Source organism: Triticum aestivum, chromosome 7B, assembly GCF_018294505.1.
Source record: "Triticum aestivum cultivar Chinese Spring chromosome 7B, IWGSC CS RefSeq v2.1, whole genome shotgun sequence".
NCBI classification, from domain to species: Eukaryota; Viridiplantae; Streptophyta; class Magnoliopsida; order Poales; family Poaceae; genus Triticum; species Triticum aestivum.
This window is the reverse complement of record NC_057813.1, coordinates 626,126,541-626,196,765: the sequence shown is the minus strand read 5'-3', so window position 1 is coordinate 626,196,765 and position 70,225 is coordinate 626,126,541. Positions and strand designations below refer to the sequence as shown.

At 43.9% G+C, this 70,225-nt stretch overlaps 6 protein-coding genes across 15 annotated transcripts; 2 read left to right on the top strand and 4 right to left on the bottom strand.

Annotated features, from left to right (window-relative positions):
• The first annotated feature begins 20,637 nt into the window (after positions 1-20,637).
• On the top strand, positions 20,638-22,474 carry LOC123156964 (BTB/POZ and MATH domain-containing protein 2). The gene is made up of 2 exons (XM_044575172.1): positions 20,638-20,785; positions 20,858-22,474. Exon 2 carries the CDS (start codon positions 20,865-20,867, stop codon positions 22,164-22,166), a length of 1,302 nt encoding a protein of 433 aa, XP_044431107.1. The 5' UTR covers positions 20,638-20,785; positions 20,858-20,864; the 3' UTR covers positions 22,167-22,474.
• Positions 22,475-23,352: 878 nt separating this feature from the next.
• Positions 23,353-32,010, bottom strand: LOC123156963 (mechanosensitive ion channel protein 2, chloroplastic). Of its 5 annotated transcripts, XM_044575171.1 has the most exons (15): positions 31,854-32,010; positions 30,649-30,820; positions 30,500-30,559; positions 29,093-29,250; positions 28,349-28,469; positions 28,167-28,261; positions 27,880-27,993; positions 27,705-27,765; positions 26,858-27,007; positions 26,664-26,774; positions 26,271-26,438; positions 26,055-26,168; positions 25,309-25,365; positions 23,900-24,336; positions 23,664-23,828 (listed from the first exon to the last, which is right to left on the bottom strand). In XM_044575171.1, the coding sequence occupies exons 2-15, from the start codon at positions 30,724-30,726 to the stop codon at positions 23,822-23,824; spliced, it is 1,731 nt and encodes a 576-aa protein (XP_044431106.1). In that variant the 5' UTR covers positions 30,727-30,820; positions 31,854-32,010; the 3' UTR covers positions 23,664-23,821. The 5 variants fall into 5 exon arrangements, with proteins under 5 accessions (XP_044431102.1, XP_044431103.1, XP_044431104.1 ...); XM_044575167.1 differs by having other exon boundaries at positions 23,353-24,336; XM_044575168.1 differs by lacking the exon at positions 30,500-30,559 and having other exon boundaries at positions 23,353-24,336.
• A 3,618-nt stretch (positions 32,011-35,628) lies between these two features.
• On the bottom strand, positions 35,629-39,567 carry LOC123162944 (exosome complex component RRP45A). Of its 4 annotated transcripts, none has more exons than XM_044580713.1 (9): positions 39,309-39,567; positions 38,974-39,183; positions 38,783-38,878; positions 38,574-38,688; positions 38,291-38,371; positions 38,013-38,201; positions 36,444-36,712; positions 36,296-36,351; positions 35,629-35,984 (listed from the first exon to the last, which is right to left on the bottom strand). In XM_044580713.1, the coding sequence occupies exons 1-9, from the start codon at positions 39,434-39,436 to the stop codon at positions 35,782-35,784; spliced, it is 1,347 nt and encodes a 448-aa protein (XP_044436648.1). In that variant the 5' UTR covers positions 39,437-39,567; the 3' UTR covers positions 35,629-35,781. The 4 variants fall into 4 exon arrangements, with proteins under 4 accessions (XP_044436648.1, XP_044436649.1, XP_044436651.1 ...); XM_044580716.1 differs by having other exon boundaries at positions 35,811-35,984; positions 36,547-36,712; XM_044580714.1 differs by lacking the exon at positions 36,296-36,351 and having other exon boundaries at positions 36,547-36,712.
• A 626-nt stretch (positions 39,568-40,193) lies between these two features.
• LOC123162948 (uncharacterized) lies at positions 40,194-42,035 on the bottom strand. The gene is made up of 2 exons (XM_044580718.1): positions 41,765-42,035; positions 40,194-40,719 (listed from the first exon to the last, which is right to left on the bottom strand). Exons 1-2 carry the CDS (start codon positions 41,815-41,817, stop codon positions 40,464-40,466), a joined length of 309 nt encoding a protein of 102 aa, XP_044436653.1. The 5' UTR covers positions 41,818-42,035; the 3' UTR covers positions 40,194-40,463.
• LOC123162943 (uncharacterized) lies at positions 41,916-45,747 on the top strand. 3 transcript variants are annotated; one of them, XR_006481590.1, is made up of 6 exons: positions 41,916-42,377; positions 43,021-43,131; positions 43,942-44,111; positions 44,211-44,288; positions 44,863-45,040; positions 45,140-45,188. XR_006481590.1 is itself a non-coding variant. In XM_044580711.1 (6 exons), the coding sequence occupies exons 1-6, from the start codon at positions 41,916-41,918 to the stop codon at positions 45,545-45,547; spliced, it is 1,374 nt and encodes a 457-aa protein (XP_044436646.1). In that variant the 3' UTR covers positions 45,548-45,747. The 3 variants fall into 3 exon arrangements, 2 of the variants coding, with proteins under 2 accessions (XP_044436646.1, XP_044436647.1); XM_044580711.1 differs by having other exon boundaries at positions 44,896-45,040; positions 45,140-45,747; XM_044580712.1 differs by having other exon boundaries at positions 42,075-42,377; positions 43,007-43,131; positions 44,896-45,040; positions 45,140-45,747.
• Positions 45,748-45,878: 131 nt separating this feature from the next.
• Positions 45,879-46,684, bottom strand: LOC123162947 (uncharacterized). Its single transcript, XM_044580717.1, has one exon. The coding sequence runs from the start codon at positions 46,579-46,581 to the stop codon at positions 46,192-46,194; it is 390 nt and encodes a 129-aa protein (XP_044436652.1). The 5' UTR covers positions 46,582-46,684; the 3' UTR covers positions 45,879-46,191.
• Between the last annotated feature and the right edge of the window lie 23,541 nt (positions 46,685-70,225).

Genomic DNA, 70,225 nt, shown 5'->3' with positions numbered 1-70,225 from the left:
ATAATATAATAGCATGAATGCTTCATAAATTATAGATACGTTGGAGACGTATCAGCATCCCCAAGCTTAATTCTTGCTCGTCCTCGAGTAGGTAAATGATAAAAGAAAGAATTTATGAAGTGTGAATGCTAGAGGTGCACAAGTTTGATCAATGATAATTTCAATCACCTTTACTAGCATCTTTATATGTCATAACAGTAGTTCATCTCATAGAAGTTTTCATGATCAAGTAACAAGCTATTCACATGTCAAAGCATAGACCATAAACTTTCTTGAAAACTAGCAAACTTCATTCTTAGCCATCAAACAATTGCAATTCATCTTATTTTCAGGAAGAGTCTGTGTCAGAGCTTTGATTTAGCAAACTTCACATACTCAACTATCATATAGTCTTCTACAATTGCTAACACTCACGGAATACTTGTGGTTATGAAGTTATAATTAGACACAGAGAAAGATAGGGGCTTATAATGTTGCCTCCAAACGTATTCACCTTTGGGTGATGTCAACAATAATAGTTCATGCTAACGTACATCCAATTGGATATATATATATCAAGATCACCCCAACACGAAGTGCTTGCGAAAGGATAAAATAAAAAAGGGAAAGGTGAAGATCACCTTGACTCTTGCATAAAGTAAAAGACATAAAGTAAAAGATAGGCCCTTCGCAGAGGGAAGCAGAGGTTGCCATGCGCTTTTAGGGTTGGATACACAAAATCTTAATGCGAAAGAACATAACTTTATATTGCCCCTTGTATATGGACCTTTATTATGCAGTTCGTCGCTTTTATTGCTTCCATAACAAGATCATACAAAGCTTATTTTCTCCGCACTAATAAGTCATGCATATTTAAGAGCAATTTTTATTGCTTGCATCGATGACAACTTACTTGAAGGATCCTACTCAATCCATAGGTAGATATGGTGGACTCTCATGGCAAAACTGGGTTTAAGGATATTTGGAAGCACAAGTAGTATCTCTACTTGGTGCAAGGAATTTGTCTAGCATGAGGGGGAAAGGCAAGATCAATGTGTTTGAATGATCCATGACAATATACTTTAACTGACATGTGAGAAAACATAACCCATTATGTTGTCTTCCTTGTCCAACATCAAATCTTTAGCATGTCATACTTAATGAGTGCTCACAATTATAAAAGATGTCCATGATAATATATTTATATGTGAAATCTCTCTTCCTTCAATATTCTTTCATGAATTGTTCAAATGACCAATACAACGCTTGCTAACCGTCAATAAATTTACAACCTCTACTTCTTAGATGTGAAGTCATCACTCCCCATGGGATAAGCAAATGAAACATATATAAATTCAGATTGATGACATTCAACTCATCCAACCATTTACTCATAGGATATAAGTGAAGCACACGAGTAAATGACAAACTACTCCAACAAGATATAAGTGAAGATCAATGAGTAGCTAAATAATTATGCAACTATATGAAGACTCTCTCTCATTTAAGAATTTAAGATCTTGGTAATGTATTCAAACAGCAAGCAAAACAAAACAAAATGGCATTGCAAGGATAGCACAACTCATGTGAAGAAGCAAAAACTTAGGTTCAACCGATACTAACCGATAGTTGTTGAAGAAGAAAGGTGGGATGCCTACCCCGGGGCATCCCCAAGCTTAGATGCTTGAGACTTCTTGAAATATTATCTTGGGGTGCCTTGGGCATCCCCAAGCTTGAGCTTTTGTGTGTCCTTAATTCCTCTCATATCATGGTTTCTCTTTTTATAAAAAGCTTCATCCACACCAAACTCAACAAGAACTCGTGAGATAGGTTAGTATAAACCAATGCAAAACCTTATCATTTTCTACTGTAACAAATTACTAATATTATTATTAAACATTGCATACTAAATGTCTCTGAATATTTAATACTCCTATCCTCAAATAGAATCATTAAACAAGCAAGCATAGGCAAACAATGCAAACATAACAGCAATCTGCCAAAACAGTATAGTCTGTAAAGAATGCAAGATTCATCATACTTACCTAACTCCAAAAATTGTAAGAAAAATACTACGCTTTAAAAGATTTATCAGAGCTCATTATTCAAAAAGATTCAACATTATATCACACTCTGACTTTTCTAGGTAATTTTTGCAACAGCGGTAAACTTTATGTTTTCAAACAGCAACATGTATACTAGCAAAATAAGCATGGTAAAAGCTATCCTTGACATTTTTATTGAAAATATAGATGCAAAACATTATTCTAAATAACAGAAAGCAAATACTAACAAAATAAAATGATGCTCCAAGCAAAACACATATCATGTGGCGAATAAAAATATAGCTCCAAGTAAAGTTACCGATGAAAGAAGACGAAAGAGGGGATGCCTTCCGGGGCATCCCCAAGCTTAGGCTCTTGGTTGTCCTTGAATATTACCTTGGGGTGCCTTGGGCATCCCCAAGATTAGGCTCTTGCCACTCCTTATTCCATAGTCCATCAAATCCTTACCCAAAACTTGAAAACTTCAACCACACAAAACTCAACACAAAACTCGTAAGCTCCGTTAGTACAAGAAAACAAACCACCACTTTAAGGTACTGTAATGAACTCATTCTTTATTCATATTGATGCAATATCTACTGGATTCTAACTTCTGTATGGTTCATACCCTTACATACTAGCCATAGATTCATCAAAATAAGCAAACAACACAATGAAAACAGAATCTGTCAAAAACAGAACAGTCTGTAGTGATCTGTATCAAACGTATACTTCTGAACCCCAAAAATTATGAAATAAATTGGTGGACCTGAGTAATTTGTATATTAAACATCTTCAAAAATAATCAACCTAAAAGCACTTTCCAGTAAAGAATGGCAGCTGATCTCGTGAGTGCTAAAGTTTCTGTTTTTTACAGCAAGATCATAAAGACGTCACCCAAGTCTTCCCAAAGGTTCTACTTGGCACAAACACTAATTAAAACATGAAACAACATCTAACCAGAGTCTAGATGAATTATTTATTATTAAACAGGAACAAAAAGTAAGAAACAAAAAAAAAGTTTGGTTGCCTCCCAACAAGCGCTATCATTTAACGCCTCTAGCTAGGCATGATGATTTCAATGATGCTCACATAAAAGATAAGAATTGAAACATGAAGGGAGTATCATGAAGAATATGACTAGCACATTTAAGCCTAACCCACTTACTATGCATAGGGATTTTGTGAGCAAGCAACTTATGAGAACAATAATCAACTAGCATAGGAAGGTAAAACAAGCACAACTTCAAAACTTTAAGCACATAGAGAGGAAACTTGATATTATTGCAATTCCTACAAGCATATGTTCCTCCCTCATAATAATTTTCAGTAGCATCATGAATGAATTAAACAATATAACCAGCACCTAAAGCATTCTTTTCATGATCTACAAGCATAGAAAATTTACTACTCTCCACATAAGCAAAGTTCTTCTCATCAATAATAGTGGGAGAAAACTCAACAAAATAACTATCATGTGAGGCATAATCCAATTGAAAACTAAAATCATGATGACAAGTTTCATGGTTATCATTATTCTTAATAGCATACAAGTCATCACAATAATCTTCATAGATAGCAACTTTGTTCTCATAATCAATTGGAACCTCTTCCGAAATAGTGGAATCATCACTAAATAAAGTTGACACTCTTCCAAATCCACTTTCATATTCATCACAATAAGATTCAATATCCTCTGAAATAGTGGGATCAATACTACCTAAAGTTGACACTCTTCCAAACCCACTTCCATCAATATAATCATCATAAATAGGAGGCATGCTTTCATCATAACAAATATTCTCATCAAAACTTGGGGGACAAAAAGTATCATATTCATCAAACATAGCATCCCCAAGCTTGTGGCTTTGCATATCATTAGCATCATGGGTATTCAAAGAATTCATACTAATAACATTGCAATGATGCTCATCATTCAAAGATTTAGTGACAAACATTTTATAGATTTCTTCTTCTAGCACTTGAGCACAATTTTCCTACCATCATTCTCACGAAAGATATTAGAAAGGTGAAGCGTATGAGACAAACTCAATTCCATTTTTTGTAGTTTTCTTTTATAAACTAAACTAGTGATAAACCAAGAAACAAAAAGATTCGATTGCAAGATCTAAAGATATACCTTCAAGCACTCACCTCCCCGGCAACGGCGCCAGAAAAGAGCTTAGTTGACGGGGTGTGAGTGCCGCTTACCTAGCCTCCCCGGCAACGGCGCCAGAAAAGAGCTTGATGTCTACTACACAACCTTCTTCTTGTAGACGTTGTTGGGCCTGCAAGTGCACAGGTTTGTAGGACAGTAGCAAATTTCCCTTAAGTGGATGACCTAAGGTTTATCAATCCGTGGGAGGCGTAGGATGAAGATGGTCTCTCTCAAACAACCCTGCAACCAAATAACAGAAAGTCTCTTGTGTCCCCAACACACCCAATACAATGGTAAATTGTATAGGTGCACTAGTTCGACGAAGAGATGGTGATACAAGTGCAATATGGATAGTAGATATAGGTATTTGTAATCTGAAATTATAAAAACAGCAAGGTAGCAAGCGATAAAAGTGAGCGTAAACGGTATTGCAATGATAGGAAACAAGGCCTAGGGTTCATACTTTCACTAGTGCAAGTTCTCTCAACGATAATAACATAGATAGATCATATAACAATCCCTCAACATGCAACGAAGAGTCACTCCAAAGCCACTAATAGCGGAGAACAAACGAAGATATTATGGTAGGGTACGAAACCACCTCAAAGTTATTCTTTTAGATCGATCTATTCAAGAGTTCGTAGTAAAATAACATGAAGCTATTCTTTCCGCTCAATCTATCATAGAGTTTATACTAGAATAACACCTTAAGACACAAATCAACCAAAACCCTAATGTCACCTAGATACTCCATTGTCACCTCAAGTATCCGTGGGCATGATTATACGATATGCATCACACAATCTCAGATTCATCTATTCAACCAACACAAAGTACTTCAAAGAGCGCCCCAAAGTTTCTACCGGAGAGTCAAGATGAAAACGTGTGCCAACCCCTATGCATAGGTTCATGGGCGGAACCCGCAAGTTGGTCACCAAAACATACATCAAGTGGCACATGATATCCCATTGTCACCACAGATAAGCACGGCAAGACATACATCAAGTGTTCTCAAATCCTTAAAGACTCAATCTGATAAGATAACTTCAAGAGGAAAAGTCAATTCATCACAAGAGAGTAGAGGGGGCGAAACATCATAAGATCCAACTATAATATCAAAGCTCGCGATACATCAAGATCGTGCCATAGAGGGAACACGAGAGAGAGAACACGAGAGAGAGAGAGAGATCAAACACATAGCTACTGGTACATACCCTCAGCCCCGAGGGTGAACTACCCCCTCCTCGTCATGGATAGCACCGGGATGATGAAGATGGCCACCGGTGATGGGTTCCCCCTCCGGCAGGGTGCCGGAACGGGCTCCCGAGAGGTTTTTGGTGGCTACAGAGACTTGCGGTGGCAGAACTCCCGATCTATCTTCTCCGTGGATGTTTTCAGGGTACGTGGGACTATATAGGCAAAAGAAGTCGGCCAGGAGGTGCTCGAGGGGCCCACGAGACAGGGGGCGGGCCTAGTAGGGGGGGGCACCCTCGTGGCCTCCTCGAGGATCTTCTGACGTGAACTCCAAGTCTCCAGGATCATATTCTTCCCCAAAATCACGCTGTCGCAGGTTTCATTCCGTTTGGACTCCGTTTGATATTCCTTTTCTTCGAAATACTGAAACAGGCAATAAAACAACAATATGGGCTAGGCCTCCGGTTAATAGTTTAGTCCCAAAAGTAATATAAAACTGTATAATGAAGCCCGTAATCATTCAAAACAGATAATAAAATAGCATGAATGCTTCATAAATTATAGATACGTTGGAGACGTATCACCGCGCGCCACTCCTGCCCCGCCGTCACTGCTAAATGTAACTTTTTAGTTATACATGCTATTTTTTACATGTTTTTAGATTTTCATATATGTATGTATGTATTTTTTAGATATATGTATTTTTTGGATGTATGTTCATATATGTATGTATGTATTTTTTACATGTTTTTTTATGTATGTATGTATTTTTTCAATTGTAATATGCATGATGTTTTAAAAATACATATATGCAAAAGTTAGATTTTTAGAAAAGTTTTATCTACATATGTTATCTGATTTAGTACATTTTAGGTTAGTTTCATTTTTAGAAAAGTTTTATATATTTAGGAAGAAGGAAGAGAAGGAAGAAGGAAGAAGAAGAAAAAGTTTTATATATGCAAAAGTTACATTTTTAGAAAAAAAATATATATCTAGCTAGGAAAGGAAGAAGAAGAAAAAGAATGAGAGGAAAAAGGAAAATAAGAAGAGGAAGAAAGGAGAAGAAGAGGAGAGGAAGAATAGGAGAAATAAATAAGAAGAGGAAAAAAGAAGAAAAAGAAGAGGAGAAGAAGAAAGGAATAGAGGAGAAGAAGAGAAAATAGAATATTTTCTATTTTTTTCTTCTTCTTCTCTATTCCTTTCTTCTTCTCCTCTTTTTTTCTTCTTTTTTTTCTTCGATGTTCTCTTCTATTCCTTTCCTCTTCTCCTCTTTTTATTTCTTCTTTTGTCTTCTTATTTTTTATCGGGTATGTCGTTGTCGATATACCCCCTCCCGATAACTTCAACATGAGGGGGGGTCGATATACCCCCTCCCCGATAACATTATTTTCCCATGTATGTATGTCGTCGTTGTCGATATAACCCCCTCCCGGATAACTTCGACATGAGGGGCGGTCGATATATATACCCCCTCTCGAGCGTGATAACTTATACCACGGGAGCACCCCCCCCCCCCGGCCCTCTCGCTCGACCAGAACTCTCGAGGACACCCAAACCCTAGAAAAAACGATGTTGGTCTCCTACCCCCTCCCGCTGCGCCCCTACCCGACAAACTCTCTCGAGGACACCCAAATTTACCAAGTTAAAAGAGCGTTGTCGTCGAGGCCACCCCAAACCCTTGAAGCGTCGTGTCGAGGCCACCCCAAACCCTTGAAGCATTGTCGAGGCCACCCCAAACCCTAGAGAAGCAGCATCGAGGCCACTAATATGATTCCTTATTGTGATTAGCTAGCTAGTTCTATGTTTGCCACTAATATATCCATCTGTCATGTTTGAATAATAATTGCCATGTTGTAAATATTTGCAGAAACTATGGAGCACCCTCGAGACGAAGCAACAGAAGCGATGTTGGGGGACATAATTGCAAAAGGAAGTGATGTCGTCTTGTTGTATCTCAACGACACCGATGGTCTGGAAGGACAGGGTGAAGAAGAAGACTATGATTATGATGGCTCCGATGACCCAATGACGGTACAAGAAGGAGATCGTGATGACAGCTCCGGTGACCGAACCGAGTCCGGCCAGGTATATATATTAGTTAAGCCTGTGCTGACTAACTAATTGATGCATTCATTGTTTTCATATGTACACATATTAATTAACTCTCGTCTTTCTTCTTTTTTCTAGCCCTCCGGATCGAGCACAACTTCGGTAAAGAGACGAGGCCCAAAGAAAAAGTTGCGTTCGGATGAAAGGTTTGAGATCATAGCAATCGCGCGCGATGGCAAGCCGATTGAACCCATCCGGACAAAGGATGCATTTCGTGCTCAGTGCGGGGTTCTTGTTAGGGACAAGATCCTGATCAGTATCCATCAATGGTTAAAGCCTAAGAATGAAGACCCTGAGGTGTCTTATGTCTCCGATATGCAGAAAGATGATCTTTGGACAACGCTTAAGGAAAATTTCACCCTATCGTTAGAGGAGGATCCGGAGAAGCGAGTTAAAGAGCAATTGATCAAGTCTCATGCTCTTAAGAAGATGGCAGAACTATTCAGGAGGTGGAAGAATGAGCTGAAAACAGAGTTCGTCGACAAAGAAAAGACACCAGAATTCACCGGAAAGTATGAGAAGATCAAAGATCACTTGCCCGCATTTGTGGCCCACAAGACATCGGAAAAGAGTAAGAAGATGTCAGCGACAAACAAGAAAAATGCTGCGAAGAAGAAGCATCAGCATCGCATGAGGTCAGGTGGCTACCTCAAAGCCTGACCTTTGTGGGACAAGGCTGAGAATGACCTGATTGATAAAGGGGTCGAACTAGAGACATTGAACTGGCCAGACCATTGCCAGACTTGGTTCTTCGGGGTTGGCGGAACCTTGGACCCTGTATCAGGGAAGTGCGTTTGGACGGAAGAGCAACTGCGAATACCCGTCATGAGGCTTCAAGAGTATATCGAGAAAGCGCGGCAAGGGACATTCGTTCCAGACAGAGAGAAGGACGAGCTCACAATGGCCCTCGGGAATCCTGAGCACCCTCGACGGACACGAGGCATGCCAGGCTCCGTTCCGTGGAGGGCTAGGTTTCCAGACACAGGGGGTTACAAATGCTAGGAGAGGAGGAAGAAAGTGGAGCATAGCCTGCGGGCGCTGCATGCAAGGGTACAAGGGCTAGAGGAATGAGAAGCAAATCGCAGCAAATGACCTGCCGAAGCTTCCCCTGAAGCTACCCCACCATCTCAGCGGAGAAGCAGTGTGGCTTCCACCGAGCAGACTCAGCTGGAGCCTGTCTTCACGGCTCCTGCTAGCTACCCCGTGGATGCTATCACGGAGTCTCAACATTGCCACCTTATGATGCAATGGATGAAATTGAAAGTCAAGGCGACTGTTGGCTCTGTTTTACCTACTGAACCTGGTGCAACCTACCACGGCCGGTCAATTCCAAAAGGATATGCTAGGGTGATGGTGGATGAAATAACGGACGGATTTGAGGACCTCGAGCTTGACCACCCTACGGGTGAAGGGAAGATCCGGCTGGGTTCTTCTCTAAAGACTCCATGCCTATGGCGGAAGGAGCTCATCAACCTTCCGAACTGGATGCTTCCGCCTCCTCCTCCTCCTCCGGCGAGTCAGGGCACTCTGCCTCCTCCTCCGCCTCCTCCTACGGCGAGTGATCAGGGCACTCAGCTTCCTTCTCCGACGCGCGGCGGCATTCCGCCTCCTTCTCCGCCTGCGCCGGCGCGCTCGAGCAGCCAGCCTCCTCCTTCTCCGCCTTGTCAACAAGGGCAGATCAAGAGACCCGCCGCTGCTCCGGCTGCTCCGGTGCGTCGTAGTCCTTCTCCTCCGCCTTGTAAGAAAGGAAAGACAACCGCAGTCGCTCCGTCTGCTCCAACGTCTAGCAGTACAGCCAGAGGCGGGAGGCAATACAGATTCGGTCCTTCTCTAAAGACTCCACAGAAGTTACCATACAAGAGGAGCCTGGAGGAAAACACGAAGATCGTGCAAGCCGAAGTGAAGAACTTCTTTGAAGGGGTGAAAGCAAAGAAACATCCACCTCCGGAGGAGAAGATAGATCTGGTAAAAGCGAAGCGTACTCTAGCTGCCCTAAAGAAACCACCAAAGTCTCCGGCGAAAGGCAACTATGAGCGCATTATTGAAAAGTCATTTATCAAAGCGGAGCGGTTGGGAAGTAATGTCAGTGATCAAAGGTTAGCAGAACGACGAGCTGGGAAAAAAATTGCCCAGCTCGGCGAACAAGCGAACCAATCGTTCCCCCTGCTCCAGGTGTCTAGCGATATCGTCGCTAATGATCCGGGCGGGATGGTGCCCGGTTATAACAATCTTGGAGATTACTTGCCCGACGATGTACATTATGATTTCTTGGAGGTGGACAAACACAAATACATGTACGAGAAGCCTCTCATCAAAGATGAAAGATCTCTAACAACGATGATGCAAAGATTCCATGATTGGTACATGAAAACCTGTAGAGAGTCTGAGGGGAGGAATATTTTGATGCTAAGAGTTAGAGAGGAGCATGACCTTGTTGGAATTGAACTGTTGAATGTTCCATTTGAGGAGTTCTTCGTGTTTTTCAATCAAAAGGCCCTCGATAAATTAATGATCACTTGCTACTGCCTGTAAGTAGTACTACTTCTATCATTAAGTCTCTATATATAGGTCAGCTCTTTCATTGCATGTATTTTTAATTACCCTCACTATATTATGCAGATTGAAGATCGCCAAATTGAAGAAAAAGACAAATCGGTGATATTGGGTTCATTAACACAAATCTCATAGATGCATATATGGTTGAATTTCAGGCCAGAGATACCGAGGCCAAGCTGCTACAATTGTTTGTATTAAATCAAAACAAAGCTATAATACTCTTCCCTTACGAATTCAAGTGAGTGTTACTGTCTTGTGCATATTCGGTTTCCCTTATTAGTCAAGGTTATAGTAATGTAATTGATGAGTTATGCATGTGTGCGCAGGTTCCACTATATTCTCCTAGAGATTAAGCTTGAGCAGGCACTAGTAACCGTCTTGGACTCGAGACAAAAAGATCCCAAGGAGTATGCAGACATGACTGAAATTCTAGAGAAGTAAGTTAAATCGATCATTATTGCACCATATTGGCAACTTTGTTCATTTCCTGATATCAAGTAATTGTTTTCTTTGTCTGGCAAGGTTTGGAAAAAATTCACCTCAAAAACTCCGGGGCTGCCAAAGAAGCTGCAATTTAGACACCCGAAAGTAAGTACTATAGTAGCATGTTCCGCGCATCTCCTAGTGATTTAAGCGCTAGTTTCATCAATACCATTTAGCATGCTTGCTAATTATCAGTTTGATTGACCTCTATTTCTTGTAAAGTGGTTGTGGCAGGAACAAGGGAATGATTACTGTGGATACTACATTTGTGAGTCCATCCGCCACACGACCTGTGAGCGGGGCTACTCTGACAAACAATATGAAGTGCGTAAATAATAATATTCACAATTTTATTTTATTACCATCATTTGTGTTCAGTTTCATTTCATATATATGTATTGACCCCCTTCAACTTAGATATTTCGGATGCGGGATGAACTCCTACCACCCAATCGTATGCGAGCAATTCAAGAGGAATTGGCGGCATTCTTTATTGACCACATGATCGCTAAAGACGAAGAATTCCATGTGGACCCTGAGTTCATTTTTAATTAGGAGATTATATTGTAAGAGATAATTGTATTGTATATATGTAGAACTTGTTGTTCGACCAATCTCTCAGAGAAGGAGAGGTGGTCGATATCACTTCTCTCTGTATTCATATGTTCATGACAATCTTCTGTTTCCTTCATTTGCTTACTATAGTGTGTCTAGTCCTCTCTATATGTATAGTACGTAGCGTCGACCAAGCACGGAGATAAGAGAGGACACTTCTCTCTATTAATTAGCTAGCTAAGAAAATATATGAAACACCTAAATTAACCCCCCAAAACCCCCAAACTCCCCCCCCCTTTCAAAAAAACCAGCACCTGAAATGCTGATGCGTGGATGTATATTGGTCCCGGTTGGTGACACCAACCGGGACCAAAGGGCCTCCTGCCTAGGCTCGCCGCACCGGCCACGTGGAGGCCCATCTGTCCCGGTTTGTATAAGAACTAGGACTAAAGGTCTAGGGCATTAGTACCGACACTTTAGTCCCGGTTCATTAACCGGGACAAATGGCCCTTACGAACCGGGACAATAGGCCCTTTTTATACTAGTGTTAGTAGACCTCCATGGACCATGGTCATACTTCATTAGTTCACTGAATCTTTTTCTTTAGGACCCGAAAATGTATGATCGGTGTGTATAGACAAGGTGAACACAAAAGCAAACATAGAAGAAAGTACCACATAGCCGCCGCCTCCTCCTCCAAGAAAAGCTATGGTTCGTGCCTCTCGCCAGCTCCGCCTCGTCTCCGGTGGCCCTAGGGTCATGGGGCCGCGGTGGATCCTGGCAAGGGCCGACGGGAGGGTTCCATTGTTAGTCGTTTTTTCGAGATTTGTTAGGATTTGTGTCCTACTCAGGAAGGCGAGACGGCGGCGGCTCCCTGAAGATGGAATAAAGGTCTCCCGCCTAGTCCGCATTCCGGTGGTGTGTCTAGCATCATTGGTGGGCGTGTGGAGGTGTGTCTCCAGTGGAACTATCTGTTGGGGATCGTTGCAAAAAATAAAAAAATTCTACGCATCACCAAGATCAATCTATGAAGCAACTAGCAATGAGAGAGAGGGGAGTGCATCTTCATACCCTTGAAGACCGCGAGACGGAAGCGTTACAAGAACGCGGATGAGGGAGTCGTACTCGAAGCGATTCAGATCGCGGTGGATTCCGATCTTAGCGCCGAACAACGGCACCTCCGCGTTCAACACACGTGTAGCCCGGTGACGTCTCCCGCGCCTTGATCTAGCAAGGAGGAGGGAGAGGTTGAGGAAGAGGGCTCCAACAAGAGCACGACGGCGTGGTGGTGATGGAGAGGCAGTACTCCGGCAGGGCTTCGCCAAGCTCTTGCGGAGGAGGAGAGGTGTTGGGGAGGGGAGGGGCTGCACCTTAGGTGTAGTGCTGCAGCCCTCCCCTCACCCCTCTATTTATAGGAGAAGGGGGAAGGGGGCCGGCTCCCTCTAGATGAGATCTAGAGGGGGGGCGGCGGCCAAGAGGAGGTGGCTTGCCCCCCAAGCAAGGGGGGCACCCCCTTTAGGGTCCCCCCCCCAACCCTAGGCGCATGGGCCCAAGGAGGGGGATGCGCCCAGCCCTCCAAGGGCTGGTTCCCTTCCCACTACGGCCCATGAGGCCCTCCGAGAGAGGTGGCCCCTCTCGGTGGACCCCTGGAACCCTTCCAGTGGCCCCAGTACAATACCGGTATGCCCTCGAACTTTTCCGGTGACCGTATGACAACTTCCCATATATAAATCTTCACCTCCGGACCATTCCGGAACTCCTCGTGACATTCGAGATCTCATCCGGGACTCCGAACAACATTCAGTAATCACATACAAGTCTTCCTAATAACCCTAGCGTCATCAAACCTTAAGTGTGTAGACCCTACGGGTTCGGGAATCACGTACACATGACCGAGACAGCTCTCCAGCCAATAACCAACAGCGGGATCTGGATACCCATGTTGGCTCTCACATGTTCCATGATGATCTCATCGGATGAACCACGATGTCGAGGATTCAAGTAATCCCGTATGCAGTTCCCTTTGTCAATCGGTACGTTACTTACCCGAGATTCGATCGTCGGTATCCCAATACCTCATTCAATCTCGTTACCGGCAAGTCACTTTACTCGTTACATAATGCATGATCCCGTGACTAACCACTTAGTCACATTGAGCTCATTATGATGATGCATTACCGAGTGGGCCCAGAGATATCTCTCCGTCATACGGAGTGACAAATTCCAGTCTCGATTCGTGCCAACCTAACAGACACTTTTGGAGATACCTATAATGCACCATTATAGTCACCCAGTTACGTAATGACGTTTGGTGCACCCAAAGCACTCCTACGGTATCCGGGAGTTACACAATCTTATGGTCTAAGGAACTGATACTTGACATTAGAAAAGCTTTAGCAAACGAACTACACGATCTTGTGCTACGCTTAGGATTGGGTCTTGTCCATCACATCATTCTCCTAATGATGTGATCTCGTTATCAATGGCATCCAATGTCCATAGTCAGGAAACCATGACCATCTATTGATCAACGAGCTAGTCAACTAGAGGCTCACTAGGGACATGTTGTGGTCTATGTATTCACACATGTATCACGGTTTCCGGTTAATACAATTATAGCATGAACAACAGACAATTATCATGAACAAGGAAATATAATAATAATCATTTTATTATTGCCTCTAGGGCATATTTCCAACACTATCCTCGGTGAATTTGCTCGGATATGGTTGTGGTTTGTCTATATTCGTGTGTATTCAGGTTGGATCCTTTCGATCTACGTTATTCTTCATCTGTGATGGTTGTTGTTCTGGTGCGCTGGTCCTATGAGGCCTTAGCACGATGACTTTCCGACTGTCTACTATAACAAGTTGTGCCCGATTCCGGTGAGGGAGGGGTGATGACGGCGGCGCACCTTCGGCTCACTTCAGTACTTGTAGTCTTCGCTAGGTGGTCTACGGATCTGGATGTAATTTTATTATTTCTGGTGTTCGTTGTACCACTAGTAGAAAAAGGGCCTAATGTTCAGCCCTTTAGTCCCGGTTTGTAAATTAACCGACACTAATGTGAGGCTATGCATTAGTCCTGGTTCATGTTGAACCTTTAGTACCGGTTCGTGGCACGAACCGGTACTAAAGGGGTGGTGGCAGGCTGGCGTCAGGCCGGGGCCCCACGAGCCCCTTTAGTCCCGATTTGTGACACGAACCAGGACTAAAGGTCTAACCTATAGTGCCGGTTTGTGTCACAAACCGGTACAAAGGGGGTATAACCTTTAGTCCCGGTTGGAAACACAAACTGGGACTAAAGGGCAATTTTCAAATTCTATCCCCCCCTGTATCGCCATTTTAGTTTTGTAAAAAACAAAAGAAAATGATAAAAAATTCAAAAATTAAAATCCTTCGAGATGTAGTTATGTTATTACATCTACTAGTTAGGAAAAATTAAAAACTTAAATTTGGACATGTTTTGCAAAAAAAAAGTGTTATGAAAAAGTAAAACGGCCATATCTTTTGCATACGATGTCAAAAAATGTATAATATATCAAAAAAATCAGCATGAAAATCCGCATCCGGATTCAGGCAGGCAGCCTCTCCCTAAGGAGGGCGAGCCGCCTGTACCGATGACCTCTGTCCATCCAGAGGCACCGGACAGTTTGCTGGAAGCGCTTCGCGGTGCTTCCATTGATGAAGAACACCGTACTCTTATGAGTACGGTGATTGAGAAGGTCTGGTCCACCAAAAAACGGATTGACCGAAGCCTGCGCTAGCCTTCTAACAGGCTTTGAGGTAAGTAATAAAATTGTGAGAGAATATCACAGTGTAGACAGTAGCCCCTGATGCTCTGTTTGGTGTTTGGAAAGAAAAGTCGAATCAGAGGATAAAATAATATTCGCAGGAGTCTAACATAAGGTGTCTATGTAAATAAGCAGGCGTCGTTGCTGGCCGCTGCCGCTCGTACTGCGGAGGTCTCCGGACTAAAGCAGGACCTGGAGCGGACCAAGGGAGAGCTCGTCCTCGTTAAGAGGCAGCTGGAGGAAAGTCAAGGTACGTAATACCCTTCATGTATACTTATTAAGGATAAATGGTTTCTGCTGATAAAAGCGTCATGAACTTTTATAGGGGCCACGACCGGAGTGGCGGCCCTTAAGAAGGCGCTGGCCGAGGCCGAAGACAAAGTGACCAAGGAACACGCCGCGTGCGAGAAGCAAGAGGCCTGGGTCAGGGAGGTCCAGCAAGAGCTCCAGGATTTCGTCCAGAAATACGAATCCTTGGAGTGTGACTCTAAGACTCAAGAGTCTGAGCTTGCCAAGGCCCTCCAGAGCATGCAAGACACCAAAGCCGAAGCCCAGAAGGCCCTCCAGGAGATCCAGGCGGCCAAGAAGATTGCGGCGGGTAAGGCATTTGTTATGCAAAGCAAGCATGTGAAGGAGACATTCTTTTTACTTACCCAAATTTGGAGTTCTCCAGGAGCGTTTGCAGATCTGCCACGCAGCATATCAGATGCCGCAGAGTTCTACCGAGCCAAAGAAGGGAGCTGAACAAAGAAGTTGTTCTGGTCTCAATATCTTGGGACAGAACAGCCGATGCCCTTGAGCGACCAGCTGAAGCAACTGGTCGAGCTGCACAAGGCAGCCGAATTGGCCATGAAGGACCTCATAGTCCGGCTATGGCCTATGCCCAGCAGCTACTTCGGACTCGTGAAGCAGCTTGTGGGTGCCTGTCCGCGACTTGAAGTCATAAAGCGGTCGGTTTGCATTGAAGGTGCACGGATGGCCTTTGCCCGTGCCAAAATGCATTGGGCGAAGATGGACGCCACGACGCTGATGACCGAGGGGCCACCGAAGGGTAAGGAGCACCGCCGACCCAAACAATATTATGACAGTGTCCTGAAGGGATCCCGCCTTGTGGCGGAGGAATGTACAAAGGATGTAATCTTTGAATGAGTACATTCGTTATATCCTTGAATATGAAACAAGTTCATTTGCGCAATATAATGCTTGTTGATTTAAAATTGTACCTCATGTGCGGGTTTATAAAATCTGAGGGTTGGCCAGTCGTCGGCTTCTGCCCCCATGTAACTAGTACAAGGGTGTTCGGGATAAATCTAGACACTCTTTATCCAAGTTTCTGGTCCTTTAAGGAGGTGTCTAGCGCAACGAACAAGGCAATCAGACTATATAACTTTATCACCCTCACTTAGCCATAGAAGTTCTATAATTTTAAATTTTGGCATAGCCCCTGGTATTCGGAAGGCCGAACTTGGGGCGCTATACACGCCTAAATCGGACAAAGACCGATTCCTCGCATAAAGCGGAAAAAATCTTGAAGGATTTGAAACCTCTCGAACAGCGACCAGCTCTCACTGCATCATGACAGTCAGTTTTCGGCTTTCTCTACTGAGGTGCTCGTCCGGAAGAACCGGGACACAATCGCAGTAGTTCTCCCTTTACTACCCTAGCCGATATAGCGGAACATAGGGTAGCAAGCACAGGAGCTGGGCAACCCAACTATTGACCCAAGACATGATTCAGAGCTAATGCATATAATCGCAGTAGATCTCCATGGACCATGGTCATACTTCATTAGTTCACATGAATCTTTTTCTTTAGGACTCGAAAATGTATGATCGGTGTGTATAGACAAGGTGAACACAAAAGCAAACACAAAAGAAAGTACCACGCAGTCGCCGCCTCCTCCTCCAAGAAAAGCTAGGGTTCGTGCCTCTCGCCGGCTCCGCCTCGTCTCCGGTGGCCCTAGGGTCATGGGGGCGCGGTGGATCCTGGCAAGGGCCGACGGGAGGGTTCTATTGTTAGTCGTTTCTTCAAGATTTGTTAGGATTTGTGTCCTATTCAGGAAGGCGAGACAGCGGCGGCTCCCTGGAGATGGAATAAAGGTCTCCCGCCTAGTCTGCGTTCCGGTGGTGTGTCTAGCATCATTGGTGGGCGTGTGGAGGTGTGTCTCCGGTGGAACTATCCTCGGTGAATTTGCTCGGATCAGGTTGTGGTTTGTCTATATTCGTGTGTATTCAGGTTGGATCCTTTCGATCTACGTTATTCTTCATCTGCGACGGTTGCTGTTCTGGTGCGCTGGTCCTATGGGGCCTTAGCATGACGACTTTCCGACTGTCTACTATAACAAGTTGTGCCCGACTCCGGCGAGGGAGGGGTGATGACGGCGGCGCGCCTTCGGCTCGCTTCAGTACTTGTAGTCGTCGCTATGTGGTCTACGGATCTGGATGTAATTTTATTATTTTTGGTGTTCGTTGTACCACTAGTAGAAAAAGGGCCTAATGTTCAGCCCTTTAGTCCCGATTTGTAAATTAACCGGCACTAATGTGAGGCTATGCATTACTCCCAATTCGTGTTGAACCTTTAGTACCGGTTCGTGGCACGAACCGGTACTAAAGGGGTGGTGGCAGGCTGGCGTCAGGCCGGGGCCCCACGAGCCCATTTAGTCCCGGTTTGTGACACGAACTGGGACTAAAGGTCTAACCTATAGTGCCGGTTTGTGTCACAAACCGGGACAAAAGGGGTCTAACCTTTAGTCCCGGTTGGAGACACAAACCGGGACTAAAGGGCAATTTTCAAACTCTACCCCCCCCCCCCATGTATGGCCATTTTAGTTTTGTAAAAAACAAAAGAAAATGATAAAAACTTCAAAAATTAAAATCCTTTGAGATGTAGTTATGTTACTACATCTACTAGTTAGGAAAATTAAAAAACTTAAATTTGGACATGTTTTGCAAAAAAGTGTTATGAAAAAGTAAAACGGCCATATCTTTTGCATACGATGTCGAAAAAAATGTATAATATATCAAAAAAATCAGCACAAAAATCCGCATCCGATTTTGACCGCTGTAGGCCTGTTTGGAAATTTTTAGAATCCTCAAATTCTAAAAGGAAAAAAAGATATGCTCAAATTTCAGTTTTTTTTAATTTTTGTTAAATCTGGTCAAATTGTGGTCAAACTATGGTCAAACTACTTATTCAAGAAATATTAGTGCTAATAAATAATTATTTTAGTTTTTTGAGTTTTGCTCAAACTGTGGTCAAACTATGGTCAAATCTGGTCAAACTATGGTCAAACTACTTATTCAAGAAATATTACTGTTACTAAATGATAATTATTTTTGAGAATAATAGTTTCAAAATCAAATGTTGAAACATGTGACTTCATGCTCAAGCTAAACTCCTAAGGGTTAATAGGATTGACATCTTACTATTGTCATGTAAGCAACAAGTGCAGACTTGAAAACTAGGGGAAATAGAACTCGAAAGTTAAGCGTTCTTAGGCTGGAGTAGTGAGAGGATGGGTGACCGATCGGGAAGTTAGACGATTTGGAATGATGAGGGGTGATTAGAGCAATGATGAGGAGTGATTAGAGACTAAATCGTCAAATAATTCAGAAATTTGAAAATCAGAAGAAAAAAATCAAATAAAATTCAAAAAAAATTCTTTAGTAGCGGTTGGTGTTATCAACCGGTACTAAAGGTCCCCTAGACCACCGCGTGGGCTCGTGCCACGTGGTGGGCCTTTAGCCCCGGTTCGTGCAGAACCGGGACTAAAGAGGGGTACCTTTAGTCCCCATCCTTTAGTGTCGTGTTACAAAACCGGGACTAAAGGTCCTTACAAACCGGGGCAATAGGTCGTTTTTCTACTAGTGTACTGTCATGATTGAAGATGAATAGATCAAAAGTTATCTAAAAAAAGGAATTGATATTTGTGTTTACAGAAAGAAGAGAAGAGAAATTGGTACTCTTTTTGTTCCGATAATCTTCATTGGTTTTATTATTGTGATATTGGAGCTTCATCACTAGCTCTCAAGTGTAGCAAGTTACTACAATGGCCATGTTCGTTTTTAGTTTTCATGATTTGTTGAGGTCTCTCAGTAACCATGTATATGTGAAGACTGATTTATCCAAATGAGATACCTTATGACAAATCGCTATATTTAGTAGAAAACTTGATCGCACCATTCATTTCATAATTACACTTCAAGTACTGTGTTCATTACAACCTTTTCATCTTAAGATCATATATATCTACTATGTAAACAAAGTTACTCAATAAATGTATTATCATGCGCGTAGGACTAAGTGTTTCCCACAACAGCGTATGAGGTATCATCTAGTATATCTAAGTGATCCCATTTAAATGCACATGCAAGCCATCCACATCATCAAGCTCATGCAACCAATTAACTTTTCACCGTCCACCGCATGCAAGCCCTCTCATCATCAAGCGCATACGCAACCATTACACTCTCAGCCACATGCAAACCTCAAATCATTATTTTTTTATATTTTTCAACAACAGATAATTGAACTTGAATGTCACAAGGCAATATAATAAGCATCTATCGTCCATTTACCTTTAGGTTGAATGTGGTGCCATATTATTCTTATATATTCTAATTTTAATTTTGATAATTTCATTTCTATAAATTTCCACGTCAATGCGCGGGGAATTATCTAGTTTATCTAACTTGCACACATGCATTTTTTTCCCTTTTCTCTGGCGCATGAGAGAATTGCACAACCCCCCCCCCCCCCCCCCTATTTTCATCTCTTCAAGTTAGATTTTTTTTCTCGTGTCAAACAAATTGGCACCCTTGATGGGACCTGGGTCTCCTCACATCTCCACTTCGTTGTGGTTATCGAAATCGTCTTTCCCGTCTACCAATCTGCACAACATGTTGCATGACAAGGCATCGGTGAGGAGCTCCGCTAATCAAGATCCCTTCCATGTGGATAGCTCTCCCATGACAATAGCTCGAGCCACTGGTGATCCACTTTGGATCATTGCCACCCATGATCGTCATCGAGCTTGGTGCCAAGATCTACATGGACCAAGCCTAGGAGCTTGTGTAGTTTCAAACTGTGTGGTCCAAGAAGGCCAAAGGCGGCCAACCACCAAGGCAAAGGAGTGTCACAAGCTAATCTTTTGAAGGAGTCAACAAGGGCGGACATGAAAGAAGAAGTTGGTCTCGATATCTAATGGATCGAGGGGCTCTTAGCATGGGCGGTATGTAGTAAAGTACAAAACACCCCTGAGAGTACCCCCAACGGCCAGCACGAGGTTGCCCAAGGTTCTTCCGTCCAGACAAAACAACGGCAACATGGTTGCACTTGCACACAATCCTTCAGCAAGACGGAAATGGCAAGGTGCCGACGCGTGGTGGATGAAGAGGACGGGCATCACGGCGGCACGCCCGAGAGGAGAGGAGGAGGTGCCGACGTGCCAGAGGATAAGAGAGGATGCCAACCACGCTACAAGGGAGGGACGAGACCAACAGAGTATATCTTCTATGTCTAAAAGGAAAATGAGGCGATGATCAACCGGGAGTTCCTATAATTAAAGAGGTGGAAATGTTTTGATTAAATTAAAAAAACTTATTTTTGATGGTAAAGTTTTCAGTCAAATCTTATTTAGAATTCAGTAAGCAAATTCGAATATCATATAGCAGCACTAATTGTTTGACTGGAATGCATTCTTTGCAGCCTACAAAACTCAGTTTTTTTTTAGAAAACCTTTTTTTTAATACCCTGAGCGATGGGCCTTCAAGCCCAGCCACCGTGGTAACCCTAGCTCGCTCGCTCGCCCTAGGCAGGCCCAGGCCGCGCGCACATAAAAGACGACGAGCCGCCGCCGCAAACTCTGTCTTCCGCCGGAGGAGGAGCGACGGCGGCATCAACTCCGTGAACCAGGTATGCCCGCCCCATCAGCTCATCGATCCCAACCCTGAAGCTTGGAGTGACAGACCTCCGATCGACTCTCAGGTCCGTCATGTCGTCGTTCGCCGGCGTATCCGTCCTCGCCGACGGCGGGCTGTGCCCCGCGACCGAGTCGTTCGTCGACACCGGCACGGACTGCGGGTACCACCTGCTGGTGGTCCAGGACTACCGGCGCACCAAGCAGGAGGCACCCACCGGCGACAGCATCACCTCCCGCCCATTCACCGTCGGAGGCCACGACTGGTACCTCCACTACTACCCCAACGGCGAGAACCTGAGCTGCGCCAACTACGTCTCCCTCAGCGTTTCCCGCCTGTACGACGACGAGGGGGCCGACGAGGTCGTGGACACCAAGTTCGGGTTCAGTTTCGTCGACCAGGTCGAGAAGCAGAATCCAGTGTACATCCGTGGAACCGAAACGTGCAGCTTCCCCTTACCCGGTTCTTCGTGGAGCTGCGACAAGTTCGTCAGGAGACACGCCCTCGAACGATCGGCAAATCTAAGGGGCGACTGCTTCACCATCCGGTGCGACATCATGGTTGTCCACGACACCAAGGGCGGCGATGGCGAGGCGCTCCTGCCTGACATACACCGGCATTTCGGCGATCTCTTTCAAACCAATTTGGGTGCTGATGTGACATTCGAGGTCTGTGGTGAGATGATTGCTGCACACAGATGCGTGCTTGCTGCCCGGTCTAAAGTCTTCAGGGCACAGCTCTTTGGCCCCATGAAGGAGGGCAGTGCTACTACTACATCCAGTGTCATACAGATCAAAGACATGGAAGCAAACATATTCAGAGCCTTGCTTAGCTTTGTCTACACAGACTCATTCCCCGCGATGCATGAGGACAGCATGGAGGAGGATGAAACGTCACACCTTGTGGAACATGGACAAGGAGAGGAAGCTCTAGAAGACAAAATGTCAGAAGCTGCGGAACAAGGACAAGGAGAGGAAGCAATAGAGGACAAAATGTCAGAAGTTGCGGAACAAGGACAAGGAGAGGAAGCAGTAGAGGATGAAACACGCGTGCAATGGCTGCAGGACTTGTTTGTAGCGGCAGACAGATATGATCTCCAACGGCTCAAGTTCATCTGCGAAAAACAGCTATCTGAGCTCATAGGTGTCAGCTCAGTGGCGTCCACCCTTGCTCTAGCTGAGCGGCACCACTGCCGCGGATTGAAAGAGGCGTGCATTAAGTTTATCCAAGTCCAGTCTCCCTCATGTTTGCAAACAATAATGGCGACCGATGGCTGGGAGCATATAATCACGACCTATCCCTCTGTTTTGAACGAGCTCATTGCCGAGGTTATTGCTTTGAACCAGCAGACTTTATCACTCTTTACTAAGATCTGAAGTGACGCTGCTATGCATATGTGGGATCCCCTAGACTAGAGAGATCGTAGTCCATGTCTCTTGTTTTTTTATCTTGTCATCTATATAATTTGTCTGTATGCTGAATTAGAAAAATCCCAGCGTATAGGCAAATTGTCCCTTCATGGAATGGTTGGTCTGTAAACTCAAGTGTTGAGTGCAGATTGATTTGGCATTGCAGCACAGTGTAACTTTCTTAGCTAGTTGTTTTATCCTCGTATACGTATCTTCATTATTGTGTTGTATATTGTTGCTTTGGGCCTTCCCTATCATGAAAACCTTTTTGTAGCGGTTGTCAAGAAGAAAAATGTTGATGCTTCTGGATAGGCATTTTATGAACCTAGATTTAGGTGAAAGAATTTGGAAGATAAGATAGGTCACCAAGAATACCGGTTATGTGACAGCGATAGCGTGAAATCTTGGTCTAGTGCCTAGTAACCTTCTCCTGGGTACTTAGTGTTCTCCTCAGGCGGCCTATTCCCATTTGAGAGGAAGGTTGGTGCTTGGAATTTTGCAAAGTCAAATGTTGTAGCTGTGCCCTGTACCCCAAAGGATGACTCCATCTGGTGTATTTTGAAACTATAGAGATGATTGGTGTCAATTTCCACGACGAAAAGATGGGGTAAAGCTTTGAGTGCATGGACAGGGGCTATATTTTCTTTTCTGTATATACTCATATAACAAATGTCTTTTGTTCAAATTACTTGAAGCTTTGCTTGTAATAAATTCCAGGGTAATGCCCATATCCTTACTGGGTATTAATTCCAAGGTAATGAACATGTTGGTGTCTGTCAGTTTACAGGAAACCAGAGGATATGAATCATCATCACCCTATCTGCTTGCATGTTCGTGAAGACTCAGTATAACTGCTCTTGATCCTTTATCCCTTCCTGCCCTATTTTCACATCTCAAATCAGACACACAGGCATAAACTTCACCAGAGGAACGATGCAGATAGTTTAACCAGATCTTGTAACCGCATGCTTGACCGGGTGAGGATAGGATGGAGCACACGACCGATCGTCGACACCCGCCATGACCCGGCCAAGAAATCACCCACTTATGCCAAACAAAACCAAGCACTGCACTACACTCTACAGCTCTCAGAACACAATGCTTGTGCGACCACCATTTCAAACATGCCTAAGATTGTTACGCAAAGTCAGAATGAAGCAGCACGATGCAACAGCCGATCGTGTGTCGGCTCAATTTATGTTTGATACGCTTCACCATACGTACAAGATATCCATACGTACAAGATATCCGTACGTGGGGAGCATGGTCAATGACTAGGCTACATTCTATGAACTAACAGGTTCCTTGCCAAACAAGGAGGCATCAGCGAAGATTTACAAAAAAAAAAAAAGACGCGGCAGAAAGCATTTGCACCAGCACACAAAAAAGGTAGGCATGGTGACGAATCCCTGGCAAGGACCCTGCTTGAGCTTGTATCGCCTGTCAAGAATCAAAGTTCGTGTGGCCGGCCCTCTCTAGGTGACTTGATCGACCCCCCTCATGGCATATGGCTTTGACCTTTCTTATCCTTCGGCAATGAACCAACCTCAACTGTGCCTTGCTCGCTTTCGGATGCATGAGGATCTGTTCCTTGTTCGATGGGGAGTGTCCTCTTGGAGCCATCAAGTGCTACACCCAGAACAATGTTATCTTCCAGGCCAGGTCTAGATTCTTTCTTAGGATTAGGAAGAGAAACTGACCCATCTCCTTGTCGCTCCGTGGCCTCGGATCCTCGAGGCTCCCCTTTACCAGCCAGAGATGCTTGTGTTGACATCCCATGATCATTCTTGCTATTCTTCATCGGACCATCTTCTGACACTATCTTTTTCTGTTCCTTCTTGTCAGAGTTGCTTACACTAGCACTATCTGGTGAACCTGCCCTGGTCTCAGCCGATGCGCTTGTCTTGACTCTCTGATCTTCACGTGAGGTTGATCTAGATTTAGACTTGCCTTCACTGACCTTTGCAGAGGTGTCAATCAGAAGTGGACGGCCACGTACACGAGTGTACATCTCCTCTCCAAAAGGAATGTTATCTATGTCTGCGTTGCCATATGATTTCTGGACCGTTCGAGTTTGGGTGGCAAGCCTTGCCCTGTGATGGCCAACTATTCTAAGAAAATCCAACAAAACTTCCTCCTTTTGTGTATTGGAACATCAAAAACATTGTATCAGTGTTTCGAGTGATATCTAAATGCTGATAAAATAAACACACATGGTACAAAAATGGATTCTATGCTCCTCCTGTCAAACTTCATCTACAAACAAAATGAAAGAACTCCTATGTAGTCTTCCCTATTAATATCAGAGAGGAAATGATAAATGAAGTAGTACCACATGGTGAACAAATCAGGGGTTCAGAAATCATTTGGAGTAATCACTGATGCTATGCATAGATTCATGCAAATATCATGTGGATGTTTCAAATTTAAGGCTCAGGGTTGAAGTCTTCACAAAGCAGGATGACAGGTAGACAACTGCAACGTCCCCATAGCAACCAAACTTTACAGGGAGGACCGGAACCAAACAGAATCAGCAAGGTTTGGCGATTGGCTCGCAATATTATGTGCAATAGTCATGCTGCATGTCTCCATGATTTTATCCCATTTTTACCAAGTTTACACACATATCCAGTTCAAAAATAATAATTACGCACCATATCACTTCTATGTGATACTTGTTTAGATTTTCTAGTAGCACACAGCTCACGACACTAGTTGATGCTATGAATTTTAGTGTACATCGGAAAAAGTAGAACCAGCTGCAGTTTTTATACTCCGCTCATTATCAACTTGTCATCCTGATTGGTGTTTCAAGGCAGTTATATGTATTTTTGTTTCATGATTAGGAAAAATGATTCCATGTGGTTTATCACTGGTTTCCATAAGTAACTGGTCAAATTCCAGTTCTCGCCAACTGGTGAGAATCAGACTCAATGGATCAGAATGTTTTGTACAGCTGATTCTATTTTTACGAACACTACCGAGCTAGAAAATAATGTTCTCGACAGAAACTTGTACATTTTAGCACAAAACATGCATATGCCAAACAAAATATGTGCCCGTTATCTATTATGAGCAGAATATATAGCATCCTATACAGATATGTTACCTGGACATTCAGATACTCCTCAAGATGTGAAGTCTTCACAAAGCAGGATACATAAATCTACAGGACAACACAACAAAATGATACCAACCTTAGATATTTAGGAGTTCAGGACTAATGTAAAATTGGAAGTAATAGAATAGAAGAATGTGTAATATTTTAAAGAATTTAAACAAATAGATGCATGGGCATGAAATGAAGAATCTTGACACAAGTTAAACGCAAAGGCAAGAAAGTAGATGTGAAAATAGAAAGGAAAAGAAACAACTACCCACTAACATACTTTTTTTTACTACCTACATCCATCTTCCATAAAACTGGACAACTTACATGTTAGGAGTTTAAGGATTTTCACGCTGAAGTATTGCCGGTGTAAAATTGATCGGTCTGTTTTAGATTTTGCACTAAAACTATAGCTGCAAATTTTGAGGAGAGCTGAATGAAATTGAATAATAGCCTATTATCACAGGGTTTCGATCAGTTCCTAGCTTAGTAATAGTACCTCTGTACCAAAATATAAGACATTTTTGTAGGTTAAACTAGCCTACAAGGACGTCTTATATTTTTGATACGGAGGGAGTAGTAGGGAGACACCTACTGAGCATATTTTAAACAAGGTAAACAACAAGAACGCTCTGGCCAGTGGCCAACCAAGGTGTCCCACACTCATGATACAATGCTTCAAAACGGGTGATCATGCACTAGCATTTACATTTAAAAAACCGAATTACTTATAATAAATAAAGTACCATGAGAGCTTGGGTCGTTTCGTCAATTTTCTCAAAAAATACTCTTCTATGTAGCCTCTGTTGTTCTATATTCTGATTTTTAGCCAAGACTTTCCTCATGTCCGCAACAATTATCTGCCAAAGGAAAACAGAGAGACTGGTTAAAGTTAGGTTACCATATAACGAAAGAAGTAGAAGAGAGAGGTGTAATGTGCGAGACTGATTCAAAGCTGTTACACTGATTTTTCCAGCATCCATGTGGCTTATCGCAAGATAGCTCTTAATACGCCAGTGGCTCCTTCGAGTGTTATTTCTCACTATGGACACTGTGAACTTATGGTTAGGAATGTATATAGCTTCTTTGTCGTCACCTCTAAGAACTGTTGGAGACCACATACCAACACGCTGAAAATCAAATTAACTTAAGTTAGTGTGATGACAAGATGAAGCATCAACAAAATTTGGTATGAGCGTGCAACTAGTAACTATCAGTATATAAAAACAAAACCATGTATCGTGGAAGAAATAACTACATACTCAGATGACTATTGTTTAAATACGCACATAAAATGAAACAAAGAAGAACAGCATATCCACAGTAAATGAGAAATAGTTCAAGAAGACATCGACCTCAACAACACCAGTGATCTCAACACCATCTATGTTTGCAGTGATCCATTCATTCACAATAAATGGGCGTGAGGCGTTGATCATAACACTCGAGATGAAGTTAGTCAAAATCTGCAACGAATTGGGATAGCTATTAGTCCTATTTTAGCGCTATCGCACAAGATTATACTATCAATACAAAAGTTCTGTAGTACCTCACGACCAGCAAGAGTAAGCAATACTGTCCCAAAACCTCCAGCAGTTATCCACTTCTTGGTATTGACACCCAGCAACTCCATAAAGAGAGAAACAGCAGCAATCCAAATGCCAGTATAGATAGCTTTCACGGTAAAATCCAAACCCATCTGCAAGAAACAAAGTTCGATAAGTGCTACTACAACACGGAGAAAATGAAGGGGGAAAACAAAGTTATAAGAAGCAAAATAAAAATAGAGGATATCTTGATTGTACAACTGAGAAGTTTAAATTGCAATCACATTAACAGAGTTCAATTCAAGCTAACAAGTACATGCTGTTGCCATCAGATTTGTTTTATAAGAAATATATGCTTGGAATAAAGAGACCATGGAAAACCTTGAAATAATAAATTCTACACTATTTCACGATCATAACACCCCCCCCCCCCCAACCCACCCAAAAAAAGCCGCTAAGAATAACTAAAGGAAAAGGGATGCATACATGCATATAAGATGCATGTGTGCTGCATATACAGACATCGGGTTGAGTATGTGCTTGTGTATGCATAATTCTACTGTACGGAGTACCTAATCAAGTTGCATACCTGCGATCAGGTCATGCATGCTTGCTTACATGCACCAAGCTGACTGAACATCAGCGGATTCCCTAAAGGCTAAAGGTTGTCTGTCTGCACCCCCTAGGTAGGGTACCTATTGCTTGTTCATGAAAAATAAAATGTATTTCCTACATGTTCCTTAAAAAATGGCTTCTATCAGTAAGAACGAAATCAAGTTGATAGAACTACAGCAGGTACTCGAATAATGTAAAGAGGTTCTAGCTATATTATAAGAAAAATGATCTTACTTTTTTTGTGTCATTGGGGTTACGTACGTCCACTAGGAATCTATGTACCTGCTGAATCAAGCTAAAAGAAGATAAACCATGTTAGTACTTCCCAGGCTTTTTCATTTGACTCTAGTGAAATGCTGATCCATTAACTATCAAACAATTAGCAAGCTTGAGAATGTATCATGTGCACCTTGTAAGAACATATGCAACAGCCAGGACGGTAGATAAAGATCTCACAAAAGTTACAAGACGCGTTTTAACAGCTTGGCTTGCCGATGAACGTAGCACAACTGGATCCAAACCCCTGTAAGGCCGAGTGTGAGCAAAGAACAGAAATAAAAAGGAAAGTCTGCAACTGATACACAGCTAAAAATTCTGAGGCTGCAATATCGATCAGCTAAAATTTTTGAGGCTGCAATATCTATCAGATAGGAGTACGCTGCAAGAGAACATCACTAAACACTGTTGTGGTTATACCTGCAGATTAGCGTTGCTCCTGTCCAAAGAAGCAAAGGTTGAAGGTAGGACCTAGAAATTAGGTATGTGGGGCTCTGTTTCCAGTTTCCTCCATGCTGCAAGGTATTACAGAATGTTGAGTTATTTTTAGCTCGTCATAATTAAATAAAATATAAATATGGTCGCATATAACAGAAGCATACATCAATACGGTTTCTAATGTCCTTCACTAGAGGCAAAAAGCCCCATAGGGCAAAGACAATTATTCCAACTGCAGGTGCCACAAGGGCAGTGACAGGATTTGCAAGTAAACTGTCACACGACCTGTCAAGGGGGAAAAAGGGCTATTAAAATAGGAAGTCGAGCATAAATCGATTAGCATTTGCATATAAGATGGTATAGCAATAACAGAGAGAGAGAGAGAGAGAGAGAGAGAGAGAGAGAGAGAGAGAGAGAGAAACAGGGTAAATAAGAGTCCATTGAATTGGCTACAGAATTTATCCAGCTGGTGACTACCATCATCAATCATAAAGGTAAGTTCCATTTAAGATTACTAACCAAACTATCTTGGCTAACATGTATGCAGCTTAATTCATGATAAATAAAAAATTTATGTCCCGACATATCGATGCTGCCATATCGAAAGGCAGCAAATCATTAACCTGTAATACTGAGTTGAAGAAGTTACTGAAAGTCTTAGCAAGTGCAATGAGAGTAGCAAGTGAACAACCACTGAACAAATCATCTGATTGGCATAGTGTTACTAAGATATTTCAGTACCATAATACCCACCAGCAGTATATAGAGTAGATAAGATGCTAGATATTCTGGTTTACAAAAACTGAAAGGTCCAGATTGGTACTGCTGGCAGTATGTGTAGTCATCAATGCGAACTATCTAAGAATTCAACAAACTTCATAAGCAAATGATGCCACAGGGGGGACTACCTAGCCAATGCTGACGACGTGCTCTTGACCAGCGGAATTTCCTTCCAAGACACTGGCAAAGCAAAAGATTTAGCGCCCGAGGCCCTATATCTACAAGGCACATAAAGCATGGGCCTGTAGCTCCTATCCAACACGTTCTGAACCAATAAATCCTGCCCCTGAAAGGGATATTCTGAAGATTTATAATACTGGGGGATATTGCTTAAGGTATACAGTACCGGCACAGAATATATTAAAAAAAGTTTATTATGATAGAGCAACAAAAGGAGGTTGCATAGTTGAAATGATCTACCATGTATTACTGATCGATTATCTAGAAGTTCGAACAAACGGCAATCATTAAATTAGGAAAGAGATTTGTTTAGTAAGGAATTTCAAGATAGGGATAAGCAGATAGCACACTCGAAATAGTTTGTCTCTTATGGGATAAAAGTCGTGTCGACAGGTTGATGAGGGTGAATGCCCTATCCACGGTGTGCGTTTTCCTACACCCAGGCTATGCCATTGTGGAAGGTTCACAACAAACATTGTGGAAGTGTGATCACTGTACGTATAGTAAGCATCACTTTCATGCAGTCAAGCAGAGTACTGTTTCAGATATAGTGGTACATATGTTTTGTACCCAAAAGATACGCCCGCTTCAGCAAAACTGTTGGTAATGCAGATTTTTGAAAAAAAATACTCCATATCCCCCTGAAATGATGTTTACATACCAATGGAGCACAATGTATTAGAAGAACATCATCAGGTAATCAACCAACGCAACCGATGTCGTCATTGGCACATACTTGCCCGTTATCGGTAGTTCAACAGTTAGATCTCATTTCTCAAATTATCAGCAGATATGATAAAACATGGTACAAGACCTACTGGTTAAAATACATGTCGCTGAACTTTCAGTGTCCAAAAGCATAGTTCGATTCAAATGGAGCGGCATAATTTCTGCGGGCCATTTCCCATAGAGGATCTACGGTCTATGAAACCATGTGTATGATGTTGCCCAACGACAACTGGAACAGAATATATTAATTTTAAATGTGATTCAGTTCTACATTATTTCTGCTGAGAATATGCAGCAAAATAAATACCCTTGAGGTATTTGGATTTGTACCTAACCTTGTCTGGTGTGTCTATGTGAAAAAAAAATGACAGGGATGGCTAATTCTGTCTGACATACATTTGTACAGCCTTCAAACATATGTTTGCTTCTGCTAAATTAACAAGTACTAGCTTACACTAGGCACAGAGATAGAAGGATACTTCACATATCCAAAATAAACTATACACGTCAGTTAAACGTCTTCCAGTGATGTAATACGAAAGCATCACAACAACCATTCTATAAACTATGCTAGAATAATTAGAATATGTTGTTAGCTTAGCAAGACTGAAAGGAAGGAACCATACATAAGCAACAAAAGGAAGCGAAGTGGATGGCAGGGAGAGAGAACAACGCTTCTCCGGGCTCTGTAGGGGGGAGGGGGAGGAGAGCAAACACTGATGAAATAGACAATAAAGATACTATTGACTACAAGTAAAGAATGAGCAACTTGTACTCTAAATTTGTTGATTTGGCTAAATCTGCTGGTAGTAGTCCCTCCGTGGAAGAGGTGGGATGTCATCCCAACTGCCATCTCAAGCAGAACTTAAATGGGATGCAGAATATTCACATCCACTGATTGAGCTGCTATCAGGCCCTCCTAAGTTGGTGGTGCTAGTTTATTAACCCTGAAACAGAAAAATATGCATATGAGTGAGTTTTGTGGCAGGCTAGCTCTCGCAAGATATAAATAGAAAATGTAGCATGGGACTAATGTTTCCTTTTCTTGGAATGTGCAGAAATACCACAAGACTATATGAACATTTAACTGACAGCAAGGTATGGCCGAAACGCAAGCCCCACCCGAGTCCTGCCCACAAAATCAAACCATAGCCCAAGTGCAACACCTAGCCCTACCCACAGCCAACTCAACAAACGCCAAGCAGTCAGAAATAACCATCTTGCCAGTAATAATAGGAGTGATCTGTTAATAAGATGCTATTATGAATTGGATGTTGTATTGATACAGGGGATCCTTCTGCACCCGGCATTAAAACAAGTAGGTGCATCATGAGTGAAGGAGAAGAAAGGTTGCAATCTAGTATTCCACAATATTTAGGGGCTGCTCACCTATTTACAGCTATATTGCAACAACGGAAACCATTGCAATACCATTAGTACATTACAACTATATACTTTGGTGGCAATGGACAGTCCGCCCTGCCCCTCATATAGTATAATTCAATAGCCTTCTAGCACTGCTACCGCAATGTTGGAACCAGTTTCCCCATTTCCCATTACAAACTGAGGCAATACTTGGCTCGTTGTCACCAGCCCTAGTAATGCCCTGGTCAATCGGCTTGATTTCGCCTGCGAGAGTTGGCATTTGATCCGCTCACGCCCCACAGAATCATGCCACAAATTTCGGCTAACGAATGCTTCGATGGCTATCAGTTCCATGACAGGGGAGGATCTAGCCGGAAAATGGATAACAGACTGCCACCAGCACTCCACGGGGCGGGGATTTGGATCGTGGCGATTGAAATTCCGGAACAAAACTCCAGGTGCGGCCCAATCGACCTAGGGTTCGTCACCGACGGGGGGGGGGGGGGGGGGTCAATCGAAGCCCGCAAAAGAGAGAGAGAGAGGGATCGCCACCCCCGCGGCTGCCCGGCAGAGCAGATGAGGAGGGACCAGGGAGGGCGAGAGGGGAATACCTACCTTCGAGGTGGAGGGGCGACCGTCGTTCGGCGGGGACAGGGCCCGCGGGGGAGGGTTCACCGGCGGGGAGCGGTGGCGGTTTGAGAATGGCGTTTGGGAGGCGGAGGCGGATCACGGTTGCTACGGCTACACTTTTGTCTCTTTTTTCTTTTCGCTTCTGATGAAACTCTGCGGCTTTGACACGTGTACTCGCGCCGGGCGTCCGCTCGGTTGGCGGGGGCACTCCTCGCCGGCCGTCGGATGGTGGGTAAATCGTCTGGTCTGGGTACTCACGCCGTTCCAATAGAAAAAGGAAGCCCCGATGCAACATGTTTGCCGCAAATTTGTTTCCAGGGTTGTGCAAAATTTGTGGCAAAATACTTGCAACATCTGCAATATTTTTAAAAACGTGATATATGAATAATCAATGTAGGAGTACTATGCAATAACCTTTCGGCGTCACCCTTTTCGTCGACATGGACGTATCCATCGCAAACAGCCCAATAGGTCATGTTGAATGAGTTCTGCGGGCACTGTGGTTTGCTTGGACTCATACCATGTAGGTAGAAGAGATCTTGGGTGAAGAAGACGAGGCGGAAGAGAGGTTTCGGGAAGTAAATGTCGTGCTTTAGTGAAGCGACTAATAAAGAAGAGGATTGGTTCGTCGATCGCCTCCTGTATCACATGTGTGCGACAGAAAGTGGTGGTTGTTCAGATTTCTCTTTGCCTCTCGCATCAGCGGCTACTAGGGCACTCATACCTTCCAAGTTTCGTCGGTGAGCCCGTGGATCCACCTCCCATCTACTTGCTGCTCAGGCGGCCGGTGGCTGGCAGGGGTTCTCGGTCCCTCGTCTTCGGCTAGTAGTTTAGGTTAGGGGTTCTTTCGTGGGAGGCGGGTGTTCCGGTGGATGGCGACGCTTCATCTTTGAGACGATCTTCCGGGCTCTGATCCTCCTCGAATTCGTCTATCAAGATGGAGTCGACAGAGCTATGGTGTAGATTCATGTCATCTTCTTGGCATGACGAGGTTAGGATTTCTCTTCAAGCATGCGCGCCAGTAAGATTTAGTGCCAGGCTCTTCTGATCGATTTAAGGGTCCAATGGCGACGTCTGCAGCTCTAGGGTGTTGGTCCTTAGGAGCATATGCATGAAGACTTACCCGGCTATCATCGACAGGGTCAAGTTGACTCCAGTAGGGGAGCGACGAAAGTGATGCGTCAGCGGTTCGTTTTGGCAGCGGTAGTGGCCATTCGGTGGTGCATGATCCTTGATGTATTTTTTATCATGTCTAGAGGTGCTATGAAATTTTTGCGAACCTTTATATATGATATATCTGGTTCCATTTTTTTAAAGACTAATGAAGCAGAGGAAGATGGGTGTTTAAAAAAAAAGAGGATGATGGGCGTTTGGAACATGGTGTAATATTGTGCTAAGAAAAACGTCGTGGGGAGGAAGCGGGTAATAGAAGAACTCCACATACTCGATAAGGTCATCCTCTTGTGATGTTTCAACGTAATTGGATTGAGCCTGTGATGGACAATCCTCTATATGAGCGATGGGAGAGTCCAGTCAGTCAAATGAGTAAGACATTTTTTTGTTTCCTCCCGCTAGGCCGGAAATCTTGCATTTTCTATATCCATATGATGTGGAGTCCTTAGGTTTCGAGTTATATCTCGACCTTCCTAATTTTAAATCAAATGAAGGTGATGGCTAACGCCTTTCTTGACAATAGCTTCCGGAGATTAAGATTGATTCTCCTCTTTGAAGTTCTCTGATAGTGAGGATCTATTTGACCGCTCTAAACAAATTTGGTTTCATGGATTATTGGGTCATGACAGCATTTTGCACAGTATATAAATTTGCTCGCATGACATGTATTATTGCTTGTCCATGTGGTTGGTAGCTTGGTACTTGGGTTTCATATTATCGCTTGTGTTGAAATAGATGTACATAAGAGTGTGATCTAATAAAACGAGCATATCTTAGTTTGGCATTTTAATATGTTCATCATGTCTCACAGACAAGCGAGACAAAATGGAAGTGCAAAAGAAGTTGGTTAATTTCATCCTTGTATACAGGGCAGAAAACTTATTGTTTTATACTAAAAAAATTACATTTGCTTATAGAGTCGAGCATTAACATATACTCCATCCATTTCAAAAATACCAAAAATCACATGGTCAACATAGTTTTTGTGATACAAAATCAAATCAAAAGTGAACTTTTTTGGAACGAATCTGTTACACCATTACATGTCACATAAAGCATCTATTACCAGAAGGACGGTCATAATTTTATCTACGGGAAAACCTTACCTTATTGAACAAATTATGACTAACATTTCAAAATGGAATCATTTTTTTTTGAAATCATTTTAACATCAAAGGTCACTGGCTCAACGTTCGTGCTGGGCAAAGTGGCTGCGAGCCACCCACACCCCCTGCCCCCCAGGGACCAGGATTTTTCGACTGAAGCTTTTGCTAAATTTTTTTAAATAATACATTTTTTTATTAATTTCCATAAATATTATGCTGGGTAAATTTTTTTCAAAAATAATACACCGTCCGCCCGCTGCAGGCCGACTGGGCCTAGTCGGCCCACAGCAGGCCGATTGGATTCCACGGCCTACAGCTGGCCGACTGGCCCCTGTCGGCCCACTGTGAGCTGACTGGAGCTAATTGGCCCGCTGTGGGCTAATTATTTTTGCAAAAAAATAGGCATAAAAATATATGTTTAAAAAATGTTAATCATGTAATTAAAAAATGTTAAACGTGTATAAAAAAATGTTCCTGATGTATACAAAAAATGTATAATATATATGCAAAAATGTTGACATAAAAAGTATGTTTTAAAAAGTGTTAATCATGTATTTAAAAATTGTTAAATGTGTGTATAAAAAATGTTCCTTATTTATACAAAAAATATAGAATGTGTATGAAAAAAAGTTGACACCAAAAAATTATGTTGGTGAGTTGGTGACAAAAAATAAATCAAGGTTGTGAAAAAAATCTGATTGGTTGCTCTTTTTTATGGATCTGGAACTTTTTTTCAAACATATTTTTTTGGTGTCAACTTTTTTTCATACACATTCTATATTTTATTTATAGATAAGGAACATTTTTTATACACACATTTAACAATTTTTAATCATGTATTTGAAAAAATGTCAACTTTTCAAACATATTTTTCAAACATAATTTTTTGGTATCAACTTTTTTTCATACACATTCTATATTTTTTGTATAAATAAGGAACATTTTTTATACACACATTTAACAATTTTTAAATACATGCTTAACACTTTTCAAAACATATTTTTTATGTCAACATTTTTGCATATATATTGTACATTTTCTGTATACATCAAGAACATTTTTTTATACACGTTTAATATTTTTTAATTACATAATTAACATTTTTTTAAACATATATTTTTTTATGCCAATTAGCTCCAGTCGGCCCACAATGGGCCGACAGGACGCAATCAGCCCACAGTGGGCCGACAGGGGCCAGTCGGCCAGCTGTAGGCCGACTGGAATCCAATCGGCCTGCAGCGGGCCGACTAGGCCCAGTCGGCCTGCAGCAGGCTGACGGTGTATTATTTTTTAAAAAAATTATCCAGCGTAATATTTATAAAAATTAATAAAAATGTATTATTTAAAAAAAATTAGCGAAGCTTTTGCATAAGTGGCTGGAGATGGGCTACCCATTGAAGAAACACACGACAAGAAAAAGATGATGAAGAGGAGACGGCACAACAAGGCGCAATCGGAAACTATAGGAATGATGGCATAGCAAAACTGCAAAAGACAGCACTATTACTCGTTGCTTAAAATCTAATAATGTACTGTACTACTGTAGCATGTGCACCATCACAAGAGAATAAGAAAGCTAGATAACTCTGTCTGCAACCACCATGTAGTTAAGACCTGTAGGCTACAGTCACAATCTAACTCTTTCCATGTTGTTTCTTCTTCCTTTTATGTTTTGGTTTGACAGCATCTATTAGACTCTCCGGTGATCGGCTTTCCTTGACCTCATCCGACACTCCAGCACTTCCAGAATTTGACACGCTTTTCACCTCCGGATTAGATTCAGTCAACATTGGTTCGGCAGCTTCATGCTTTTCGTCATTTGCTACAGCTGGTGAATCTGCATATTGCAAGGAAAATTTCCATAATTCAGAAGGATGTGTATGCATGTCATGATGAAGAATCGTTCTTGTCCAGTTAAGACAACAAAAACTCCAGAATTAGTTAACTCAGCTAAAGCATGCTTAGCATATGGAACACATGTTTCAGCACTTTTACTAGATCATATTTCATGGCTAGTGAGGACTAGATTTGAAAAGTGAAGCATGAACCCGATGTTCAGGAAATTCATTATAGGTAGTAAGCACTCAGATCATGCAACTAGACAGGAAAAAAAAATTGAAAATAACAAGCAAACACAATTCATGGTACCAGGCAACTGAGAGATTCTGAGGGAGCTTAATGGAACTCCTTTGGAGTATGGATCCCTACATTGCAAAAATCAGGGTAATTGGGAAAACTTAAATAAACCAACTATTTAATGCTCGGATTTAGAGAAGTGCAGCACTCCAGTAGCTACCAATTTGATGGGCCACCAACAAACGTGGACGTTTGTTTGTGTTTAACAGTTCGGTCCACAGTCAAGGGTGAAATCATTTTTGTATCTTGATGATCGTCATCACCTTCACTTATCTGCTGACCATCATTGGGCGCCTTCGAGGTTTGGTTTTCCAATGCAGTATGTGTGCTCTCCTTCATAGTGACATCAGGAACGTCAACTTCTTTAGCAACTAATGCTGGAGTACGCTTTACTTTCTGCAATGCCTTATCAGTAGTGTACTTATCAACCTGAACAAAAAAGAATAGCATGGGTTTTGATCCTTAGAATGACATGCATATCTGATCATCGAAACAGAACAAAGTTCAGAAACACATGATTTCTATGTATCAGGCTCATTCAAAGAGCCGTTGAACACACATGCTGATGGATTGATCCAGGGGTTTGATTTGCTACTTTGAGATGAACCAGCAAGAAGCCAAAATAGGGTAAATTTGGTAGCAGATGGGTATGCTGCTAACCAGGGCCATGGCAGAGATAGAATGGCCACGCTAAGAAGCACAGATACGGATATACAGACACTGGGATACGTCCAGGTATTATAAATATTTAGCATGATCGTATAACAAAGATTAAATGATAATTTTTCAAGAGATTTTTTAAGTTGAGTACTAAATATATGTTGTCACAGTTCCATTAATGAAAGACTTTGAGCAGTGCATATGTAATACAGCCCAATTTCAGAAAACTCTAGACTAAGTCAGCTCCTCCTCACTTTCCCATTCTCATTCTGCGACCCCTTGCTCCAGCTGCCCGAGAGCTGCAGAGCAGGAGAAAACAACTGCGCCGCCGCATGTATCTTCTTGCTCATCGGTCGCTTCTGTCCCCATCTCCCTCTCCGCTTGAATCTTCTTCGCCGGCGGCCGCAGTCCCCATCTTTCTCCCTGCCCAGAGCTTCTTCCTTGTTGGCAGCCGCCTTCCCAACTTCATCCCCGCCTGGATCTTCTTCGTCACCAGTGGCCACCGTTCCCATCTCCCTCTGCCCATATCACAGCCTTATCTGCCCAGTGTCCCAGCCTATCGCTATTTATTTTATTTCTTTTAAATCGGAAAAAGGCATAGGCGCTAGCAAAACAAGCAAAACGCCTAGCGCTTGATGTGGATAATTGCGCTTAAGTGTGCGGTTTGGTCAGAAAGGTGGCAAAACACACAATTAATGCCTAGCACTTTTTATAACCTTCAAAAAAGATACTTGGGGATACATACACATATGCTGGCGTATCCCTGTATTCCGTACGTACTGCACGGGGACATGACTGATGTTGCCATATCGGTGCTTTCTAGTGTCCATGTGCCTGACCAGCACAATGTCAACTTTCTATCATCTTTTTGTTTCCCTTTTTATGTCAATAGGGGTTTCAGTATGGAACTTTGTGAGTGGCTTAAACACTTTACATGTCAGAGTGGTTAACCACAAGAGTTCATGAACCACATTCCCAATTGGCAAAACCTGCTATAGTTTCATATTTCATAGAACATTAAAGCAGATATCCAAATTATAATGCCATATAGTGATGCAGCTTGCCTCACCTTGGTCTTTATTTTGCTTGTTATATCAGCAGCTTTAACCGAAGCAATCCTTAAACACTGCATGATAACACTTGACATGACACCCTCTCCACCAGCTTTCTGAATGGCACAGACATCACCATTTGAATTAATCGTAGCTGTCATCCTTCCTCCCATAACAGCTTCTTCCTTGTATGTTGGATCGATAACCTACACAAAATTCAGCCAAAGACTGTCATGAGAAGATGAGAGCAACAAGATGATTGCTAATAACACGCCCTTCATGTTTTGAAATATACCATGATATTACCGTCACCAAAATATGCAAAGGTTACAGCTATGGGGAGATGATGAATTGTTAGGGGAAGTGGATCCATGACCTGTAAAATACATCAAAGATAAAAACATAAGACAAATTTCATGGCAGTGTAAACGACAGGACCAGCATTTGATAGTTAATAACAGGGTTGTGTTTGTGATAATGTATAACAGGAAGCTCTGTAAGTCATACAAATTTGCTACTTCTCATTATAGAGACACAACAAACTGGAGAATATACAATATAACACCTTATATAGGTACCTCAGGGTCATGTACTGTGACTTGCTGACCATCATCCCCACCAACCGTGCATTCAGGTCTCCGGAATGTAGACAAAGCTGCCAATGCAGCGATGTTAGCTGCATCGATGAGATTCCTGAGAGATACATCCATATCGTTTCACACGGTTAGCGCTCTACCCAGAAGCATCCACTCATTAATTACATCAGTAAACAATATACAACCCATACCCCCCATTGTCCAGAATGTGAAGGTCAACGCGCACCGACCAGACATGCTTCCCGGCAACAACACACAAGGATTCCATATCAACGGCTCTGCTCTCCCTGCAACAACGCACCGAGCAGAAGTGAATCCAAATTAAACTCCACACTTCAGCTCTCTGACAAAAAGAAACAGTACCAAACAGCCATCCTGAGACCTTAGGCCACGGTCAATGACACGGCCGAGCTCAATCGCCGCTTCCCCGGGTCGTCCTGGCTCAAAGGCAGGGTCAGCCATGGGAGAGAACTCGGTGAATATGGCTAGCGTGCCCTCGTTCGGCCTGTCCTTGTACGGCGGGACCAATTGGGCGGTCACATAGCCCATCACGCACGTCTCGCCGAGCAGCACCTCCGCCGAGCCATCCTCCCTGCAGATTCCAACAGCGACCTCAGCCAGACATTGATGCGCGCGCGAGCAGAGAAGCTCCGTGAGCTCAAACCGTCGGTCGCGGAAGGAGAAGGGGGGTGTGGGGAGGGGATCGAGTCGAGGTACCTGCCGAAGGAGATTGTGAGCTTGCGGAAGTCGAAGGGGCGGCGGCCGTCGACGCGGAGGTCCGACTGGAGCGCCTGCTCGATGAACTCCCGCTCGTTCACCGTCGGGCGCCACCGCTGGTCCATCATCTCGTCGCTCGCCGGCGGCGGGGGGCTAGGGTTTTAGACGCGGCCGAGGCGGGGTGTGCGAGAGCTTGTGTTTTTTCCTCTCCTTTTTTTGACGGGAGCTTCTAAGTTTTTTTTATTGATCGAGGAAATATGTGTCACATTCGTTGGGTTTTTGACCGGCTTGGGCTTTGGGTCCGTGCAGGTTAGCTGGGCCTCTATGGACACAATTTAGGTCCCTAAGTGGGCTGGATTCTGGCACGGCCGAAATACCACAAATTTTTTGATTTTTTTTCAACAAAAATCTTTTAAAAAATCGGGACTATATTTTTAAAAATATTGTTTGAAGAAAGTTTATTTACATACTGAAAACTGTTTGTGTGCGGAAACATCAACAGATGAAAATAAAAATATTCATGGTATATTTGAAAAATGCTCATCATGATTTAAAAAATGTTCGTGGGCGAAAAATATTATAGATGAAAATAAAAAAGATAGGACAGACCCAGTGCATAGAAGCTCCCACACAAGGTGGGGTCTGGGGAGGGATTATAGGAACCTAGTCTTACCCCTGCAAAGTGCAATGCAGAGAGGCTGGTTCGAACGCAGGACCTCTTGGCACAAGTGGGGAGGACTTCACCACTGCGCCATAAAAAAGATATAAAGAAAAAACCTGGAAGAAACGAAATGAAAAGATAGAAGTGGGAATAAAATGAAAAACCAGATTAAGACACACCCTTAAAACTTGGAAAGGACACAAAAGAAAACGAAATCAGATTAATGAGTGGTAATGGGCCCTGACCCAATGGACTAAATATCTGTGTAATATTCTCAATTAAATCGTTAGTCCAACAGAATCATGTGTCATCGACCCCAAGAACACATTAGGGACTTAGATGGCCTTTCAACTGTCATCTTGACTAATACTGACTCACAGTGACCATTGCTTCGATACACATTATTTGGAAATAGGAAGAACAACAATGTTTCCAAAGGACCATGACAATGAAACTCAGGAGTTCATGAAAGAAAACCCACGCCAGGCCAGATTTCACTTGTCCACATTGGCAAAGGAATCAGTCAAGCTTTCACCCTCTACTGAAGCATTCGTTGCAAGGTTTTGCGCTTCTAGAAGCTTCATCTGCCGCTCAGCATGCTCCCTCTCACACTGGCTAATGCCCATGATGATGTCAAGCATAGTTCCAGTAGTCCCAAAGAACACCAGAGGAGCGAAGGACTTCCGCTTTATGCCCACAGGAATAGCAAGGAGAGCACCAGCAACAGAGAAGACCCAAGTTCCGAGGGCACTGCATGCGCATGTGAAACTGAATCAGCATAACATGTTCCAAGCAAACGTGCTGCCTAAAGAGCTGCTGGTTATAGTCTATCTTTTTCTAGACATATATGCAAAGTCTACAAATCTACACTTGCCATTTATTGGTGCTAAGTTTAGTACGGTAAGTCCAAAAATCTACAGCGCATGTTCACTGGTCTTTTAACTGCACACAGTTTACACAATTCATTATTCTAACATGGCCGTGCACATCCTATAGCATATGACCATATGCCGGTGCACAACTCACCGGATGTACCAGAGAAATTCCAGTGATGGTCGAGGAATGACGGTAGAGTAACTGGAGGCATGGTGTGCTACTGTGCTCAATGCCCAAATCACATCTATGAGTTACTATGCCAAAATCATAAATTCAGGTTTCGTGAATCTGATGGCAAAAAGCAACTGGAGGCATGGATCAAGAAATACTACCCCAACAACAGGAAACTAGGCATAATGTGACTGCTAAATCCAAGCCACCTTTTCTTGAGCATACTACAGCGTAAAGTCTACAAATCTACAGCAGGTGTACACCGAACTTTTCTCCATACTGTCTACACAATTCAATAACATGGCCATGCACATCCCAATAGTACATGACCATATGCCAGTGCACATCTAACAGAATGTACCAACAAAATTCCAGTGATGGTTAAGGTATATGACAGTAGAGTAAGCGGAAGCATGGTGTGTCTGATGCTCAAATCACATCTGTGAGTCGGTACGCTGGAAAATTTATGTCGTACCATGCCCATAAGTTGGTTTGGTGAATCTGATACCATTTCTGACTTGTGACCTTGTAGCAACAGGGAACTATCAATCAACTAGGCATAAATGCATAATGCGTATTTCGTGCCACTCTGACGCGTGTGGGGAATTCCTGGCGTTGGAGCATTTCAACGAACACCTTGCGGCCGCCCGCGAAACCCATACCTAGGCAGGCACTACATCGATCTTGACCGAAGCGGCAGCAAAAATCACAAGGTTGGGCGCAGGGAAGGGAGAGCCGGGTGACTAACTTGGCGACGGTGCAGTCCTCGAGGTGCTTCTCGCCGCTGCCGACTCGGTCCATTGCTTGCTTGCGGCGGGGCCCGTTGCCGTGACGCGGCGGCGGATCAACCTGCGTACGAACGGGCGGTGGATGGAGGTAGCGAGCTGGGCGTCGCGAGGATGGGGGGAGGCCGGATCTCGGAGGCGGGCGGGGGGCGGCCGCGGCGGAGGAGGGAGGGAGAAGGGTCGGGGCTCGAGGAAGGGATGAAGGAGGGAGCAGGCCGAACCGTTTTCTTTCTGGTGTCGGTATCCCTAGGAGCCGCCTCCCTCCTAGCTCCCGATTCCCCCGCCCCGCCCCCGCCGGCTTCCTCTCCACCGCCACCGCCACCGCTCCCCCCTTCCGCCGCCTCTCCCCGGCGGTTCCTGCTTGCTCCTCCCCTGACGGCCGCAGCGCCGCGCGAGCGCCCACCCCGCACCGCCTCCGCCCCGGTTACCCTCGACCTAGCCCTCCCCGGTTTCCAAGGGTTTGACAGGCGATGGAGAACGGGAAGTCGGTGGTCGCCGAGCTCGCCGCGTCGTTCAGCGGCGTCCAGGTCACGCCGCGCCGGAAGCCCACGAGCACGCCGCCAGCGGCCAGCTTCTGTGAGCTCCCTGTTTCTCTTCCCTGTATTTAATGATTTCCTTAAATCATGTGCTCTATGTGCTGTCAGTCATGGTTGCATATCATTCATTGGTTTACAATAAAAAGCGTGCTTAGGGTCTGCATAATCAGAGTTCCTGCTACTTTTCGTTTCTTTTCTTTTTGAAACTGTGCTATCTTTTCATTAGAGATAGGATGTTTCTACTTTCTAGCGGTGAACATGAGAAGCTTGTGTTAGTTGCTCAGCCTGGGATAGGAAAATAGACCGTGAGCTTTCTGAGGTGGTAAAACAGATGAGGGCATTGGTCTCCAGGGAAGGTGCAATGGATGCGATTGAAGATTCAGTTCGGTTGTTCCATTAATGGTGTCTAGGTGGAATGCTTAATAAGTTTCATCTTGCAATAAGCAACTAGAACTGCGGGATTCCCCTGTTGCTAGCTAGTAGAGTACACGCGCTTGCAACTTCCAACTAGTTGCTTCAGGGATTGAGTTAATTCATTGACGTTGACCTTTGTCCAGGGGCATATAGTAGATTGGAACACCTGAGTTCTGTTTCTTGTTATTTTAGATTGTACTATGGATTTGATTTATTATCTGCAAAATGATAAATTTTAAATTTGAACTAATTCAGATTCTCCCATGAAGGCCAGGCCTCGGAAATTGGTTAGTTTGTGCATTGGCGTCCTTGGTCAGCATCTTGAAGATATTATCAATGATATTTCTGAATTTACTGCCTTCTTCCCACCACACATAAAGGTACCTATTTACATCTATGGTCGGCGTTTTTGCCTTAATGCTGAATACACTCTGTAGTCAAGATGTAATTACTTAAATAGCTAGTTCATTTTTTACTTCTAGCTGAAACCCAGTAAATTTAGAAAGTAAGCCATTGGGGAAAATGTGCTGTTCGTCTAGGTAGTTTTAGACTTATAATCAAACAAAAACTATGGAAAGTATGAGGAACAATGTATGTATTCTTAAAGGAGAGCATCAGAATGGGGGCCCATGACATCAACCACAAGAACCTTGTGCCTGCCAGTACTATTAGATTACATACTCCCCCTTGTTATTCCTTTTAGACGGTGGTTTGAAATGCCGATTTCTTCTGCTACATAGTACAGTCTCTTTCTGCTTTATTTGTAACACTTCAAGCATGGAGATGTATTCAAGCAACACTGAAAACCTATATTTTTCTTTCTTTGCGTGATGTGGAATCATGAATCTTGATGAGCTAAATAGCACAGAAGACACGCACCTTGAAATTAGGAACTTTAGAAGCGAACGCAGCAAGATCCGAGTATTGGCCAACAGTTAGGGAAAGATTGTTTGACGACATGAGATTATTATTATTATTTGACTTGCTTATAGAATAGCAGCTAATAGCAAATCCAATATGTTCTGTCTGATGTGCAGTTCAAGTGCCAATTTCGGTATTAGTGAAATATTGATGGTATATTTACCTTGTTTCGTGTCACTTTCTTCAACACACTGTTATTATCTAGTTATCTGTCCATACCTATACATGTAAGTTGTTACAGTAATAATTGAGTTAATTGTATGATACAGTTGGCAATTATGTCTATCGCGAGGAGGAGAAGATTACTGAATGACGATGTTCTGGTTTCTCTTGTTGATAGCTCCTGGAAGATCCTAGATATATCTGGGTCTGAGGTTACTGATGTTGGCCTGGCTACTGTGGCACGTACTTGTAGTAACTTATGGGCAGTTGATATTAGGTAAGCTTTGGTGCTCTGTGTCAGCTATTCTTTCGTGAAAGCTAAACAGACAGTCCGGTTAATGGTTGCTTTATATTTATGACATATCTTCCTTTGCAGTCGATGTGAAAAAATAACTGCTGCTGCCGTTTCAGAAATTATATGCCACTGCCCATCCCTGGAGATATTAAGATGCGGGTATGACCCATAAATGCATCTACAAGCTTAGGGTTACTTTATACTTTATAGCGATGTTTTACTTCTCTGGTCCTTAGGCTTGAGGATAACTTCATCTGCTTGCCTGTGATTGCCATGTTTTTGCCTCTATTCTTTGTGGATAAGTCAAGTGTGTGGATGCAGTGCACCGGTCAATTCCTACCTGTAAGGCTGTACCATGGTTGAATTCAGTCCCATGAAACTTGCAAACGCAGGGCTTTTAAATTTCGAGTGTTGGAGTTGCTGAAATCAAATGTATGCAATTTGGAAGTTAAAATTAGCTTGTTCTTCATGTGTAACTGACAATTAGCAAAAGGGAAAAATGATGCATTGGATTTGATGTCAATTTGTCAATATGTAAGCACATTGTCATGTACCGTGTGTGTTCTCTGTTAACATTTGAGTTACTGAAATGAAATGTGTGCAGTTTGGAATTGAAAAATAATTGTCCTACAAGCTTAGTTAACTAATTCAAACCTTGGAAGGAAGTTGTTATTTGCCCCTGCTGGCGATTATTGTAGCTTTCAATTTGACTGCATAGTATTCCACGTAGCAGGATATGAAAAAGGCTTAAATCCCACTATTGCAGAGGCTGTCCAAGAAGCGAATTCACTGCCCGTGGGTGTGTCAATCTCCTGAAACCCAAACTGAATACCCTTGAAGAGGACTCATGGGAGGAGCTTGAAGCAGTAGATTTTGGCAGTGGCGCACAGTCTTTAAGATGGCTAGTCTGGGTAAGCATGCAAGTTCTCTCATCTCCAAACAATGAATTTTGCATTTCACAATCAATTAATGTGCCCATTATGTTTCGTCTTTTGTGTGTCTTATTATAGCCCAAGATAGATGATAACTCGAAGGAAATACTTGCCGTGGAGTGTCCTCGTGTTATCGTCAACCCGAAGCCATCACTCCTTGACCTCGGTGGATCCAAGACCCCAAGTGAAGCATTGGCAAGCTTACCACTAGACCATTCTGTGGTACAAGACATTGATCCGAAAACATGGGCAGTTTCTGCTGCCCCTCGAAGAATAGCTGCTGCTCCACCTCTTCCAAATGCTCCGCCTGAAATACCAATCGCGGAGAGGTTCAGGCTAGCGTATGTGGAGAGGGACGCAAGGCTGGCGCCGAAGAGGGCCAGGAGGGAGAGGCAGCACCAACGCCGCGCTGAAAGGGATTACTTGATGAATGATATCGACGCCAAGTCTGTCGCCCTTGCGAGTAAATACCTGAGCAAGGGCTAGTGATGACGGTTCTTGTGTTGTTTTGGAGTGTTGTATGTATCAGTGGTTGTCTAAATACAAGGGGAGAAATTCCCGGAAAAAAAATACAGTTCAAGGGAAGAAATGATGGGTTGTGTAACAAAAGAATAGTTGCATCATATGAGGAGCACGGTGGCGGCATCGATGTATCCAACTAAATGAAAACTGAAGCAGTTTTGTGAGAGCTTTGTGCTTGCGATTTTTAACTGTGTACATATGCGCGATTTTAAACTGTGTATACATATGCTTGATGGAGCAATTTTGGGAGAGCAATCAGAGATGAAGATCCAGATTACAAAAGATTATTTAGAGATGAAGATCCAAACATTACATTAGATTATTTAGAGATGAAGATGCATACATTACAGAAGATTATTTAGAGGTCAAGACCACAGATTCCTTTGTTTTTTTTACATAAAAGATTACACAGATATTTTCTACTCCCAAGGTTGCACTTCCTACATCTGAAAAAAAGTTGCAGCTCCTAAAAGAAAGGAAAAAGAAAGAAGCATCTACACAGATCTAACGAAGCCTAGACAGCAGCCGAGCGGCACAAATAGTTGGTCTTCAGTAGGCAGCATCCAGCTCCGACTGCGCCGCCCCCGAACGCATCCCGCAGCGGCCTATCAGTGCGCGGCGAGGAGCTCGGACGGCGCGGCGGCGAAGGCGCCGAGGAAGGCCTCCATGGCGCCCGGCGACATGGGCGGCGGGGGCAGGAACACGACGCCCCTGGCGGCGGCGAGCTTCTTCCGGAGCGGGTACCGCATGCCGCCGCGCGCGCCCCCGACGAAGTGCGGCACGCCGGTCTCCGCGGCGTGCGTGGGTGACAAGGGGGCGGGCGAGGAGGGCGAGAGGAGGCGCGCGGAGGCGGCGGAGCGGAGGGAGCGCGCGACGATCTTGGAGTCGCGGAGCCTGGCGAGCGCGCCGGGGCGGAGGAAGCGGTTGTGGTGCTCGTGGTCGCAGCGCGCCGACGGCTGCGGGGAGCGGAGGCGGCGGTCCGCGGCCGGGTGCGCCATGCGCGAGGTCGGGGCGGATCTGGTGGTCGAGGTTGGGAGGATTCGTGGAGATGCTGCGGGATTTGGGTCGCGGGTTTTTGGTGCGGGAGGAGATTGAGCGAGAGGGGAGGGGGAGGGGGAGGGGGATATATTGGGGTTTGGTGGAGGGAAAACGGGGCGGGAAGGGGAGGGGAGGGAAATTGGAAAGGGAGGGAGGGAGGGAGGTGGCAGCTGACAAGGGGGCGGGCGGACACTTGGCCAGTGCTGTCCATCATGCCAGCCCACGCACGGGCACGGGCACGCCATCGTGCAACGACGGCCAGGCCCAGGCGTGTGGCCGTGGTAGGTAGGTATCCCGATGACACGCCTCAAATCAGGGGAAGGCCCAGAGCAAGTAGTCATGGGTGGCCGATTGCCGCGTTTATGTGTCGATTTTGATCGAAAAGATGGTCTAGTAGAGTCGGCGTTCCGCACTCAATTGTCATAATTTTTGAAGGTCGTTCCAAATGAACCCAAGAGCCTCCATCGCCAACCGCCCACATGGGAGGGACTCATCCGCCAACACGGCCTCTATTCTTTTCGTGCAGAAGGCTGCACAAGTTCATTAATGACGGCCCTCCCGTGGCAAACTGCACGTGCCATTTTCCTACCTCTTTTTTCTCACTGCCCGTCACATTTCACGCCACTCGCCTATAAATGGCCGGCGCTTCCATGTCTTGCCTCATCTTCTTGCCCGCCTATGACTCCACTTTTCTCGTCCTCACCATGCCGCTTTCCATGCGGCTGGACTCTTGAAGAAAGAGGAATTGATGATGTATGAGGAGATTGTCGTCCTCATCGCTGAGGAGAAGGAGTGGGATCACCATGTCGCGATAGAGACAAAGTTGGAGCTAATGTTACCATGATGCACCACTTAACCATGGCATAAAAAAAATTCAAGCACTGACATATTCAATAAGGTTGTGTTTCACAACTTGTAACACCGATTTCAGACATAACGAAAGTCGATGTATGAAAACGAGGTAAGTTTTTTATATAATTAAAAAACAAAGAACAAAAATACATGAGAATGATATCTTGCATTTCCAAATTCTAAAACACATCGTCAGACATCATCAGTGGTTAAATTCTGAAGTGAATGAAGACATGAAGTATACATAATTAGAGGTTAAAATACTAGCTAATGCCCCCATATTTTGCCAAAACACATACATGTAAATATATTTAAATAAGATTTAATCTACTAGCTATAAGTTCATACATACAATTGTTGCAGCTTGTAAAAATTTATAGGAAAAAACAACACGTTAAAAGGTATATCGAACAGAAATCGAATCGAGGGGGTGATGATTGTAATCCAGACCAAAAATATGTTGTTGTTTTGCCAAGAGAGAGGGGAAAAAAATTACAGTGTGTGGCGTGGTGATGATCCCACTATGTGCCCTCTGCATATCATTCACCGTTAACTTAGGATTAATATACATGCTATAGTCGCTGCGTGCGTGCCGCCTCCCCCCCCCCCCTCCCTAGCGATCCCCTCCACCTCCCCTCCCCTCCGCCTCCCCACCCCTCTAGATCCCATCCGGTCTCCTCCGCCTCCCGTCCGCCTTCCCGCCCTTCCTTCTGCCTCCCCTCCCGCCGCCGCCGGATACCGGCTGGACAAAGCCCGTGCGGAGGATGATGGCGGCAGCGGGCGTCCCTCCGTCACAGCTTGGAGGCGTGGCTGTGACGGTGGATCTTGAGCGGGTGCCTCGGGACGACGTGTGTGTGGCCATGGCGCCAGTCACGAAGCGATGTGACCTCCTCTACCTTTGGTTGTCTTCATCGTCGGTCCAAACACTACAAAAAAAATACACTTCCGTGATGATACGTGTTTGTCACAGTAGGTCACGTTTTCTATCATGCATGTACATCCATGACGATTTTATGACAGAATCAAGATAGTCATACCTGTGTTGTCGTAGAACTGTTCCATGACATTACCAAAATTATCATCACGGAAGTGTCCACTTCCATGATGATAAATCGCGCATCATAGAAGTGCTTTCGTCAAGGGTGAACAACACATGGCATCCACCGTAGCGGGTCGTCGTTAAGCTATCGGGTTTTTGGATCCGATAACCCATTAACAGCCCGGACCAATGGGGATTTTCCCACATGTAAAATTCTCAATGGCCAGAGAAACCATGTGTCGGCTCACTGTTGGGACAAATGTCATCCACTCATTGGACCGAAGGCGCCTATGATACGTCGACACGTGGCACGACCCAACAGAGGCCCATTCTGGTGAAAAGGCCGGCTCGTTTGACTTGGTCAAAAGGTAGCGGGCCGGCCCACGGAAAGCCTGTTAACAACATGTTCGCATATAGCACATTTATAGTGCGTTAAGTCACGACCTGTTATGGCCTATCCGAATTAGGCCCAGTAGCGTCATCTGGGCCGACCAATATGATTCCAGCTCATTGTAAATTCCGGCCCATGTATGGCCCATGACGTATTTCGGCCCATATGAGTCCCTTTGTACTCTTGGCCCATTAACGGCCCGTGGTGAAACTGGCCCGTAATGAATAGTGTATCGCTTTATACCCATTAAAGGCCCATTATTCCGTTGGACCGTTTCCAGCCCGTGTTACCTTTCGGCCTTCCCAGGGCCCATTTATTCTTGGACTCATTTCCAGCATTCGGTTACTTACGACCCGTTACTGGCCTTCTCTGCTCGTGGGCTAAATTCAGTTCGTGGTTACAGTCGGACCGTTTGTGGCCTGTTAATCCGTTGGGCCATTTTCATAGCGTCATCAAATACGGCCGATTAACGACGGCCCGTTATGGTCGGCCCATGAACGGATGTTTCCAACTCTAGCTTGTTTACGACCCATAATGTGATTCGTTATTGGCTCATGTTTGGCCAATCGATCATACGGCCCGTAGAAGGCCCATTGATGCTACGCCCCATAGAAGGCCCATTGTTTCTACGGCCCGTAGAAGGCCCAATGTTTCTACGGCCCGTAGGAGGCCCATGGTCACTACAGTAATTATGTAGCCCATGGTTATTGTGGCCTAGTTTTAAAAAATAGGTTATTGCGGCCACTAGCAAACTGCGAAAAAAGAACTACACTAACTATAAACAAACAAATAAACAAGACAATAAGGAAATAAATAAGCAAGCAACTTATGCTAGGCTATCACGGCTATTACACATATTACATCCACTGGGCATCAAAGTTCGCCACCAGTGCAAATATAGGGAACAAAGCAGCATATCACATACACCGGTTGTCAAAGTTGGCGATCAGTGCAAATAAACACCGCAGCAAAACAAGTCCAGAACTAAAACCACTTCACAAGGGCTCGAGAAACAATATCCTGGGTACCCATAATCCTGGCAAGACGCTTAGCAAGCTTATTAACTTTGTCATGTTTGGCGCTTAAATCCTCCAACGATTGCTGTTGCACCAGAAAGTATGCATCTGAATTCTGCAGGGACTTCCTTAGTCATTCGGCTTCCTGTCGCAGAACATTTGATCGATGTCCTTCAACTTGAAGTTGAGACTCAAGAAGCCGAACTGATTCAAGCAGCGAGTACAAAGAGCTGGTGCCAGCAGTAGTGGCCAGTAACTCGAACACTACATGAAGACAGGACTTTGGGGTTGTCTCGTTGTCTTCAATATAGTTTTTATCAGCTTTCTTGGAGACCAACAGGGATGTCTCACTATCTTGAACCTTATCTGATTACTTCCTTTACCATTGAACCTTATCCAATATTTTATTCACATTCTAAAAGAGAAACAAATAGACACATCACAGGTTTACTATGTTGTATATGAAACTCATTTTGGTAAACCAGTTCAGTAGTAAGGTGGACATGATAACAACATGAAACAAACATATATCTATGTAGTATGGTCATTGTATGGTCTATATCATTCTAGTTTATGTTGCCAAATCAAGATAGAGACAATTCAAATCATACGTATTTAAGACAAAGCAGCATAGACAGAATATAAGTGTGGGAAACTACATAGCAATAACAACACTTGTAATGTGCATGGCATGAGAACATAATTGTTTATTCAACTGAAACTGAAATCGACATAGAGCAAGTTACAACAGCAAACACGTTAAAGAAACGGGTTTAAAACATACCTGTTGCGCCATTGGAGTTTCAATTGCATCCTTCAAATTTGAAATTAGTTGGTATGAGTAAATATAGTGATGCAAGAGCAAAGGAGTATGAACCATAGCTACAGAACCTGACCTGAGAACAATTTTTCTTCTACTTTAAGCGTTGACTTGGGGTTTGGAGTGGTGGTCCTCGTGATTTGGGCACAAAGTTGACTTACTAACTGCTCATGTTTGGGTGCTCTATGGTGAAGACGGTGTTGTGTCAACTGGAACTGGGTTACTATCTGCTGGAGTTGGGGTTAGTGAAGGAAATATGCCCTAGAGGCAGTAAAAAAGTTGTTATCTGATATTTCCTTATTTCATGATAAATGTTTATTATTCATGCTAGAATTGTATTAACTGAAAACTTTATACATGTGTGGATACATAGACAAAATACTATGTCCCTAGTAAGTCTTTACTAGACTAGCTCGTTGATCAAAGATGGTTAAGTTTCATAACCATAGACATGTGTTGTCATTTGATAAACGGGATCACATAATTAGGAGAATGATTTTATGGACAAGACCCATTCATTAGCTTAGCATTATGATCGTTCAGTTTTATTGCTATTGCTTTCTTCATGTCAAATACATATTCCTCCGACTATGAGATTATGCAACTCCTGGATACCGGAGGAATGCCTTGTGTGCTATAAAACATCACAATGTACCTGGGTGATTATAAAGATGCTCTACAGGTATCTCCGAAGGTGTTTGTTGGGTTGGCATAGATCGAGATTAGGATTTATCACTCCGAGTATTGGAGAGGTATCTCTGGGCCCTCTCGGTAATGCACACACCATAAGAAGCCTTGCAAGCAAAGTGACTAATGAGTTGCAAGAAGATGCATTACTGAACAAGTAAAGAGACTTGCTGGTAACGAGATTGAACTAGGTATGAAGATACCAATGATCGAATCTCGGGCAAGTAACATACCGATGACAAAGACAATTACGTATGTTGTCATAACAGTTCGACCAATAAAGATCTTCGTAGAATATGTAGGAGCCAATATGGGCATCCAAGTTCCGCTATTGGCTATTGACCAGAGATGTGTCTCGGTCATGTCTACATAGTTCTCGAACCCGTAGGGTCGCACGCTTAACGTTCATTGACGCTAGAGTAGTATTGTGATATTTGATGAGTGGTAACCAAATGTTCCTTGGAGTCCCGGATGAGATCTCGGACGTCACGAGGAATCTCGGAATGGTTGAGAGGTAAATATTTATGTATAGGAAGTCATATTTTGGGTTCCGGAAAAAGGTGCAGTTTTTTCGGTATTGTACCGGGAAGCTTCTAGAAGATTCCAGAGGATTCCGGAGGGGTCCGGAAGTCCACAAGTGGGTTCACCGTGACCCAAGGGCTAGAATGGGCTGCGGGGAGGTGCCCTGGCCTTATTGGGCTAGGCGCACCAAGTACTCAAAAGCCCATGTGGCTAGGGAAGGCAAATAAGGAAGGAGTCCTAGTAGGAATAGGATTGGACTTCGAGTCCAAGTCCTCTTGTAGCGACCAGGCCTCAAACAGTCTGATCTCTGTGCTTCAGTGTCATCCCTGGATCAGTAATGCTGACACGCACAGTACTTGAAGGATTTATAACAGAGTAGCAATCACACACTTATTACATCGAAGATCTCCAAAGGAGAACTTATTACAATAAATATGGCTTAAGGCCATCTAATAACGATAACAGTGGAAGGCTTGGAAGATAAGTGAGTCCATCAACTCCAACAGCATCACTGAGTATAGGACCACGATCCTAAGGCATCTTACTCATCGTCTAAAAAGTCTGCAACATGAACGTTGCAGCCCGAAAACGGGTCAGCACATGGAATATGCTGGCAATGTAACACATAGAGAGTAATGAACAGAGATATGATATACTGCATGCATATATGGCTGGTGGAAAGCTCTATGGTTACAGTTTTGCATAAAGCCATTTTTTCCCTACTACAAAGGAATAAATTTTATTTAACTATCATGGTGGTTGTTAAACATTGAGAAGATAGACATCCTCTCAATCCCAATTAAGCATCAGCATTAAACCCAACAAATTAATTTAAAGTAACATGATGAGATTCACATGATAATCCAAGTACTAGATACTCAAAATGTCCATAACCGGGGACACGGCTAACCATGATTAGTTTATACACTCTGCAGAGGTTTGCGCACTTTTCCCCACAAGACTCGATCTCCTTCGTTGGATTTCTCACACTACATGGTGTTTGAGAAATGGATGACCGAGACATAGTCTTTCAGAAGCGTTTGCACCTTACGAACAGGTAGACAGTACCAACCTACATCCCCTACATCTGCTACTCTACCACTGTAAGAGTTCACACGACTTAATCAACTATGCTAGAGCCCATAGTAGCTTGTGGCTGCACACGGAAGTTTCTAGCATGAATAATCTCATGATCCCTTTGAGCCTGGGTGGCGGTCCATAAAGAAATAGGCAATCGCTGGAATACCCAAGTGCCTAAATCCACCCAGATGTGTATTAAAGTTGCCACCTTAAATAAACCATTAAATAACAATCTCACATCTGTCATGGATACACTCACCCAATCCACGTCTACTAGCATAGCATGGCAATATAAGCAAACGTAGAAATAACTTCCAAGGGTTTGATAATATAACAGGACAATAGGTTCTACCTCATATACTTCCCAAAACCCACATATTAATCAGATCCTAATCATGCAATTGTTTGAGGGTTGATCTAATGCAATAAAACTGGGTAGTAAAGAGGTATGATCAAAGTGTTACTTGCCTTGCTGATGATCCGTGAAACCTAGAGATTCGAAGTAGCAAGCGGTGCACTCCGGATACTCTATCGCAAACAAACAAGCATACAATAAGTACTCATCTAATGCACAGGTAAAACTCAAATAAAAGAACTAACCAGAAAGTTCAACTTAAGAACTCCGGTTTGCAAAAACAATCAAACCGAACGAAGCAACGAAACTCAAACGGCGGAAGAAAAGAGCTTTGTTTACTAATCTGGACCTAAGTCAAATTTTACAGTAGAAAAAACTTGTTTGAGTTGGTTAAACGGAAAGAGGTTTCAAGACGAAACTCTAGGCGCTTGAATCGCCTGATTCCGATAAACGAGCGAAAAGATAAACTAAAACGAAAATCGGATCAGAAATCACAATCTGGAATAATCGCGGAAAATCCGAGAAAAAGAAAAATTGACGAACAGTTTAACAAACAGACGTTCGCTAACTGAAACTAAACGATGAACTCGTCTATTAAAATGAACGAATGAGCGAACGCTCGCTAAATCAAATAAATCTAAAAAAACCAATCTAAAAAAACTTGGGTTTTCTAAAAAAATGGATCGGTTTTTTTTTTTGAAAACCGGACCACGGCGGCGGTGTATACCTCCGGCGAGGCGCTCCGGCAAGGCGGGGCGGTTCCGGCGGGGCGACGTGGGGCGGCGGGGCTGCGGGCGTCGGCGGCGGCCTTGGGCGGCGGGGCGGCTCCGGCGGCAGGCGGGTTCGGCGGCGGTGGGCGAGACGGCATTTGGCGGCAGGGTGGGGGGAGTATTTAAAGAAGGGGGGAGGTGGTGGCTTGGGGGAGGGGCAAGGCGGCAGGGGAGTCTCGGTCGGACTCGGGGTCTGAGCGGCGGCGGTGGTCGCGCGGTCTCCTGAAGGAGACGGCGGCGCGGGGAGCTGGGCCGACTCGGCTGGGCTTCGGCCCAGTCGGGCGGTGACAACTTTTTTTAAACAATTTCGCCGAACAGAAAAAAAAATCCTAGAAAATAAAATAAAATTCTAAAAAATGCCAAAACAAATTTTCACCGCCTAAATAAAATATTTAGGACTAGATGAACATTTTCTTGGCCCTAAAATGCAGTTTTGAAAAACGTGCAATTTTTTCTAGATTCAAATAAAATAGCCAAAAACTCCGAAATAAAACTTATTTGATTTTTTTATTAAATCCTCAATATTTCTTTATTTTGGGAAAGTCATTTTATTCCCTCTCTCATATTTTAATAATAGAAATAATTGAAAATAAAATAAAATAAATCAAATGATCCTATTTTCAAAATTTGAGAAAACTCAAATATGAAAATAACGAAATTCCCAACTCTCTCCAAGGGTCCTTGAGTTGCATAAAATTTCTAGGATCAAGCCAAAAGCAAGAAAATATGATATGCAATGATGATCTAGTGTATAACATTCCAAATTGAAAATTTGGGATGTTACAAACCTACCCCCCTTAAGATGAATCTCGTCCTCGAGATTCGGGTTGGCTAGAAAATAGGTGAGGGTGGTCCTTCAGTAGATCTTCCTCTCGCTCCCAGTTGGCTTCATCCTCGGTGTGGTGGCTCCACTGAACTTTGCAAAACTTGATAACCTTGCTGTGGGTGACTCGGCTGGCATACTCGAGAATCTTGACTGGTTTCTCCTCGTAAGTTAAATCACTATCCAACTGAATCGCCTCCAGAGGCATTGTATCTCTCAGCGGTATATCGGCCATCTCTGCGTGGCACTTCTTCAACTGGGAAACGTGGAACACGTCATGAACTCCTGACAATCCTTCGGGCAATTTCAACTTGTAAGCAACTTCTCCCATACGCTCCAAAACTTTGTATGGTCCCACAAAATGTGGCACTAACTTTCCCTTAACTCCAAAGCGCTTAACTCCTCGAAGTGGAGATACACGAAGATAAACTCTGTATCCGACTTCGTAAGCTGTCTCCTTGCGTTTTGAATCTGCATAGCTCTTCTGCCTGGACTGGGCTACCTTGAGCCTATCGCGAATCAACTTCACCTTCTGTTCAGACTCCTTAATCAAATCTGGTCCAAACAACTGGCGGTCTCCAACCTCATCCCACAACAATGGGGTCCTGCGCCTCCTTCCATACAAGGCTTTGAAAGGGGCCATCTTCAAACTAGATTGATAACTGTTATTGTAAGAGAACTCTGCATATGGCAAATTGTCGTTCCAACTAGATCCATAATCTAGCGCACAAGCTCTCAACATATCCTCCAAAATCTGATTGACTCTCTCGGTCTATCCATCTGTGTGCGGATGAAAGGCTGTACTGAACTCTAGCATGGTACCCAAAGTTTCGTGCAACTGATTACAGAACTTTGAAGTAAACTGGGTTCCTCTATCTGATACAATGCTCCTCGGAACTCCATGCAGACAAATGATCCTGGTCATGTATATCTTTGCCAACTTAGCACTGGTGTAAGTGGTCTTTACTGGGATGAAATGAGCTACCTTCGTCAAACGATCGACTACAACCCAAATCGAGTCATAGCCTGAACGAGTCCTAGGCAAACCTGTGATAAAATCCATGCCTAGTTTATCCCACTTCCATTCGGGTATCGGTAATGGATGTAGCAATCCTGTTGGCTTCTGATGATCTGCCTTCACTCTCTGACATACATCACAAACTGCTACGTACTCCGCAATATCCTTCTTCATTCCGGTCCACCAGAAAGTGTCCTTCAAATCCAGGTACATCTTGGTATTTTCTGGGTGAATCGAATATGGCGAATCATGGGCCTCCTGCAGAATCAACTTCCTGATCTCCGAGTCATTAGGCACATAAACGTGGTCCTCAAACCATAAGGTATCATGCTCATCCTCACGAAATCCTTTAGCTTTTCCTTTGCTCACCCGCTCCTTTATAGACGCAATCTCTTTGTCTGTCTTCTAAGCTTCTCTGATCTTATCCATCAAAGTCGACTGAATCTCCAATGCTGCAACATAGCCTCTCGGAACTATCTCCAAACATAGCTCACGAAGATCCTCAACTAACTCCCTTGGTAACTCTCCGGTCATGAGAGTGTTGACATGGCTCTTGCAGCTCAACGCATCGGCTACTACGTTAGCCTTTCCGGGGTGATCATGCAATCTCATATCATAATCTTTGATGAGTTCCAACCATCTCCTTTGCCTAAGATTTAACTCCTTCTGTGTGAGAATGTACTTCAAACTCTTGTGATCCGTGTACACCTCACAATGATTTCCGATAAGAAAATGTCTCCAGGTCTTCAATGCATGCATTACGGCTGCTAAATCCAAATCATGGGTAGCATAATTCAACTCATGGGGCTTAAGCTGTCGTGAGGCATACGAAACAAAACTTCCCTCCTGCATAAGCACTGCTCCAAGTCCTCGACGAGAAGCGTCGCAATATACTTCATAATCCTTGTGCTGATTAGGCAGAATCAACACGGGTGATGTAACCAAACGTTTCTTCAGCTCCTGGAAACTAGCCTCACATTCCTTAGTCCATTTGAACTTGGTATCCTTCTTCAACAACTCTGTCATGGGATTCGCAATCTTCGAGAAATTCTCAATGAACCTCCGGTAATATCCTGCAAGTCCAAGAAAACTCCGGATCTCTCCAACTGTTGTTGGTGCTACCCAATTTGTCATAGTGACAACTTTGGTGGGGTCTACTGCTATTCCTTCTTCGGATATAACATGTCCGAGGAATCCAACTTCCTTCAACCAAAACTCACATTTGCTGAACTTGGCATATAACTGATGTTCTCTGAGCTTCTCCAGTACCAAACGCAAATGCTCCTTATGCTCTTCTTCATTCGTCAAGTAGACCAAAATGTCATCAATGAACACCACGACGAACTTATCCAAAAACTCCATAAACACCTTGTTCATCATGTTCATGAAATATGCAGGCACGTTAGTCAGACCAAATGACATAATGGTATACTCATACAGCCCGTACCTGGTGGTAAAAGCCGTCTTAGGTATATCCTGCTCTCGAATTTTCAACTGGTGGTATCCTGATCGCAGATCGATCTTGGAAAATACCTTAGCTCCTTACAACTGGTCAAACAAATCATTGATCATCGGCAGTGGGTACTTGTTCTTGATAGTCACTTCATTCAATCCTCGATAATCAACAACCATCCTCAATGATCCATCCTTCTTCTCCATGATAAGTACTAGCGATCCCCAAGGTGAAGAACTTGGGCGAATATAGCCTTTATCCAATAACTCCTTAATCTGCTTCTTAATTTCCTCCAAATCTTGTGCAGGCATCCTATATGGTCTCTTAGATATTGGCCCTGTGCCCGGCAAAAGCTCAATCAAAAATTCAATGTCTCTATCAAGTGGCATGCCTGGCAACTCTTCTGGAAATACATCAGGGAAATCCTTTACAACTGGTACTTCCTCCTGTATAACTCCTGATAAGGAATTTACTTGAGTCCTCTTCGGCACATGCCGGGACACATACTTGATCCTTCTCCCTTCCGGGGTGGTAAGCAAAATCGACTTACTGGCGCATTCAATGTTCCCTCCATACTTTGATAACCAATCCATGCCTAATATCACATCCAGTCCTTGCGATTCCAATACTATTAGGTCTGAGGGAAACATACGTAGCATGTTACGCAGTCCCGTAATCATGTACACATACGTACATCCAAGGTGCAAGAAAGTAAATACGACCACGTACATACATACGAGCGGCGTCTCGAACGCCTACTCGCGCATACATATGGTCAGGGCTCGTGTACATGGAGAGGCGGCGGAGAGCAACGATGGCGTCCTATTCATCGCAGTCAATCGGCCGGGTCAGAACAGAGAAACTACATTGTCGTGTTCATCAAGAAGTAACGGAATTCACCCTGTTCATTGGGAGCCAACCGGCTTGGACGGAACAGCCGAAACGAGGCTTGGCATACCGCAGATCGAAGGAAATGGCCTTTTGTTTGACCTCCTACGATTGAAACAGGATCTTGTTTACCGGGAGGGGTGTGGCATACCACAAAACGAAAGAAATGGACTTCTCTTCGACCTCTTATGGTCGAAACGGGGTCCTGTTGATCGGAAGGGGTGTGGCATACCGCAAAACAGAGGAAACAGACTTCTCTTCGACCTTCTATGGTCGAAATTGGGTCCTATTCATCGGGAGGGGTGTGGCGTACCGCAAAACGGGACTCCACTGGCTACTATTCATCCATCGTCTACCGCCTTGCTCCAGCCTCCACGGGCTACTATTCATCCACCGTCGACCTCCTCCAGCTTCCACCGGGTACTGTTCATCCACGACGTCTCCCTCCTGCCTCCACCAGCTACTATTCATCCATAGGCTCCTATTCATCCAGCCTCCACCGGGTACTGTTCAACCACCCCTCAATGGGCTACTGTTCATCCAGCCCTCCACCGGGTACTATTCAACCAGCCCTCCATAGGGTCCTATCCCCCAACCGACTCGATCGGGGTCCTGTTCATCCAGCGGCAATGGCCTCTACTACCACGGGGTCCTGTTCATCCAACCCCCACCGGGAACTGTTCATCCAACCCGCAACAACTCTCACTGTTCATCAAGAGGCGGGAGGTTCGATCGGCTTCAGTTAGCAGCAGTAGCGAAGGAATCGCTCGACCGGGTTTAGTTAACAGCCAGGGATCGATCAATCGCTCGGGTTCAGTAGGCGAACACCTCGCTCAGGTTCAGTTAGAACCCAACGCCTCGCACCCACGGGTGTATGTGTATGAGAGAAATGTGCAATCCCTCTGTGCATCGCTCGGCCCCGACCACCCACCGTAACGGGGAACTCCCCGATATTTTTCTCGCCCTCGCTTATACCACGGTTTTTTCCGTCATGGATGGCCCAAAGAATGTCATGCAGCTGCGTCTCCGGCCCACCTAGGACGAAAATCCCATTTTATGTCATGATTTTTTGTCATAGAAGTAGGAGCCCACACATCTATGATGATACCGGGTTTTGTCACAATTATCATCATAGAAGTGTCATAAGCATGACAGAAAAAAATTGTTCGGCCCAAAATGTCATAGATGTGTCTTTCTTTTGTAGTGAAAGTGATCTGGTCGGTGGGTGTTACCTTGCGGTTGCTTCCCGGCGGCGGATCAACTGGAGGAGGAGATGGTGGCCTAGCTGCTAAAGTGGGTAAGGATGCCACCATCGTCGGCGACGCCCGTGGGTGTCATTTTCTTCGTTGGAGGCGATGGTGGGGCATCCCTCGCTTCATTGTTTCTGGGGGATACCTCGGATTTGGAGGAGGCTACCATTGACGGCGGCGCCCGTGGGCATCGTAGCCCTCGTTGGAGGTGTTGAGGGGCCTCCTAGATTGGATGATGGCAACGTCTTCATCGTCACCCCCATGGGGGCATCATCTTTGGAGACATTCATCGGTTGGACGGACACGTGGACGGCTTGGTGGTTGGGCGTTGGTAGGTGGTGGAGCGGTGCTTCATCCTACACATTGATGGCAACGGATCTCGATGGCGTGGCACAATGGAGACTCCGCGTCCGATGGGTGGCAATGGACTCGCGTAGGAGGACGACGTTGTCTGGCGTCGTGGTGGCGTCGATGGCAGAGAGGCCTGGCAAGGTCGACACGTCAGTATCTGATCTGAGGATGGATCGATGGATGAAGGAGGTGACGACCCTTGCAGTGTGCGCATGTGGTGCCCACTGAAAGTGCGCCGGACTGGTGTGTAACCCAGTCCAAGTATTATAGCTTGGATGGGGCATCCGGCATTAGATGTTAGGTGTTGGCATGATGTATGTTTGGTATTAGGCTCGGACATTTGGCACCCCTTCATCACAGGGATAGGAGTAGCGACAAGTGTTGCAAAGATAGTGGCTTCAGGCTTACTGATGTATTACCTTGTAATGGCTTTGTGAATAATTAATAAAACGGATGCATGCATCTCCATATGCAGAGGCCAAAGGTAAATCCTCCTTTTCAAAAAAAATAGTCGATGCGTGCGTAAAACTAATAAATTTTAAACACCTCCGGTACTACTTATGTACAAAAATTTCACTAATCAACTTTCCTTCCCTATATAAGAACTAGGTAATGCAATGTCATCTCAATTCAAGTGTTGAATCCCTCCAAGAGAGTGTATCCATATTGAGATGATGCTACCCAAAAAATTATGGAGGCTCTGTTATGGGGACGTTGTGTTTGTGCATCGCGTCAACAGCCTCCAAAATATTATGGGGCATGCTCCATATGCTTATTGTGAATATGGTGACTCTTATAGAGTTACTCTGACATGGGTGGTGGATATGGATCTCACAAAGTTTCTACTAGCCGTAATTGCTTCGTTTAGCGGTGAGCATAAGTTTTCAGCCCTCAAGGATTGAATTGTGCATCCACAACTTCTTTCTCATTCAAGAAATGTTTTTTAAGCTGGTCGAATTTGTTAGGGACGTCATTTATCAGGCCATGCATCTCGTTATGTGATAAAAGTGTTTGTGACATCTCTATCATCTTCGACAACTTCCTTGAACTGCTACAACCTTCACTTGAAAAGATGTTTTCCTCCTTGCCCATTCACTGCCGATTTGTGCAGCCTTTCTCCTTCTTCATGAAACAGGCCTTAGAACCACTTTATAGTTAAATCCAAACTGTTGAACAATACAAGGTGTTCACACGACCCTGTGGAAAAAATATCAAAGAAACCTAGACTAAACAAGACAAGCAGCACAAACAATGCACAAGAAATGCACCACTGAACGCAGCTAACTTGTCGTCAAGCAAAAACACATGAGAGGAGAACCACAACTAGAGGCATCCGAGGGTGCTACCACCTCATCCACTATCATTTTTGGTTCTAATCGCAACAACTCTTTATGGTCCTACTCTTAGATGGTTCCCACTACTCAGGATTTCTCCTGGTTTTCTTATAAAGATGCGTGAAGCGTATGCATCTGCAAGGACGCGTTGCGTGTTATATATAGGCAAAGGATTACAAGGTTAGTTGTTAGGTAGTTGATGGATTGATCTCCAAGTTATATCCTATACAAGATCTATGAGACCGATCACAGCAACCTAACAACCTGGTACAATACGCAACGCCATCCTTATATACACATGTATACGGTTTATACAAGATACTATATAGACATTACATCAATACACTTTAACACGCCCCCTCAATCACAACTTTATCAAGTTGAGATTGTTCTTGAAATCTTCTAGTTTCTGCCATGACAAGGCTTTGGTAAAGCCATTTGCAACCTGATCATTAGTAGAGATGAATCGAATGTCTAGTAGTCTTTTTGCTACTCTTTCTCTAACAAAATGATAGTCAACTTCAATATGCTTTGTACTTGCATGAAATACTGGGTTTGCTGATAGATAAGCGGCACCAATGTTGTCACACCATAGTCGTGCAACTGTGGAATGCTTTATGCCAAGTTCATTAAGCAACGCCTGAATCCATATCAGTTCAGCTGTTGCATTCGCCAAGGCCTTATATTCAGCTTCAGTACTAGACCTTGACACAATTGCCTGCTTGCTGTTGGAAACATGCCCTAGAGGCAATAATAAAATGGTTATTATTATATTTCTTTGTTCATGATAATTGTTTGTTATTCATGCTATAATTGTGTTATCCGAAAATCGTAATACACGTGTGAATACATAGACCACAACATGTCCCTAGTGAGCCTCTAGTTGACTAGCTCGTTGATCAACAGATAGTCGTGGTTTCCTGACTATGGACATTGGATGTCATTGATAACGGGATCACATCATTAGGAGAATGATGTGATGGGCAAGACCCAATCCTAAGCGTAGCGCAAAGATCGTGTAGTTCGTTTTGCTAGAGCTTTTCCAAATGTCAAGTATCATTTCCTTAGACCATGAGATTGTGCAACTCCCGGATACCATAGGAGTGCTTTGGGTGTGCCAAACGTCACAACGTAACTGGGTGACTATAAAGGTGCACTACGGGTATCTCTGAAAGTGTCTGTTGGGTTGGCACGAATCGAGACTAGGATTTGTCACTCCGTATGACGGAGAGGTATCTCTGGGCCCACTCGGTAATGCATCATCATAATGAGCTCAATGTGACCAAGTGTCTGGTCACGGGATCATGCATTACGGTACGAGTAAAGTGACTTGCTGGTAACGAGATTAAACGAGGTATTGGGATACCAACGATCGAATCTCGGGCAAGTAACGTACCGATTGACAAAGGGAATTGTATACAGGATTGATTGAATCCTCCACATCGTGGTTCATCCGATGAGATCATCGAGGAGCATGTGGGAGCCAACATGGGTATCCAGATCCCGCTGTTGGTTATTGACCGAAGAGGCGTCTCGGTCATGTCTGCATGTCTCCCGAACCCGTAGGGTCTACACACTTAAGGTTCGGTGACGCTAGGGTTGTAGAGATGTGAGTATGCAGTAACCCGAAAGTTCTTCGAAGTCCCATATGAGATCCCGGACGTCACTAGGAGTTCCGTAATGGTCCGGAGGTAAAGAATTATATATGGGAAGTTAGGTTTCGGCCATCGGGAAAGTTTCGGGGGTCACCGGTATTGTACCGGGACCACCGGAAGGGTCCCGGGGGTCCATCGGGTGGGGCCACCTATCCCGGAGGGCCCCATGGGCTGAAGTGGGAGGGGAACCAGCCCCTGGTGGGCTGGTGCGCCCCCCCTTGGGCCCCCCTGTGCCTAGGGTTGGAAACCCTAGGGGTGGGGGCGCCTCCACCTGGCTTGGGGGGCAAGTTTCCCCCCTGCCCCCCCCCCTTGGAGATTGCATCTCCTAGGGCCGCCCCCCTAGGGGCCCTATATAAAGATGGGGGAGGGAGGGCAGCTGCACCCATGCTCTTGGAGCCTCCCTCTCCCTCTGCTACACCTCTCCCTCTCGCTGAAGCTTGGCGAAGCCCTGCCGAGATCGCTGCTGCATCCACCACCACGCCGTCGTGCTGCTGGATCTTCATCAACCTCTCCTTCCCCCTTTCTGGATCAAGAAGGAGGAGACGTCTTCCCAACCGTACTTGTGTTGAACGTGGAGGTGCTGTCCGTTCAGCACTAGGATCATCGGTGATTTGGATCACGACGAGTACGACTCCCTCAACCCCATTCTCTTGAACGCTTCCGCTCGCGATCTACAAGGGTATGTAGATGCACTCCTCTCTCTCGTTGCTAGAAGAACTCATAGATTGATCTTGATGAAGCATAGGAAAAAAAATATTTTCTGCAACGTTCCCCAATAGTGGCATCATGAGCTAGGTCTATGTGTACTTCTGTTTACACAAGTAGAACACAAATTTGTTGTGGGCGTAGATATTGTCAATTTTCTTGCCACTACTAGTCTTATTTTGCTTCAGCGGTATCGTGGGATGAAGCGGCCCGGACCGACCTTACACGTACACTTACGTGAGACAGGTTCCACCGACTGACATGCACTAGTTGCATAAGGTGGCTAGTGGGTGTCTGTCTCTCCCACTTTAGTTGGAGCGGATTCGATGAAAAGGGTCCTTATGAAGGGTAAATAGAAGTTGGCAAATCACATTGTGGCTTTTACGTAGGTAAGAAAACATTCTTGCTAGAACCCTATTGCAGCCACGTAAAAACATGCAACAACAATTAGAGGACGTCTAACTTGTTTTTGCAGCATGTGCCTTGTGATGTGATATGGCCAAAAGTTGTGATGAATGATATATATGTGATGTGTGAGATCATGTTCTTGTAATAGGAATCACGACTTGCATGTCGATGTGTATGACAACCGGCAGGAGCCATAGGAGTTGTCTTAATTATTGTATGACCTGCGTGTCAATGATTAAACGCCATGTAATTACTTTACTTTATTGCTAAACCGTTAGCCATAGTAGTAGAAGTAATAGTTGGCGAGCAACTTCATGGAGACATGATGATGGAGATCATGGTGTCATGCCGGTGACGAAGATGATCATGGAGCCCCGAAGATGGAGATCAAAGGAGCTATATGATATTGACCATATCATGTCACTATTTGATTGCATGTGATGTTTATCATGTTTTTGCATCTTGTTTACTTAGAACGACGGTAGTAAATAAGATGATCCCTCATAATAATTTCAAGAAAGTGTTCCCCCTAACTGTGCGCCGTTGCAAAAGTTCGTTGTTTCGAAGCACCATGTGATGATCGGGTGTGATAGATTCTAACGTTCACATACAACGGGTGTAAGACAGATTTACACATGCAAAACACTTAGGTTAACTCGACGAGCCTAGCATGTACAGACATGGCCTGGGAACACAGAGACCGAAAGGTCGAACAAGAGTCGTATGGAAGATACGATCAACATGGAGATGTTCACCGATGATGACTAGTCCGTCTCACGTGATGATCGGACACGGCCTAGTCGACTCGGATCATGTATCACTTAGATGACTAGAGGGATGTCTAATCTGAGTGGGATTTCATTAAATAATTTGATTAGATGAACTTAATTATCATGAACTTAGTCTAAAAACCTTTGCAAAAATGTCTTGTAGATCAAATGGCTGAAGGAAATATGCCCTAGAGGCAATAATAAAGTTATTATTTATTTCCTTATATCATGATAAATGTTTATTATTCATGCTAGAATTGTATTAACCGGAAACATAATACATGTGTGAATACATAGACAAACATAACGTCACTAGTATGCCTCTACTTGACTAGCTCATTAATCAAAGATGGTTATGTTTCCTAACCATAGACATGTGTTGTCATTTGATTAACGGGATCACATCATTAGGAGAATGATGTGATTGACATGACCCATTCCATTAGCTTAGCACTTGATCGTTTAGTATGTTGCTATTGCTTTCTTCATGACTTATACATGTTCCTGTAACTATGAGATTATGCAACTCCCGTTTACCGGGGGAACACTTTGGGTGCTACCAAACGTCACAACGTAACTGGGTGATTATAAAGGAGTACTACAGGTGTCTCCAAAGGTACATGTTTGGTTGGCGTATTTCGAGATTAGGTTTTGTCACTCCGATTGTCGGAGAGGTATCTCTGGGCCCTCTCGGTAATGCACATCACTATAAGCCTTGCAAGCAATGTAGCTAATGAGTTAGTTACGGAATGATGCATTACATAACAAGTAAAGAGACTTGCCTGTAACGAGATTGAACTAGGTATTGAGATACCGACGATCGAATCTCGGTCAAGTAACATACCGATGACAAAGGGAACAAAGTATGTTGTTATGCGGTTTAACCGATAAAGATCTTCGTAGAATATGTAAGAGTCAATATGGTCATCCAGGTTCCGCTATTGGTTATTGACCAAGAATAGTTCTAGGTCATGTCTACATAGTTCTCGAACCCGTAGGGTCCGCACGCTTAAGGTTTCGATGACAGTTATATTATGAGTTTATGAGTTTTGATGTACCGAAGGAGTTCGGAGTCCCGGATGAGATCGGGGACATGACGAGGAGTCTCGAAATGGTCGAGACATAAAGATCGATATATTGGACGACTATATTCGGAGTTCGGAAAGGTTCCGAGTGATTCGGGTATTTTTCGGAGTACCGGAGAGTTACGGGAATTCGCCGGGGAGTATATGGGCCTTATTGGGCCATACGGGAATAGAGGAGAGAGGCCGAAAGAAAGGAGGCGCGCAGCCCCCCTCTGGTCCGAATTGGACAAGGGGTGCGGCCCCTTTTTCCTTCCTCCTTTCCCCCTCTTTCCCCCTTCTCCTACTCCAACAAGGAAGGAGGGAGTCCTACTCCCAGTGGGAGTAGGACTCCCCTTGGCGCGCCCCTCCTAGGCCGGCCGCCCCCTCCCCCCTTGCTCCTTTATATACGGGGGCAGGGGGGCACCTCTAGGTAGAACACAAGTTGATCTACGGATCGTTCCTTAGCCGTGTGTGGTGCCCCCCTCCACCATATTCCACCTCGGTCATATCGTCGCGGAGTTTAGGCGAAGCCCTGCGCCGGTAGAACATCATCATCGTCACCACGCTGTCGTGCTGACGGAACTCATCCCCGACACCCTGCTGGATCGGAGTCCGGGGATCATCATCGAGCTGAACGTGTGCTGAACTCGGAGGTGCCGTACGTTCGGTACTTGGATCGGTCGGATCGTGAAGACGTACGACTACATCAACCGCGTTCTCATAACGCTTCCGCTTACGGTCTACGAGGGTACGTGGACAACACTCTCCCCTCTCGTTGCTATGTCATCACCATGATCTTGCGTGTGCGTAGGATTTTTTTTGAAATTACTACGTTCTCCAACAGTGGTATCCGAGCCTAGGTTTTATGCATTGATGTTATATGCACGAGTAGAACACAAGTGAGTTGTGGGCGATACAAGTCATACTACTTACCAGCATGTCATACTTTGGTTCGGCGGTATTGTTGGATGAAGCGGCCCGGACCGACATTACGCGTACGCTTACGCGAGACTGGTTCTACCGACGTGCTTTGCACACAGGTGGCTGGCGGGTGTCAGTTTCTCCAACTTTAGTTGAACCGAGTGTGGCTACACCCGGTCCTTGTGAAGGTTAAAACAACACCAACTTGACAAACTATCGTCGAGGTTTTGATGCGTAGGTAAGACGGTTCTTGCTAAGCCCTTAGCAGCCACGTAAAATTTGCAACAACAAAGTAGAGGACGTCTAACTTGTTTTTGCAGGGCATGTTGTGATGTGATATGGTCAAGACGTGATGCTATATTTTATTGTATGAGATGATCATGTTTTGTAACCGAGTTATCGGCAACTGGCAGGAGCCATATGGTTGTCGCTTTATTGTATGAAATGCAAACGCCCTATAATTGCTTTACTTTATCACTAAGTGGTAGCGATAGTCGTAGAAGCAATAGTTGGCGAGACGACAACGATGCTACGATGGAGATCAAGGTGTCGCGTCGGTGACAATGGTGATCATGACGGTGCTCTGGAGATGGAGATCACAAGCACAAGATGATGATGGCCATATCATATCACTTATATTGATTGCATGTGATGTTTATCCTTTATGCATCTTATCTTGCTTTGATTGACGGTAGCATTTTAAGATGATCTCTCACTAATTATCAAGAAGTGTTCTCCCTGAGTATGCACCGTTGCCAAAGTTCGTCGTGCCCAGACACCACGTGATGATCGGGTGTGATAAGCTCTACGTCCATCTACAACGGGTGCAAGCCAGTTTTGCACACGCAGAATACTCAGGTTAAACTTGACGAGCCTAGCATATGCAGATATGGCCTCGGAACACGGAGACCGAAAGGTCGAGCGTGAATCATATAGTAGATATGATCAACATAGTGATGTTCACCATTGAAAACTACTCCATCTCACGTGATGATCGGTTATGGTTTAGTTGATTTGGATCACGTGATCACTTAGATGACTAGAGAGATGTCTTTCTAAGTGGGAGTTCTTAAGTAATATGATTAATTGAACTTTAATTTATCATGAACTTAGTCCTGGTAGTATTTTGCAAATTATGTTGTAGATCAATAGCTTGCGTTGTTGCTTTCATATGTTTATTTTTATATGTGTTCCTAGAGAAAACTATGTTGAAAGATGTTAGTAGCAATGATGCGGATTGGATCCGTGATCTGAGGTTTATCCTCATTGCTGCACAGAAGAATTATGTTCTTGATGCATCGCTAGGTGACAGACTTATTGCAGGAGCAGATGCAGATGTTATGAACGTTTGGCTAGCTCAATATGATGACTACTTGATAGTTTAGTGCACCATGCTTAACGGCTTAGAATCAGGACTTCAAAGACGTTTTGAACGTCATGGGACATATGAGATGTTCCAGGAGTTGAAGTTAATATTTCAAGCAAATACCTGAGTTGAGAGATATGAAGTCTCCAACAAGTTCTATAGCTAAAAGATGGAGGAGAATCGCTCAACTAGTGAGCATGTGCTCAGATTGTCTGGGTATTACAATCGCTTGAATCAAGTGGGAGTTAATCTTCCAGATAAGATAGTGATTGACAGAATTCTCTAGTCACCATCACCAAGTTAGTAGAACTTCGTGATGAACTATAGTATGCAAGGGATGACGAAAACGATTCCCAAGCTCTTCGTGATGCTGAAATCGATGAAGGTAGAAATCAAGAAAAGCATCAAGTGTTGATGGTTGACAAGACCACTAGTTTCAAGAAAAGGGCAAAGGGAAGAAGTGGATCTTCAAGAAGAACGGCAAGCAAGTTGCTGCTCAAGTGAACAAGCCCAAGTCTGGTCCTAAGCTTGAGACTAAGTGCTTCTACTGCAAAGGGACTAGTCACTGGAAGTGGAACTGCCCCAAGTATTCGGCGGATAAGAAGGATGGCAAAAGTGAACAAAGGTATATTGGATATACATGTTATTGATGTGTACTTTACTAGTGTTTATAGCAACCCCTCGACATTTTGATACTGGTTTAGTTGCTAAGAGTAGTAACTCGAAACGGGAGTTGCAGAATAAATAGAAAATAGTAAAAAGGTGAGGTGACGATGTGTGTTGGAACTAGTTCCAAGATTTATATGATCATCATCGCACACTCCCTATACTTTCGGGATTAGTGTTGAAACTAAATAAGTGTTATTTGGTGTTTGCGTTGAGCATGAATATGATTTGATCATGTTTATTGCAATACGGTTATTCATTTAAGTAAGAGAATAAATTGTTGTTCTGTTTACATGAATAAAACCTTATATGGTTACACACCCAACGAAAATGGTTCGTTGGATCTCGATCGTAGTGATACACATATTCATAATATTGAAACCAAAAGATGCAAAGTTAATAATGATAGTGCAACTTATTTGTGGCACTGCAGTTTAGGTCATATTGGTGTAAAGCGCATGAAGAAACTCCATGCTGATGGGCTTTTGGAATCACTTGATTATGAATCACTTGATGCTTGCGAACCATGCCTTATGGGCAAGATGACTAAAGACTCCGTTCTCCAGAACAATAGAGCGAGCAACTGACTTATTGGAAATAATACATACTGATGTATGCGATCCGATGAGTGTTGAGGCTCGCGGCAAGTATCATTATTTTCTGACCTTCACAGATGATTTGAGCAGATATGGGTATATCTACTTAATGAAACATAAGTCTGAAACGTCTGAAAAGTTCAAAGAATTTTAGAGTGAAGTTGAAAATCATCGTAACAAGAAAATAAAATTTCTACGATCAGATCATGGAGGAGAATATTTGAGTTACGAGTTTGGTCTACATTTGAAACAATGCGGAATAATTTCGCAACTCACGCCACCCGGAACACCACAGCGTAATGGTGTGTCCGAACGTCATAACCGTACTTTATTGGATATTGTACAATCTATGATGTTTCTTACCGATTTACCACTATCGTTTTGGGGTCATGCATTAAAGACAGCTGCATTCACGTTAAAAAGGGGCACCACCTAAGTCCGTTGAGACGACACAATATGAACTGTGGTTTGGCAAGAAACCAAAGTTGTCGTTTCTTAAAGTTTGGGGTTGCGATGCTTATGAGAAAAAGTTTCATCCTGATAAGTTCAAACCCAAATCGGAGAAATGTGTCTTCATAGGATACCCAAAGGAGAAAGTTGGGTATACCTTCTATCACAGATCCGAATGCAAGACATTCGTTGATAAGAATGGATCCTTTCTAGAGAAGGAGTTTCTCTTGAAAGAAGTGAGTGGGAGGAAAGTAGAACTTGATAAGGTAATTGTACCTTCTCCCTTATTGGAAAGTAGTTCATCACAGAAATCTGTTCCTGTGACTACTACACCAATTAGTGAGGAAGCTAATG

Excerpts from the sequence above, each read along its gene's own strand:
- LOC123156963 (XM_044575167.1), bottom strand. The coding sequence starts at position 30,726 with ATGGCAGTTGGGATGACATCCCACCTCTTCCACGGAGGGACTACTACC. Across the intron at positions 27,008-27,704 it reads ACCCCAATGACACAAAAAAA|ATGGGTTTGGATTTTACCGT; the intron begins GTAAGATCATTT and ends TGTTTCTTGCAG. Across the intron at positions 26,775-26,857 it reads TTACTCTTGCTGGTCGTGAG|ATTTTGACTAACTTCATCTC; the intron begins GTACTACAGAAC and ends AATTCGTTGCAG.
- LOC123162948 (XM_044580718.1), bottom strand. The coding sequence starts at position 41,817 with ATGGACCGAGTCGGCAGCGGCGAGAAGCACCTCGAGGACTGCACCGTC. Across the intron at positions 40,720-41,764 it reads GAGGACTGCACCGTCGCCAA|TGCCCTCGGAACTTGGGTCT; the intron begins GTTAGTCACCCG and ends ATGCGCATGCAG.
- LOC123162947 (XM_044580717.1), bottom strand. The coding sequence starts at position 46,581 with ATGGCGCACCCGGCCGCGGACCGCCGCCTCCGCTCCCCGCAGCCGTCG.
- LOC123162943 (XM_044580711.1), top strand. The coding sequence starts at position 41,916 with ATGGGGGGAGGCCGGATCTCGGAGGCGGGCGGGGGGCGGCCGCGGCGG. Across the intron at positions 42,378-43,020 it reads GCCGCCAGCGGCCAGCTTCT|GCCAGGCCTCGGAAATTGGT; the intron begins GTGAGCTCCCTG and ends TCTCCCATGAAG. Across the intron at positions 44,289-44,895 it reads CTGGAGATATTAAGATGCGG|AGGCTGTCCAAGAAGCGAAT; the intron begins GTATGACCCATA and ends CCACTATTGCAG.
- LOC123156964 (XM_044575172.1), top strand. The coding sequence starts at position 20,865 with ATGTCGTCGTTCGCCGGCGTATCCGTCCTCGCCGACGGCGGGCTGTGC.
- LOC123162944 (XM_044580713.1), bottom strand. The coding sequence starts at position 39,436 with ATGATGGACCAGCGGTGGCGCCCGACGGTGAACGAGCGGGAGTTCATC. Across the intron at positions 38,689-38,782 it reads CACATTCTGGACAATGGGGG|GAATCTCATCGATGCAGCTA; the intron begins GTATGGGTTGTA and ends TGTATCTCTCAG. Across the intron at positions 36,713-38,012 it reads CAAGCAAAATAAAGACCAAG|GTTGATAAGTACACTACTGA; the intron begins GTGAGGCAAGCT and ends TTTTTTGTTCAG.